The sequence below is a fragment of the Neolamprologus brichardi genome, chromosome 12 (genome assembly GCF_056152115.1).
Source record: "Neolamprologus brichardi isolate AB-2024 chromosome 12, ASM5615211v1, whole genome shotgun sequence".
NCBI lineage: Eukaryota > Metazoa > Chordata > Actinopteri > Cichliformes > Cichlidae > Neolamprologus > Neolamprologus brichardi.
Window position 1 is genome coordinate 31,021,490 of NC_142115.1, and position 63,169 is coordinate 31,084,658.

The 63,169-nt window shown below is 39.1% G+C and overlaps 2 protein-coding genes across 2 annotated transcripts; one reads left to right on the plus strand and one right to left on the minus strand.

The window, feature by feature from the left end:
- Window positions 1-26,986: 26,986 nt before the first annotated feature.
- On the minus strand, window positions 26,987-39,626 carry prodhb (proline dehydrogenase (oxidase) 1b). Its single transcript, XM_006803850.2, has 14 exons — window positions 39,088-39,626; window positions 38,078-38,286; window positions 35,088-35,122; window positions 34,843-34,992; window positions 34,631-34,695; window positions 34,435-34,551; window positions 34,190-34,263; window positions 33,585-33,666; window positions 32,681-32,773; window positions 32,103-32,249; window positions 30,618-30,793; window positions 29,831-29,929; window positions 29,643-29,731; window positions 26,987-28,627 (listed from the first exon to the last, which is right to left on the minus strand). Exons 1-14 carry the CDS (start codon window positions 39,430-39,432, stop codon window positions 28,437-28,439), a joined length of 1,872 nt encoding a protein of 623 aa, XP_006803913.2. The 5' UTR covers window positions 39,433-39,626; the 3' UTR covers window positions 26,987-28,436.
- Window positions 39,627-40,949: 1,323 nt separating this feature from the next.
- Window positions 40,950-59,052, plus strand: scarf2 (scavenger receptor class F, member 2). The gene is made up of 11 exons (XM_006803851.3): window positions 40,950-41,655; window positions 44,123-44,181; window positions 44,276-44,377; window positions 45,318-45,837; window positions 46,296-46,514; window positions 46,726-46,854; window positions 47,178-47,281; window positions 48,435-48,549; window positions 48,849-48,946; window positions 53,717-53,872; window positions 54,439-59,052. The coding sequence occupies exons 1-11, from the start codon at window positions 41,546-41,548 to the stop codon at window positions 55,599-55,601; spliced, it is 2,775 nt and encodes a 924-aa protein (XP_006803914.2). The 5' UTR covers window positions 40,950-41,545; the 3' UTR covers window positions 55,602-59,052.
- Window positions 59,053-63,169: the final 4,117 nt, after the last annotated feature.

Consider the following 63,169-nt stretch of genomic DNA (forward strand, 5'->3'; position numbering starts at 1 on the left):
GCAGAGTCTTGAGTAAAATTTGATCTGGTTCAACCCCACTCAAATCCCCCACACTTCAAAGCAATGAATTTGAGCAAAGTGTCAAGATTAAACTATTGCCACTCCAAGGTGAAGTGACTATCACAGTAGTGGACATGGCTCATTTTAAGGTTAAGTCTACATTTCTATTGTGCGGGGAAACTTTTACCTTCAAACTTTCCACAGTGATATTAGTTTTATTTTTTACCTCCAAGTATTTCAAGTTTGCCTTTTCCTCGAGGCAGCTATAAGAGAGACAATCCATACTGGGAAAGTGTGCATAAATCACGTGGATGTATGCCGCTGCTTGTGTTATGCTCAAGACCCAAGATTCATGAATGTTCATGAAATGTTCTATATTTGATCTTTAACCCATTAAATCCTTTATTAACCATTTTAATTCAAAGTACAGTGCCCCATGTGTGCACCAAACATTTCTATCACTTTGAGTTCATCTTTGTGTGCAAACACCATCAGTGTTGTTGGTGGCTTTTGTCAGCAAACATCATACTCCAAAAAGACTCCTGCCTGACTTCATCTGTTAAGTTGTCCATCACCACAAGAAGGGGCTCAAAGCTGATCCCTGATGTAACCTGATGTTTAATTCCACCCCACATTGAAACAACTCTAGTAATACACTTCACCATTGTCACAATGTGACCATGCATGTCCCAATTGCCATCTCTGCAATCTTTAACTATGGGTGTTCACACACTACAACTGTATTCATTTGAATTTATCCAGTTTAACTCAAATAAAATCTTCACCATAGTCTGCTTTTCTCTAAAGATTGTTTAGTTGTTTAGTTTAGCTTATGTTTAATTTCCACTGGAAGGATAGATTTTATTCTGCCATGCTACTCCATCACTATTTGCAATGATGACATCACATTTTTTGCAAGGGAATCCCTGTATTTCACACCTTTAAGCATGTTCAATTAACAATGGTGAAACATCTCCCACACTGCTGCAGCACTTTAACCCTTCATCTTCTTTCCACACTGCCAGCAGCATGACCTGCTACCACCACCTGAGTCACAGGTGGCCTTCTGACAATCTCAGTACAAGTCCCCACTTCTGGAGGGCTGGCTCTTTTTATTGCCTTGCCAAATTAAAGGCCTGGGAATTACTCTCGGCACAGAATAATGATGAGGCGGTCCCTATCAGAACAAGGAAGACTGTTTATAATGAGATCGTAAACATATGCTCGTGCCAGCACAGCAGCTACCCATCAGCTTAATTGGCTCAATGTGGAATCGCATTTCTTGTTGGTCCTCTCCAGAGGAGGAGTTGTATGTGTGGGAGGAGAGTACAGAGCTGTATGGTAACATTAGTTTGATGTTTAAAGTGATGTATTTGAGTTGGAAGACTGAAAAAACAGTTGGAATTGGAATTGTAATTGACTGATTCTGTATGATTCATTCACTAGGAATTGCAAACAGAGGTACATGTACATAGACACACACATTGCAATAACTAGACAAGCATTACGTTTCAAAAATTGCACCTACAAGGACAATATTGAGAGTAAAGAGACCCATTGTACATTGTGTTTGCCTTTGTGCATCAATATAGTGGCTCAGCCAAGTAGGGTTCAATACATAATAAACTGGCTTATGCATTTTTCTGACTATAATCACCCTCTCCAATGCTGTATGTGGTCCAAAGGATAAGAGAATGAGCAAAGGTTAAATTGCAATAACCTCTGTCTGCTTGGCTGGCTATGGGGAAGATTTGGCAGCCTGGAATACTATAAATGTCATTTAATCATCACTTAGCGTGTCACAACTGTTTAGAGACATGCTTGACATTTCCACATAGTCCTGAATACATCTCTCTACCTGTCCCAGTCCCTGACATGTATAAATATCCATAAATATGGACAATCTACATTTATGGATATAAGCATTACACTTCTTCTCCACTGACTGACTCAACTAAGCTTCTCAAATTGGGGATCAGTCATAGTAGCATTGGATACTAACATGTTTGGGATATGACTTGAATATTAATGTGAAAAATGTGATTCATACTATTTACACTTTAAGCTCCTGTCCGTGTAGTTGATGAGGATCATGGTGCCAAAACTGAGAAGATATAAATTCCAAAAATATAAATTCCAACATATGCTCTCAGCAGATGGAGCCTTTGCATCCTCTTTGTTCATCTCTCGCAAACTGTCCCTTTTCTTGCAACGCTTGGTACCCATACACTTCCTGTTCTGCTATTAGAATGTAAGATGATGTTCATTGTAAGTAGATTATAATTACCAAAGCCTACTATGATGGCACTATCTCGGCTGTACATGACCACCTATTCATATTGAAAGAAAACTGATTTCATGCTGAGAGCCCACCACCTGTTAGCAGGAACAGAAACAGGATGAGCTTATTTCAACATCCAGAATTTTACTTGCATACAAATGTGCAACGACACCAGATTCCCTATTTCCCTTTTTAATGATATCAATGATAGATCAGTTCAAAAAGCAGCCATTGGATGTGAATCTGCTCTCACTTATTTTTGCTGCTTTAATAACAGTTATGTTGTGTTATTTACTAAAGTTAGTATTTTTTAATAGATCCCCATTGATAACTGTAGGGACACCCAACCCCACACCTTGTGTCAGAGTGTTGTTGGTGGTTAATTGCTTTTTGTTACAATTAATACCCATTTGGGGCCACCACCTTAAGTGTTGATTGGAAAACTAAGAAGTGTGACAACCAACTCCAGTCTACCCTACCTGCTTAAATTGTGTTAGAGCTTTACCTGTGAATTTTGGCTGTGATTGTAAACCGTTTGTCATTTTCTTTTTTTCCCCCTTTCTTTTCTTTTCATTTTGTGAATTTATAAGCAATAAAGTGTTAAATTTAACTGTGTTACCTTCCCTTAGTGTTACCCACTAAGGAGCTAAGTGGAGCTTACATCAGATGAAGGCCTGAACTTTTGAAGAATGAATCTGCCTGAAGATCTGAGGTACATGAGATCTGTCGGAGTTTGGTAAGTCAGGGTGCAGTCTTTGCTCTGATCCCGTTTGCCTCCAGTGCTGACCTGCCTCTTTCTCTTCTGCTTGGCTCTATCTTTCCCTCCACTCTCTTGCTCTCTCTCTCTGTTGTATTGCCTCCCTAGAGATATGGTCTTACACTGGCTCCCTGGATGATACACCTGCTCACATTCAACTCATCACTTGCTGGATTTAAACAACAGCCCTTACAACCACTCGTTGCCATATTATTCTGCCAGCTTTGCGATAGTATCGCCTCTATTGTGCTTTGTTTCTAGTCAATCTAGAAATGCAGACTTTTTGAAGTGTGTCTTCCCACCAGTTTTACCTTACTTCTCCCCCATGATCCAAATCATCACTCTTGCATCAGCGACCTCTTTAAGTTTAGGTAACCTGCCTGTCTACTCTTCACTGTTCCTCACTCAGACTTACTCCACTTATGCGACTTGCCTTGAATCATAGTTGCACATTTTTGAGCCTATTAATAAACATAAAGAACTGCTTGTTGGTCTTGTGCTCCACATCTCATTGTGTGGCAAAATCCCATCCTTCAAGAACATGTACGTAAGCAGCAACTAGTTTCAGTGATTGGTGCAACCTTGCCAATAGGCAGATAGTTCATGGAGCACAGATATCAATCTCCCTTGTTCCAGAGGTAATGCAGATCTATTCCAAAGCATAGATAAAGCAATATAATGTACAAATCTGATAAAAACTTTTCTGTTAAAATGTTAGGCTTTAAACATTTAAGATATTTAGTAGGTAGCTAACAGAATTAGCCAAAACATAACAGTTAGCTTGTTTAGGAACCCCAGTTATGAGAATAGATTTGGACTTGGGGGACTCTGCAGGAGGTTGACACCCCTAGAGAGCCAGTGAAGAACTTAGAGGATGTTTTGTAGGATGCTTTAATTTGTGTTCCTGACTAGATCTCTTTTGGCCTTACAGAAGCAATCAGCCAAAGCCAACTTCAGCCAGGACAGCCAACTTTAACTTCACAGCAGCTTTGCAGGTAAAAAGATGAGTAGCCAACACAATGCAATGCTTAGGTTATACTGTATATAGCTGTAGTTTGGCATGTTTTTGATATAACATTGCATTACATTGAATGCTTTTGATACAGATGCTATGCATGCCTATTTTTATGGGCTTATGTTGTTCTGTATATTATAGAATTTAAAACTCCAGTATAATTAATTTAAACAGACAATGTATGACCTTGGTTACGAAAATTGCTTGCACTTTTATTCTTAAGTGTCACTTTGCTGTTGCTACCTCTGGATTTGAAAACAATTGTTGGCCCCCAATGACAAGGGATTTAAATGCATTGTTCAACTAATAAAGCTATCACATATTTTGCCCAGCTCTTTCCCCACAACCCTCCCTCCCATATAACCCATCCCTTTTAGTTCTGGCACTCGTTTACAGCTTGCTATAATCCCTATTTGCATGCATATTAAATCAAAAATAGCAAGAACGCTTGCAAAATGTCAATTTTAAAAGGTTGCCTGTAATGTTAAGCACATAAGAAGTAACAGCCACAAGCGTCACTCTCAATGAAGAGTTTACAACAGACAATAAAAAGGTGATTGAAGGGCAATAATGAAAAGGTAAATCAGAGGTTACCAAAGGGTGCATCTGATGAAGAAATTATTGCAGGAATATCACATGATGCTGAATCATCATGAGCAAATGTACCAATCTGACTTTCGCTTTTCACAGGGTACTTGTTAAATACACACACGCACACACAATTGCTTATTATTATAATGCATTAAATTTGCTGCTGTTGCCCAAGAGCTTTGGGCTAGCAATAATGACTGTCAAAAAGTGTCACATTACTTGATTGCTTATTCCTTATCTTTCTTGGTTGCCATAGCAGCTCAAAGCTGTCTCAGATGCTTTAAATGAACTGGATCAACCCTTTGCTTTGTGAAGAGAAGTGACTTTGAATTAAAAAGGTCTAAATTAAATGAAGATGTGTGTTGCCTGGGAAAAAAATATAAAGAAATGCATTGTCTTTCAAATGGCTAAGGCCCTTCATCTTGATCATACCCTCAAAGCCCCTTGCATGAAGAGGCACTCAAAATAATACTGCAGATGTTCTTTGCTGACAAGTGACATAGAAAGACAACCAGAAGATCACAAAGCAAAGGCACAGAAAAACAATGGAACTTTGGAGTAAAATGCATGTACTTTATCATAAAGCCAATCAAATAGTTAGATGGCATCATTATGTCAGAGGCTTTAAATCAGTTATATATATTTTTTTTTTTTCTTTATCGACGTGTCAATTTTTAACTTAAATATACTAGAGTAAAAAAAATAAACAGATCTTTTTATGAAGCCACTAGTTGCATGGACGTTACATTAACCAGCTTCAGTCTTTACTTTTATTTGTCCTTTATTTATTGTTGTGCAGCCCACGGAGAGCACAATTTGCACTACGTGGAAATCTGCACACGGTGTGTGCATGCTCAAAAACTGCTTGTCCAGTCTAGTGTGTGTGGCTATCTAGTGCAAGTTTAAATTAACTAATTTCTAAGGAAACCTCTAATGATTGTGATCATAATATTTCAGATTTCTACATGACTGTGACAGCATGCACTGTGCAAACTTTATGATAACATATGTGGCTGCTGGAAATATGTGGTGATAGTGGAGCAACAGGGTAAATTTGGTGGTAGCAAGAAGTGCTAAAATGATTTGTACAGCTGAAGGGACCTGTGATGTAATCATTCTTTCTGGGTTTGTTAAATCAACCATACTTTTAACAAGCAGGGTTTTTTTTTTCCTGTAGCTTAAATCTAAAAACACAGCTGAACACAATAGTTGCTTCAACTTTTACTTCATACCCCAAGCCATCCACCTTGACTTCATCCCAGTAACATCACTGCAGTATAGCAATGATACACTTCATGGACTAGTTTACATCTCAATGTATTTGACAAGGTAGTTAAGAAGTATGCAAGTGTAATATTAAGGGGGAAAAAACGAATAGCTGTAATGTATTGATCTAGATATTGGAAAATGGAAAATGTGAAAAGTCATATGTGGTAGACCAGTTTGAAATGTTGAACACATCCACAAAACATCTTTAGCTCTGTGGTACACAAGGGCAAGCAGTTATGTGGACATCCATTTAGTCCTCCTCTGTGTTCAGTTTCTTCTTCCACTGCCATTCATTTGTCAGATACTTCATTTGCCAGCCACTGGTGGTGCATGCGGAACTGTGGCAGTGTGTGTTAATCACTCTGAAATAAACAGGCCTCTACCACTGTCCCCTAGACCATAAGGGATACCCCTTGTGCTTGGTTTTACTGTTTCTCATTAGATGGAAAGAGGGAGAGAGAGAGAGAAAGAACAACAGAAACTGTGGGAGCTAGTATGAGAAAGAGAGGAGGAAGGGAAAGATGTGATTATACTGCATGCCGATGGTGTCATGGGTGGTGGAATATAAAGGAGAGCGAGCGAGAGAGAGATGAAAAATAAATAAAAAGACATGCAAGAAAGAGGATGGTACTTATAATGAGACCAAGATGATGAAATAGAGGAAACAGGCAATGACCACAGGGAGCAGTTTTGACAGAGCATGACATATTGCAACAGTGGCCACACATACAAGCGACGAATATCAGATGGTGGTATAATGCAATGTAGTGGGTTAATCACTTTGGTTATTATGTGGGTGTAATATAGATAGATTTGTTCACATTTTTTTGGGTCAATTAAGAGACATAATTTTCCCTGCCCTATCACAAAAAGAGGATTTTTTTTCTTCTAGAGGGGAGGTTTGATCCAATACAGAGACTCTTTGTTATGATATTTTCAGCTTTTAAAAAGTCACTTTTGCAGCCTAGTGTTGCTTAAACCCCCCCAAAAAACTCCACCTAGCAGCTGTGCAAGCTTTGTTCGCAAGCCAGAAAACACTAGAACTCTTTATGATATGTTTTTGTTGTATTTTTGTCCTAATTAGGCAGCAGACTGATCTCTAGGTAAAACATTCATTCAGAGGCATACCTTTGATGTTAAAACATGACTTTATTGTTCTGGCTTATTACATAATTTTGTAATTCCACTAATTTGTGCAGACAAGTACAAACTAGGGGACACAGTGTGACACACTGTTATTTATTGATCACAACAACAGCTACTAACTAAGAGATTAGATTCTCATGTACGTATTCCATCTGAAATTGTCTATTATTTTATTTTAGACATTTTGCATTGGTTAGTTTAACCGGTGATTCTAATGGTCTTGTAATGTGTCCAGGTTGTACCCTCCTTTTGCCCTATGGTGACTGGGAAGAAAGTCTTTAATGAGATTTGTTCTTCACTTATCAGTAGGAAGATCATTAAGAATCTAAGTAAATAACTAAATCAGTCTACAGTCTGGCATTATGCTGCTGGGGACCCTAGTAAGTGTTGAGTTTGAATTTATTTGGAAGAGCAGTGGTTAATTTTGGGTGTCTCATGTGTGCCTGCATAGATGGTGTTACACTCATAGTGATATCAGCAATTTAGACTGACACTAAGTTTACTTAGCAAACTCAGTGGTTTTGGTTTCAGCCTTTTGTGGGTATATATATATATATATATATATATATACTGTATCTTTTATAATTAGTTCCTGCTTCCAAATGTCTATAGTGAAAAAGCATGGAAATTACACCAAATGACATTAACATTAAGAAATGACAGACCTTTTAAATGTGTCCTTTTTTGCTTTAATTTATTAAGGTTAAATAGTGAAATGTTATTCTACTGGGCACACACTCCAAACTTCATTTAAAAAGTTCTACAGCTATTTCTGTTTTTCATTTTGGTCAATAAAGGTTAACTGTCACATACTTCTAAATGCCACCTCAAATAAGCTCATTATAAACCGTCAGCCTGTTGCTGTTTGATCTATGTTAGAGCCAGGTGAACCAGTACAGACTTTATGCCCCGACTTCTTGATGCTACAGTGCTTCTGACTGTTAAAGCTGATTACATGCAGATACCTGACATACTGAAAATACCACCAATGTGTCAAAAGCAAGCCACAGTAGAATACTTAAAGCACATGGAAGTAATGATGAAAACTGGCCCCAGGCTACCCTGTAGTCAGAAACATCAGATGCTGTAGCTACAGTATTTCTCCCATCACATTTATCTATTGAGATGGAAGGAGGGCAGAACAGTGTCAGGAGAAAGGAGCTTGATTATTGTTTTTGGATCAACAGTAATTGGCTGATTCTGTTAACTGATTGCTTGGATGGGTAATTAATGGGAAAATTGAATAACTGATTTGAAGAGTAATTGGTTTGTGCATTTATTAATGATGGTGGGGAGGGGGGGGGGGGGGTCTATTGCCCAGGAGTCACAAGCGTTATTGAAATGTTCACCCACAAAAGAATAACTTTCAGATAGCGCTACTGTACGTGCATTTGTAAGATAAAAACACAGTTTGTGTTCCTTCAAAAGCATCACACCTCTCGTCACACTCTTTTAGAAATAGCTACAATCAGGCAAACCTTTCATCATCCTACACCTAACCCCTCTCCTCCTCTGTGTGATGACCAATTCAAGATGATGATGATGATGCATTGCTTTGACATATCACAGACTTCAATGCCAGCGCTTTCACCAAGCTACAATATGTGGCCTGGCATCGTACCAGTTAGGCTGTATATATACACAAACGTTCACAGCTTAGCCTGAGGCTGGTAATGAGCTGGTAGGCTGTGGAGTCCTCAGTGGAGAGTGAGATGGGAATGAATCCCTGGGCTTCCACTGGGCTGCTGGATAAACCTGGCCTTGCTGAGACTGAGAACACCCACTCACATCTGCAGTATCTGCTTTGTGACTCAGTGGATATCCCTCCTATCACAAGCACGCACACACAAAAACACACCCTTTTTCTTCACCCACCCCACCCCCACCATAACATCTTCCCATCGCCCACGCTTATACACCCACGCACTCCCGACTCCCACTCACACACGCCTGTGATACTGTCAAACACTTAAATGCCAGACGACCTTCCACCTACCTAGTGCATCCCACATGCACAGACGAAGTGAGAGGAATACAGATATGCTATTCCTGAACACACACAGACATACACACCCACTTGTGGAAACAGACACGTACAATATCCTGCTGTCCTAGGGGACCGGGTTAATCCCTTTCTCGCTCACACTTTAGCTTCTACTTCACTTCATGAGGCAAAAGATGACCTTTTAATCCATAAAACTTTTTGTTGAGTTACTTCTACGTGCCACAGCTTAGTTATCCCTTTTCAACACATTGTTATGATCTTACTAATGTTAGACTTGCTTGGGGCATTTTTTTTTAATCCTTTAAAAAAAAAAAAAAAAACAACAACAACAAATAAAACGGTTTAAATTGTTGATCTATTTTATTTGGGTGAAGGTTTAAATTATTTTTAAAAGAATATGTGAGATTGTCTATAGTGGGAAATGCAAAAATGCAATTTATTGCAAAGAAGCAATCTTTTTTATTATTATTATTATCATCATCATTTTTTATACCAGATGTTCCTTGTCACGTTCTACCTTTCCAGAATCTGTTACTTACATTCCCAACAGTGGATACCAACCACTCAGGTAACGCCACTTGAGGCAATTAATCACACTTTGCACTGTTTTCACATAAGGTTTTTGATTATTTGAAATGAGTTAAAAAAAGAAGACAGAACAATATGGCGAAGAACAGGAGGATGCACTGGCGCTTAAGTGCAGGAGGCGAATAACAAATGACTGCAGGTGCAGGGCGCACAGGTAAGGATACATAGAGAGATGGTAAGGCAAGTAAGCACTTGAAGACCACAGGGCCTGTAATAAATTTAATATACATTTACCAACCACATTTTTAAGGACTACAAATAGACCACTTGTTGAAGTTCAAACTGAGCATCAGAATGGGGAAGAAAAGTGATTTAAGTGACTTTCAACATGGCATGGTTCTTGGTCCTGGTGGATCAGAAACTGACGATCTATTGAACACACAACATGTCAGCCCTTGAAACAGATGGGCTACGACAGCAGAAGATCACACGGGTGCCACTCCTGTCAGCAGAGAAAATGAAACTGAGTCACAGACATGAATCCATCTTGCCTTGTATCAACATTTTGGGCTATTGTGGGTGGTGTAATGCTGTGGGGGATATTTTCTTGGCACACTTTGGGCTCTTCAGTATAAACTCAGCATCATTTAAATGCAGCAGCCTACTGAGTATTATTGATGACCATGTCCATCCGTTTATGACTACAGCATAGCCATCTTTTTATGACTGTTTCAAACAGGACAACGTGCCATGTCACAGAGGTCTCGTTTCTTGACCGTGACAATAATAATAGTTTTCTGTCACCAGATCTCAGTCCAGTTGTGCTGCTTTGGAATGTGGTGGAATGAGAAATTCATACCATGGATGTGCAGCCAACAAATCTCCAGCATCTCAATATGGATTAAAATCTCTGGGGATCGTTTCCAACATTGATGTGATGATGCTATGCAAAAGTAGAATGCTGACTGGTTGAAAAGTTAGCATGAACAGGACAGGTGACAGTGGAGTTCGTTATAAAGAGGAGGAAGTGTTTAAAAAAGACATGTAAATCAAAGATCAACAGGCATGCATGCACAATACAACCACTGACTGCAGTGTACAGTTTTTTCTGTCATTTCCTTGACTATTATGACTTCTGTCACCTCTGTGGTTGAGGCTAACAAGTACCAACACCAGCCCAAGCATAAACAAGAGCAGCCCTTATTATCAGATGTTGTTTTGACACTGCGTCCTGGTGACAATAGGCTGCACAGTTACATGCTCTGGTACCTTCAGACAGGGACCTGCAGCAACAGCAGGGGCTGTACGCTGATCGCTGATTATTACAACTAGCAAGTGACATGAACATCACTGATCATCTTGGTACAATGTGTTTCTGGAAAACTCCAGAAACATACATGCTGCTATCTCAGCATGTACCAACAACGCTGTGCATGAAGTGGGTGTAGATCAAACACACCCCTTACAACAGGGGTGGGGAACTCCAAACCTCAAGGGCTGGTGTCCTGCAGGTTTTAGATATCACAGGGTCAGCACACCTGAATCAAATAATTAGTTGATTACCAAGCCTGGAGAACTTCAAGACATGTTGAGGAAGTAATTTAGCCATTTAAATCAGCTGTGTTGGATCGAAGACACATGGTCAAGAAACAAGACCCCTGCAGGATTTCGTCCCTAAATTCTACCATCTAGGAATGTACCTGAATAAGTCCAATTCATGGAGAGTTTACCCCACAAGACCCAGTGGATCTGGTACCGGATAGCCAAAGCTCTTAGATGTTTCACTTCCATTATTCGAAGGGTCAGAGATTCTTCAGTCACGTGGTGGAGCCACGTATGGTTTGAATGTTGTGGCTGATCGATGTATGAGCAATAGATTGTGGTAGAAGTGGCAGCTGGTAATGGCAGAGAGAGACTCATTTCCGCTACGTGTTACAAGTGATGAGATTAGTCTGCTGTGTGTACGAGTGTGTGTGACAGAAGGAGGGAGAGAGGGAGACAGTATAATTGGTGGATTAGAGAAAACACTGTATATTTTTACACGAGCTTGAGTTAAGGGAAGGAAATTGAAAAGCAAGTAGGTTACGCGATGAGTGCATACGTGTTTATTTGTGAAACAAGGAGGAAGGCCCCGTGTTGAGCCAGACAGGCAGACAGCTTTCCACATCTCCCTCTAACAACACCTCAAGGTCAGCTGAGGTTAGAACTGCTGAGGCTGGAATCTGAGTCGACTACTGCACAACCAATATCTGCTCAGCTTTGTTACTTTTTTTTTTTTTTCCTATCAGCACTGTATCCCACAATCCTCTGCAGTGATTAAACATCTGAAAGGGAGTGTGAATTGGGATGATGGGATAAAGAACGACACCGAGTATTTGAGTGCGCGTGTGGGTGAATATTTTGGGCCATGTGTGGAAAAAAGAAAGGAGGCAGCAGATCTGCAGACAGAGACAGATGTGACTCGACGGTTGTGAATGCCTCTGTTTACATTTAAAAATAGTCTTGTACACCTCAGCCACACCTCCTTGCTCCTTTCCACTGCAGCTATGTCAGTGTAAGGAGAAATTTTAAACCAAAGGTGACACAAAAAGTGAGAGAAGCAACCAGAAAAAATGCTTAAGCATATTGCAGAATGATTTTCTCTATATGTCACTGTCAAATGAACAGAGATAACCATCGATTCTGCCATCTCTCTGCCCTTTAGCTCCCTTTCTATTCTTATGTGCAACATCACACATCAAATCAGCTTTTAAAGCCTTAGATGGACTTTTTTTCTTTTATGTTTCTCTGCATTTAAAGAGAAGAGGATCAGCTCCAAGAACATACTCCCTGGAGTGTGTGCCTCTACGCTGATGTTATTGAATGAGTGATTGAAGTTCATCCATCAAAATCAGTACATTACAGCATAAGGAAGTCTAAAAGTTTCACTGGCTTTGGGCCAAGCTATAAAACCAGTATGTTTAACAGCTAAAGTTCTCACTAAACTATGTTGAAAGCAGATGAAAATCATTAGTAGTATTTCTGTTTGGTTATGGGGGTTGCTGAGTCTTATTATTCTCCAGGCATGCAGCAAGATAATCAGAACCTCTTGAGATGACATTATTATTCACAACCCACCACTTTTCTTCTGTCAACATTAAAATGTAGGTGAAATGTGATTTGATGTCACTCATGAATAATAATACAGCTGTACTTTTAAAGACTATATTTCAACTTGCAATAAGAACCGGATGACAGCTTTCAGGTTTTCAAGATTACTTTTTGACAAATAGTAAAAAAGGGAGGAAAACTTTCACTTTGGTGTGACAAAAGCCTTTCTTTGCTGCTCTGTGGCGTATATTTCAAGACTTCATTGTAGTTTCCCTCCTTTGTGGACGTAAACCATCTTACTTATTAAGTATCTTTCTTTGTTAGACAACACGAATCAAAATGAAAAGTAATAAAGGCAGTGGAATTAGAAATAAAGTATAAAATAAATGAAATTATTACTTCTCAACAGCACTTCTAAAATACTTGGGTCTTGAACTTAACCTCCTAAGACCCAAACTTTTCCACAGCATGCATTTTTAATTTCTCTTTGATATTTGGGCATATTGGGACCCGATGAATGTAAAAACAAAGAATTACCAGATTTATTTTTTTTTACCTGATTTTTGTTTATAAGAAAAATAAGCGCCACAGATGAGGATATTTGTTTAAAATTTTGATAGAACAGTAGCAGTATAATGTCCTCGTAAGTGGATATCAGGCCCTTGTAGAGCAAAATTGAGTATTTTGGTCTAAATAATCTAAAATGTGATGTGTACATATGTGGGTAACTGTTTTTTTAAGCTATTTACAGAGTCAACACATTTCAAGTCTAACCAGAGAAAGACACATGCTCTTTAATTTGATCCTTTAGCGAGCAGCAACCAGTAAGTATTATCTTACCATTTCGAAACCTACAAAAGGTTTTGAAAGGTCTACATGCCACAAAGGGTCGCAGTGATAATGAAAGAGTGTTGGCATAGTGTCATTTTCTGGTTAGCTTGGGCCTTTCTCTTTCCTGTATCTGTTAATCCTGTATAAATTTCCTACAGGTCCTCTTACAGTCCAGAGACACGTTTGATAAATTGGTGAGTGGCTTAAGGTGTGGCTGCAAGGTAGATAAATATTTAGTGCACATCAATATATATATGTGAATATATGGGGAAAAGCTATACCTAGCTTAAAGTGTAAAGCTCTCTGAGTGATCAGTGAGACTAGAAAAGCTTTATGAAGGCCATTTAAGCTAGATCTTTAATGGAGAAAGGTGTGTGATTCTATAAGGTAATCACAATAATGAGGCTCTGGTTCCTCACCTGCTTCTCTCACCTGTAATCCATTGACAGCAATCAGCGACTCTTAAGGCCAGTGCAATCCTGCACTCTTTGCTAGTTTGTCGACTGCCTCATGGTGGTAACTAGGCCTCCTTGTCTCCCACAGCTCATGGTTTTTGTTTTGTTTTGTTTTGTTTGGGGGGGTTCCCTTGTACTTATTCCCATCTCCTTGTGTCCCTAGATCTCTTGCCTCCGATTAACCTCACCTGCAGTGTAATGTCCTGGATGCTGGCCACACCTGGTAACACTCCAAACCTGCTCGAAGCCCCTTTCCTGGAAACAGCACTACTCACTGGACTCGCCTGCCATCACTCCTGGATTCCTGGAGTCACAAGGTTGGAACCTTACCTTTCACAGACCGCTTTATTCAGCCAGACGCTCACTCGGCTACCCTCCCGAAGCCGCTCCCCTCCCACCTGAGAGTAAGCCCGAACCGATTAAACTCATACTCACCTTCGGCCATCCGCACCACAGCTCTGGATCTAACCGCCCTCTCCTCTGTTTCAGTGCCTCTGTGTCAGAGACCCTTGCTACGTTCCTCTTGTCGCCTTTTGTACATGTTTCCTGTGCACAATAAAACCTTGTTAAATATCATCTTGTTTTCTCCATCGAGTCTGCTTTTGGGTTCCACTCCCACATACTAGCCTTCTGGCCTGTGACACAAAGAGAGACAGAAAAGGAAAATGATGGCTGAATCAGAGATGCTTGCTGTTAGTGGATCAGAATACTGCGATTCGCATATTTTTGAGGTTTGAAGACGACTTTGAGATAAGGGTTGTTTTTGAGACTGCAAAGGCTTTTTTCCCCCAGTAGTAACAGATGGGAGGCATATCTAAGATTGTTATTAATGTTATTTGTTAAATGAATGTCAAATGTCATATGGGGCAAACTAGGGTTTCATAGACTTGTTTATTCCATCTCACTCATGAATGTATTTTCTGGAGATTTGAAATACATAGTGTAGGAATTAAGTGGGATAATATTGGCTTGATTATTCATTATCTTATTTACAATGAAAGGAAAATATTACAATTTGCACATGAGAAAACAGCTGCAGCAGGTGATGCAGAAATAATAAAACTACTATTAGTATCAAAGGAAAATTTTTAGATTTCATCTATTATTGGAGATCGGAGAAGTGTCTAGCTCTGGCATCATTGGCCTATTGTTCAAAGCACCTTTTAAATGAAGAATGTGAACTCAGAGTTCAGTGAATTTCCACAAACTAACACAAACAAACCAACAAACAAATCTTTGTGAGAAAGAACAATTGAGTCAAACTGAAAAGCTACAGGAAAAAGTAACAGTGGAAAGGTGGTTCAGGATGTAAGAGCTAATTTCACACCAGCAAATCAAAGAAGCAAAATTAAAAGACAAATCAAATAAGACACATAACACATAGGAGAGGGGTTTAATAAGACAGAGTGGGTGAACAGAGGCAACAATCAGCCTGAAAGTTTGCTGGTAATGAGCTGAGCAGAGGAAAAAAAAACCTTCAGAGGTCTAAATAAAAACTGGAAAGATCTGTGAACTGTAGCCTCATGAATTCTAAATTATTCTTGGGATTTTATTTGTAACGCTTAAAGCTGGAGTTTGACACAATATTTCTGACCTTCTGCCTTCAAACGTTTCAGTTTGCAGTTTACTTATTATATGATCAATATCATGCACATGTAGTAACTTCAGCACATTAACAATTTGCATAACAAAGCAGTTAATCTGCTATGCAGCTGCTGTCACGGAAGAATGAATTTGATCCAGAAAGTGAGATCAAGGGGTGAGCTTGCTGTAATGCCCACTTGGGAAACAGAAGACTGAGAACAATGGGTGTGAGGGAGAGGGAGGTCTGTGAAAGTGAAATTGTTTTCCAGAGACAGATTTGTAAACCGCTGGAGCAGCTTGTAAGCAGCTTTCACTCAGATGAAACAATACCAACAGAGTTGTACATCTGCAGGCTTTCAACGCACGTGCTTTCAGAGGATGTTTGTGTTTCACTTATGGCTAACATTTGGTGTTTTTTCCTGATGGAAGCAAAGCATCAAACTTTCTCATTTTATGTACAGTATATGCCCTTTGCTGCTAGTCGCAGCCTACAGTGTGTCTCAGAGCAGTGTGGGTATTAGCAGTGAGCTACTGGAGGGATGTAGGGGAGCCATGCTAGGCCAGCGGGGCTGTAATGATGATCTTCACCATGAGTGATAATGAGTGCTAAGGTAATCCTCGCCTGGGACCACAAGCAAACACACAATAAACACACCATTCTCACACAGTCATGAACAAAATGTCACCAAGATACCGCACAAGCACTTATCTGGAAGCACCCCACACTTTGCCTGGACTTATCAGTCTGGGTACTGAGCATGCAGGGAAATCGGAGGCGCACAATCTTGCCCCTGAGGGAGGGAAACTTATGGCACCCCAAAGACTGTTATGGTGACACCCCCGTCTTGCTTCTTCTTCTCATCCTCTTTTAACAGCTTTATTCTTTTATCACACAGGCAATCAGATAGATAGTGGTGTCCTGAAACCCTTCGTACAGCTCAGTGATTGGGGACTGTAGACAGTGGACCTCCCTAATGCAACCCCTGAGCCCTGAGGTTTTTAGCCGGAGCCACCTCTGAAAGAAAAGAAGGGGAGAAGTATGGGAAGCAGGAAAGATGAGTGCTAGAGGTTTGTGAGTTTCTGTGTGCAGAGCAGAGAGTGTGGACGGCAGAGTTTCAGGTGTTGTTTTTTTACAAAAATGGATGTGTACATGAGTGGGTTGTGCACATAGAAGAGATGCTAGTAGCAGAGATAAAAGGAAAGAAAAGCGAATCTCTTTCCCATGTGTCATAAGTCCGTCTCTTCGAATGAGAGTTAAATCTATCAAGTCAAACTGGAAGAGCTCCGTCTCTCGCTCTCTCACCTCCCCAACGCAACGTCCTCCCTTCCCCTTTGCTCATTCTCTCTCTCTCTCTCTCTCTCTCTCTCTCTCTCTCTCTCTCTCTCTCTCTCTCTCTCTCTCTCTCTCTCTCTCTCTCTCTCTCTCTCACTTTAACTTCCTCTTTGATCTGATTGTTTCTCTCCCTCACTGGACCAAATCACTCTGCCACCCACACATCATGTCATCACGAAAAGAAGACAAGGACACGTGTGTTTGAGCCGGCCCGCATGACACTTAATGGCTGTTTGCGCATGTCCGTCTGTGAATGTGTGTAGCTTAAGTGTCCCTTCACAGGCACGACAGCAGTCTTCCCGCTAAGCTTGTGAATAAATATGATATTAATCCTTAAAATATGGAGGAGGGGATTACTTTGTTTACTACGTGCGTTTCTCCTGAAATGGAGTGCTACCACAGAGTCATGGTGGCATTTTTGCTTGTCCAAAAAGCTTTATGAAAAGGCATAAAAGAGTAAAAAAAAAAAAAAAATGAACGGAAGAGGAATTATGTGTAATATTTCTGTGGATGTTGGCTGTGTGTGGGTGCATAACTGCCATATGTTCTTTAGGCAATTCATGGAAAATAAGAGATACGTTGGGTATTACAGCTCTATTTTTAGCACAGGCAATCTCAAACCATGCTCTTCCTTCCGTTGCTTTTAAATCTGCTCCAGCAACTTGCCAATATTTCCTCTGTCCTCCCAAAATCCTCATCATGATAAGAGAGAATATGAGTGGGGAAAAAAAAGAGGAAAATTTCAGAGAAGCTAAGCAACCAATCTCCCAAAATAGGTCAGTTTGAAAGCACGATGAATTTTCATACAGCCTTTTAAAAGGCTTTTTAGGACTGAGGATTGTGGAGAAGATGCTGCTGAGGATCCCTTTCTCTCACACACGTGCACACAGCTGGGTCGAGGTTCACTGAGGGGGCTTGAAGACTACTACTGCCCCCTGGTGTTTGCCTCTATGGTAGTGTGTTTTTCTTGGGCGTACATCCAAAGGCTCACCCCTACTGAGCATTTGGAGAGGCAAAAACGTGTGGGTTCAGTCTCCTCATATAGAAATCATCTCACCGAGGCTTCAGTCAAGGTGTGGGTGTTAAACACTGAACGAGAACGGATGAGATGTCCATTTGTTCCCCTTCACACGCCTTCTTTATGTAGTGGAGCCTACATAAACACATGGGAGAAGAAGAAATCAATAAAGATGTGCCAGACTTACCCACAAAATTGGAGCTCTCATAAGCTGCCACCTCACGTTCCGCCTGTGGTTGCATAAGAATAGGGAGGGAATCTCTGACTCATCATCCCAAAATAAGCCAAACAATTATTCATATTTTAGGATCAAGTGAGTTAATACTGCTGACAAGGCTCTCAGCTCACCTCCAATCGCTCTTCTGTTCAACTCTGTTTAACGAATCTGCCGTATCTCTTAAAACAGCTTCTTCACAATGAAAGATTGGACTTGTGGTTTAAAATCTTCCGTAAAAACTTGTTTTATTCATCATAGAAACTAATTTATTTAACTCATATTCTGAGCCTTTTCTGTACAATAAAATTCTGTATTGCATTGTAAACCATAATTGTGTCCTTTAGCTTTCTGTTCAGATTTTATTTCCTGCTCCTTCTCACCCAAAAATAAACAATTAGATCTTGAACATTAGAGAGAAGGAGCATCTGCCAACCACCACAACAGGTCCTTGATATTTTAAGTACCACGTAATAATACTTGCTATCTTGCTAGCTATTTGCTTCGCTGGATTTTTGGTGCATAAGATTTTACAAGACTGTGTTTTATCTGTTTATTAAGAGCATGTTATTAAACCACGCAGGCCTTGGGGACTAACTATAGCTAGTTGGGATTTAAATATGAACATGTTGTGTGCATTTTAGATTATTATTATATGAAAAATGATGCAATGTTTATATGTTTAGAGACTTCTGAGTCCCACAGTGAGTGAAAACTGTATTTCCTGATTTTAGAATGGGTAATGACACGAAATATTTAGGGAAATAAATGATCTGTGATGTTTCAAGTAATGAGGATAGACAATGCTACACGTTATACACAGAATCAAATATTCTAGGTCTTAAATGTAGATATTATACAGCATCTTTGAAGGCATTTTTGTACCTACCCATATGCTGCCAATCTGGAGCATTGCTACAAAAAAAGGCAGGTTGCAGAGACTCACAGTAGATTATAATGACAGCATGAAGCTGTTGCTCAAAGCCGCAAGAAACTCCAGCACAAGCCAGATGTTTGCTAATGTCGGTATGCTCACCTGCTCTGCTGTGATAAGAAATCTTTCATTTAGATACATGCAAAGGTTATCGAAATCTGCAAACAATATTTTGCCTTAAGCAATCCTCGACTGTGCTGAAACCCCGCAGCGGCTTTCTGCCAATTCATACAGAATGAAGTATTTTACCAAACTTTTAAAATGATTCTTCCTTCATAATCCCCATTCCAGTCTCATGTTCTGAAAGATGTAAGATAAACGGATAAAAATCACTTATTACGCTCTCTGGCGAAACTGAAACTTTCATTATCAAAAGATTGATGTTATAGGTCACTTGTCCGACAGTAGCTTTGAAGTTTTTCTTTTTTTTTTTTCTTCAACGCAACAATATAGTGTCTAAAGGCAACTTGCAGTTCATTCTCAAAGTTTCTGAGTAGTTTTGTGAGTATTTCCCCAAAAGGCTGAAAAACAGAGAGAAATAATTTTAAGGAGACAGAGGTGGCAGGATTACTAAATAAACTGGAGCCGATCTGGCTCTGAGGGTAAAAGATTGGTTTCATCAATTAAATGTGGGCAATATGTCTTATTTCCCCTGGTATCTAGTCATGCTGACTGGGGCGGGGAGAAGAAATAGCCCCATTTTGGAAATGACTTGAACTCGTAAAGTTCAGTTTAACATGGTTATCTACTGCTCGCAAAAAGCAACTCGGTGTTATCACCACCGAATCCTAACACCAATCTGGTTGATCGCTGCTTGTCTGCTCACTGCAGAGCTGCAAGATAACCAGTCTATCCCCTGCACTCCTTCTGCTCTCAGCATCACTGGTCATGTAAAGGTTCCTCCTACTGTTTTGGCACTTTAATTTGATCTCCAAACCAAGAGCCACCATGCTGTGTTTGTTTGATAAGATGCTTCTTTCTCTAAAAAGATATAAACATGTAACATCAAATAACCTGCTTACAAGTATGTGGGGGATTTTATAGGGAATGAAAAATATCTCACTCACTGTACAAATTATAAAAAGATCTTGGACACAATTTTGTACACAGTGGGGGGAATAATTCCCTGCTGAATTTGTACATTTGCTCACTTGCAAAAAAATGAACAATCTCTGATCTTTTTTATGGTAATTTCATTTTAATAGAGAGAGAAACTATCAGCTAAAAATCCAGAAAAACTACATTAAAGTTAAATTAATTACTGGAATGAAACAAGTATTTGATCTCGTACAACCCGCAACAAATTTACACTGTGTGCTGGCTTTGTGCCCATGAGACAGATTACAATCAATCAGTTACAGAAACTTCTGATCTCACACCTGTCCACAGAATTGATTCCTTCCATTCCAACCTCTTCACCACCATAGGCAAGACCAAAGAGCTGTCGAAGGACAACAAAGACAAAGTTGTAGACCTGCACAAAGTTGGAATGGTCTGCAAGACCATCAGCGAGAAAGCGACAACTGTTGGTCCGATTATTCAGAAATGGAAGAAATAACCATTAGTGACACTTAGTCTGGAGCTTCAAGCAAGAGCTTGCCTCATGGGGTAAGAATGATCATGAGATAGGTGGCAGATCACCCCAAAACTACATGGGAGGAGCTTATTAATGATTGATACGCTGTCTCTCTCCATGAAAACTAAACTAACATAAAAATAGAAACTGTTCATGTCTTTGTAAGTGAGGAAATGTACAAATTCAGAAGGGGGTCAAATAATTTTTCAACCAATGTAACAAAATCAAGTTCAGCCACCTCTAGTGTCTCTGGCCTTAGCAGTTTAGGGAATCAATTAACATCACACTACATCTCCTTTTCTTTCTACAAGAGGTCAGAAATCACAAAAGAACAAGAGGCCAGAAAAGTAGAAACATAAATAATTTAAAGATTTGAAATAAAGCAAATGTAATTTTATGTATAATTTGTAATATCAGTGCTTCCTTTAGAATAACGTCATGGCAAAGCAAGAATATTAAACAATGTAACTATCAAAACTTTCCTTTCACAGAGAAAAACTGTAATTGTGTAAAAACTGAGTGAAGCGTAAGAAAGAAATGGAGTCTACCACATGACATATTCACATATGCAGTTTCTGCTGTATGATTTTTCTACTTTATGCAATACCCTTATCTCAGCTTTGTTGTAGATTTCACATAGATTGACAGAACAAAATTCTAATGCAAGCACACACACACAACACAGTATGCCCCCCCGACATCAGGTTCAATCCATCCTGTGATTGGGAATTGTTCTTTTTCTTATTAAAAGAACAGGTGGCCATGAGATGGCAGTCTCATTTTTCACTGCTGCTGCACTCCATGAGTCCAAACTAATGATCAAAACACTGAGCCGCTCCAAATCATCTCTCACCCCACACTGATAGATGTGGGAACTGATGGGAAGAAAAGTGTGGGTGCCTGCAAGCATTTGTGTGAACCCACAGCCGGTACACGATTGCGTGACTTTGTTTCCATATCTGCTTCCACACCTATATGTATATACACAATTGCATGTGCAGGTGTAGTAATACCAAGTGTGTTCATCTGTTTGCACGTGTGTGTGTTAGAGGCAATAGTGGGATATCTGTGCTTTCAGGGTAAGTACTGGAATGAGGCTGTGAAGCCAGTGGCTGTGACAGATCACTTGCTCTGCTCCTTTTCCACACTGTTGGTATTCTCTAAGCAGTTTCCTCTTCAACACACACAGAGAGCTTCCCATCTTCTCTCCAATTTTCCATTTTTTATGCAGTCGTCGCTCATTCGTGCTGCACCGTGCTTATCACTTACAAAGAGAAACCAGCATACATCTCAAAGGGAGAAGATGAAAGTGGTTTAATAATCTGTAATGTATGGGTGCCTTTCATTGGCACAGAACAAAAGGAGAAAGAGGAGATGGTAGCAACAGTAAACTCAAAGAAATCAAGTCACCCCCTTAACTGCTGACTTTACGGGAGAGAATTTGGAAGCTGCTGTCAGAGCCATTGTGTTTTTAATTCTTCCTGGGCAGCTTTACTCGCCTCCAAATGAGATTACTGAAAACACAAGCCAGTCAGTGATGACAGAGTGACTGAAAGAAAAAAAAAATCATTTCAGTGATGTGTGAGGCGTGTGATATGTTATCTGCATGAATTTTCATCCCCCCCTGTCATAAAAACTGCGATAAAGGCCGACGCTCTGCCACACAAATCCACTCAGGAGATGATTTTTTTTTTTTTTTTTTTGTGATTTCAATTTGATAGCGCAGCGATGACACCGATGGAAGCGGGAAGACGCGACGCTTTGGTGTGTGAAATAAAAGTGTTTTCCATGATCCAAGCTTGACAGCAGGCAAGACAGAAAAACACAAACTTTCCATTGCTCCCTTCTTTTCAGTGTTTCTGATCATGTGCCCCTTTCTGCCACTCTAGATGGGCCAGTGAAATTAGTCATCGAAGGTCCCATCTGTTGTGTTTACGACTCATTTGTTTACTCACTGGTTCACATCAGAGCTTACTGAGGCCAGGGGGGATTCCTTCAGTGTGGGACAAGGTCTGGGCTCTAGGGTCAACTGAGCTCAGTGATTCATCATATTTCTCACTAAGTAGCTGTGATGAACACAGATTCATTTCATTTCCAACTGTGATGAAAAGCAAAGTAGTGGAAAAATGTCACCAAAGAGCCAACGGAACAAAGACAGAACTAACCAACAGTTGGTTGGTCAGGTCAGCCAACGATTTCACTACTCGTAGATTTAGATAATTTTCAAGAAAAAACAAACAAGTGCTCATCGTCCGGACGCAGTTTGGTAAAAAATGGTTTGTTGGTGCTTGCTGCCCATAGGGAAATAGCTGTGAGCATGAACATGGGTTTATAGAACAGGTGGTGATGTTAGGTAAGACTGCAATAAATTCACATTATGCAGATGAGCAGTAAAGACAGCAGATGCAGCTGGAGACATTCACAATCAAAAAAAAAATTTGCTCAAACTCAGTGTTGTCCACCAACACTTTTAAATATATGCCAGACTGGGAATTAGCTCTTAGTCTAAGCTGATTTCCCCAGGCTTGCCTATCCATCCCTTCATTCATTTTTATACCCACTTATACTAATTCTGGATAACAGGAACCTCATGCTATCCATATATTTTGCTATGTAATTCAATCTTCATATATCAGTTCTTTGCTATCAGATTTTTTCAATTTCAGGCATAATAGCTAGCTTAAACTATTACATAGAAATAAATGCAAAAGTGTATTGTGTATTGTGTATAGTGTATCGGTACCAAATAATGATTTGTTTTTTGGTATCCCAATCAGTTAACCTCCCTCTATATGTAGCTCTAGTTTTCATGTGTCGTTTCCCAGCTTGTCTTGTTCTCACCAGAGTTTTTCAGCATTATTCTGTGTATCTTTTTTTATGGGTTGCAGATGAACAGTTCATTTTGCTTAGGAATGTAACGATATGGAAGTATTTGCATGACATTGAAAACAACAGCTGGTCAAATCTTCTACATTGTTAGGAAATACTCCCTTCAGTGCTTCCCTTGTTGCCTTCCTTATCACTCGACCATCTTTTATGGAAGGAAAAAAGATAATACTGTTCCACAATTCAAAGCACTTTTCATGAAAACTAAAATCAACTTCACCAGCAAGTCATACAAATCATGTCAATTTTGTTAATAGTGGGGTTTCCGTTTTATGCTATTAATAGCTGATATATTTTGAACCTTCAGTGGCAGGTTAACTATGAACATTAAGCTTTTATTATAAAATCTACAAATTACAAACATTAAGCTTCAACAATAAAATCTGCTCCGTATAAAGTTGTTGCCTCATGTGAAAAAATATTCTTAAAAACAGGCTCTGTATAAATATGACCTATATTAAAATGTATGAATATTCAAAGTGAATATAAGGTTTAACATAATTCAGTTCACTAGTTATGTCTGCAGCGTTGCTGTATTAGTATGCTAATAGTCTTTGGGATTATTATTAATTAGTTTTAGTCTAATTATTACTCCCTTCCCAAAGCTCATGACCATAACTGAGTTCAGGGGTGTAGATTGATTGATAAATTGACAGTTTTGCTTTCATGGTAATCTCTCTTTACCAAAATAGACCAGCTCCAGTGCACACCCTATAACTGGAACATACCCTCTGTTCCCACTTCTTAAACATGGGAAACACAATCCCATGGATGTTGCAAAACCATTCCAATCCAATTCCAAGACAACCCAACAAAATCCAGGGCTTTAAAGAACTAAGGATGAATTTTATCTTCCCCAGGGCCTATGGAGTTGTTTAACTATCTCAATGTCCTCACCTCTAGTGATGGGCGCATCATCCCCTTCAACCCTAGGCTCTGCTTCTTCTTGAATGTAAGGCGTGCCAGTGGGAGCTGTAGCTCAGGTGGTGGAGCAGATCACCTATTAATTATAAGGCTGGTGGTTCAATCCCAGTCTACATGCCAAATATCCTTGGGCAAGATACTAACCCTCCACAACCCAGTTGGGTCATTTGAGACAGCAACTTACCTCCCTAACTAACAAAAACTTAAGAAAACTGTAATTAAACAAAAAGGCAGTCCTACATGCTCCTGTGTAAAACAAACATCACTAGACGGGTAACAAAGTCTGCGGGTTGGGATGGGCCGAGGATGAATGGCTGGCCGTCCATGGCGGTGTCATCAAATACGTTGCCAGTCCGCAGGAACCGACATTAAGACAGTCGTAACAGGGCCTGTTTGACTATAGTCTTGATGTTTGTTTTTTTCATTATCCTTTTGCATAAAACATCTGACCTATTATTTATATATTTATTAGTATTATTATCATTACTATTGTTCTGTTAACATAATGAATATCTTTAAAAAAAAAAACAAACACTATCAGCAGCATTTGTTTGTTATGATGACTGACACCTGTGTGTGTGTGTGTGTATGTATCTCAGTAATAAAGTCTTTTTTTAACTGCACTGTGTGGTAGTTTGGTTTGTTTTTGTTTGTTTCACTAGGGGTTATGTACTGAACTATTTATTAAAGGTCGTCTACAGAGCAAATAAGCATACAATGTCAAAGTACATTTGTAAAATGGATGCAGACTATAGAGCATAGCCTATTAAGTATTTTTCAGGAACCATGTGTGAGGTATTCATTAATTAGGACTAAGCAGCAACGTTTCTGGTTTGTTGTGTTTCTGTAATTACTTAGGATTTTATGCATACCTTCTTGTTAAGCATTGCCAATTATTTTACCAGGAAATGTCAGAGTCTTGCAGAAAGTTAACAGCCCTTCCTCCTTGTTAGACATTTGAGCCAACTTTGTCTCAGATGTTGTTATAAAATATTGACAAGATGTCATGCAGCATTTTCACTGATGCTGAGTTATACTGTGCTTGTCATTCTGACTGGCCATGTAGAAATGATCTTGTGATTATGGTGCAATGTCAGGAAATAGAGTCTATTGTGTATTCTTGGAAGTCTTCTTTCTGCACTTTTCTCTATTTCCACTTTATTAAGTAATATTTGTATGGAAGAAGAAAACAATTTAAACACCTTAGCCAACTCATCGGCCTTCAAACTAATTAAGCCTATAAACAGCTAACTTAATTTTACTGTTTCCAGTTCGCCAACTTTTGGCTGAACCAGACAATTAAAATTGTGTAAATGTTAGGTGTCAGGTGTTACGACAAACTGCATGTAAGGATTTTACAAAGATAAAAAAAATTAAAAACTCTTCCTACTTTCTCATTCAGAATGACTTTTTTTTACTACTTATAATTTACAATATCGTTTTGCACACTTCCCCCCCAAAGTTTCCTCTTAATTTTAACATTATCTTAAAATTGAGGATATGATTAGAGATGTCGAAGTTAATGTGCATTGGCCTAGTTATCTATTTTGTGCACTGTGAGCCACTAATCTCTCAGTTTGCTGTCAAAAGATAAAAACAAACCAAAACATAATACTCTTGGATGGCTCAAAGCCACCATAATGTCACTTTATCTATTGGCATACAAATCCTGATTAGAGCTTAAGTGACGCCTAGAATGCGGCAACAATCCAATCTAGCCTTTGTTCTACGGAAAAACAAAACTTTTCAAAGTTACACCCCTGAAAATTGATTTTCTGTATGTATTTAAACAAAACCTGTCACAGTGCAAGTAGTCATTATTTGAAAAACCCTGGGCTGTTGTGTTCCAAGCCAAGGCCACAGCCAAGACACAAACTTAGGTCCAAAATGGTAGAAACAACAGCCCAAAGAAGCCAGTTATGTATGCCACACATCACATCTTGCATAATACAATGTCAACATTCATTATATAAAGTAAATTAGTCTATGCTGATGTTATTACATTCTTGTGTGCTTTTAATGTAGAGAAAACCGTTGCTGTGCTTAGAGCTTTGTTGACCTAGAACTTGGGTAGAATTTTTCACTTCTTAATGTGTCCTCTGAATCTACTCATGCCAACCAGAAAAACTCCACTACCCTATAAGAAGGGATTTATTGGCAAATACCCAACGGCACATCTTACATCAAAAGTAGACCTGATTCTTAATTAAACTGGTAGGACACAGCAACAGTGACACCTCTGTGGTGCTCTGCCTCAGTAAAACTGAACAGCCACTAAAGTTTCTTCTGAGTAATGATTAATGCATCCAATTTCTGTGATCTGTATTGAGCGTAGCATCATGGGTAATTAAATGATGGTCTACAGAGCACTGACTGCTCTCATAAAATGACAAGGCCATGATTATCATGAAGCTTGGTTACCCTCTGACTCAAATACTAATTGTGCATCAATAACCAAGCAGAATATGTCACCAAATTAAAACCTCAAACAACTCAAGCTGTACAAACAGTTCAAAGCTATAGCATTTCCATCAAGAAGATCAAAAATATGCATGACTTCACATACTTTATATTCACATATTTAGCAATTTCACAAGCATACTTGGTAAGATGCAAATTCAACAAATACAATCTGAGTTAAACATATTTACATGGTCAAAAATCAGAATTGCACAGAGTTGTCTAATGTAATAGATAGTGCTCCAACATGCTAGGAGGTATCTTTGTTGTAAGAGGTCCAGTCTGTCAGACAGACCAGAAAAACAGATATCAATGCCAGATTCAGGGGGCTTTCTGCCTCTTGAGACCAGATTTAGCTTGCTTTATAGACACCCCAAATGGATAAGTGCATGCTGTAGATCAGTCAAGATGGAGAAACAAGACAGAAAGTGCCCACATCAACAAGCCACAAGCAACGAGAAAGAGCCTCAACAATTCCACTATAACAGAGACCCAGATTTAAACGTTCACTTCTCCACCAGCATGGCATCAGTACTCAGCCTATTAATCCTAGGAACAGATCCACAATCACAGAGAGGGAAGAAAACTATTAATAGGTAGGAAACTATAACTGAGATACACTTCAGTGATAAAGCCAAGAAAATAGCTAATCAACCTTTTAAGACTAATAGGATGAAATTATTGTTGATATTATTGTATTTGCTTTACAGTTACAAAGCTCATGATCAAAAAGATTGATCAAGAATTAAAAACTATATGTTTAACAATTACTTATGAGACTGAGCAGACAGATGGTTAAGAGATCTGGGATTGATCTGAATTAAGTTAAGAGTTGGATTTAAAATTTGGACATGAATTGACCAAAATTGGGAAAACTTTCAGTCTGAGTGTAGAACACATACTGTGGGCAAAAATATAACTTCTCCTAGTGAATATAATAACAAAGATAAAGAAGAGAGATGTGCTTTGATGAGGCAGTTATACTTCTTCATGACACATAAACTTGTATTGTTTTAAAAATGTCAGTGCAACCTCAAAAACAAACGTACAGTACTGAGAAGCACATATACAGTAGATATACATATATAGTTTACTTTGCTAACATTTATATCAAGCATGTTATTCTTATGATTCCTGTTCTCCTTGAAAATAAATAGAGCAATAAAAAAGATGCCCAGCCCAGTCTTGTTGACATTTTAGGAAGTCCTTCTGGAGCAGTAAAGTTGCCCATATGATGGATATTAGAGCTCTACAGACAGTGGGAAAACAAAATGAGAAATGCCTATGGTGGAGAACAGAAGGAGTGAATGGAGTGAAGGTGGATAAAACCCTGCAAGAGCAGAATGCTGAAAAACACTAGTAGGAAAAAGAAAAACTAGTGACCTATGTAAACAGTCCATCAGTAAAAAAAACCCTTCAAAATATAGAGTAAAACAAGACGTGCTTAAAAAAGAGGCACAGGCAGCTATGATAATGGACACTACCCAAAGAACCAGATAAAGAAACCTTCAATAATCTTTACTAAATCTTTTGTTCTTTTCAGTACACTGGTTTGTAAAGAAGCTCTCCAGAGGCAAGTCTCCGTTTCAGCTCTTTCCAAAGCAGTTCCCTCTCCTTCTGGGCCCCCTTCATGAAGCCTCGGTTCTCCTGTGCTCTCCGAGACAGGTAGGGCATTACCTCATTCACTGGTCCATAGGGAACATACTTATAGACAGGGAAGCCTGCCTGGCCTGGAGTGAAACAAAAGAAAATGGGATTGATAAATGTAGACAAAAACTATTTCTCTCTGTATTTTTCAATATTATAAAATTCCTTTCCATAAAATATCATTTTGACTGACTAGTTTAAATGACAGGAGAGTATACTTTTTACAGATTATTTTGGACAAACTCTATAGAACCACAGCATGAGCATCATCTTGATTGGTTTCTCTCACTGAATGTTTGCTACGATCTGTGTAATCAGACAAGACTGCAGTATTTGCACTGACATCCTCAGTTTACAGCATTTCTATTTGAAGATTTCCTCTCGTCTGTCAGTTAGGCTCGCACACTGTGAAACTGCTTTGCCAGGGCTTAACTCTTTAGCTCTGTCGAAATAAATGTTGTTTTAACTAATCCATCCAAAACATTATAACATGATACAATAAACTCTGTCCTGACAAGCACATCCTGAGTAACAGCATATCTGAAAACGGAATTATAAAAACTAATTAAGGTACATTTGGTGCAATAAGTGATGGACAAATAATATGGGTCTCAGCTCCAGTCTGCTTTATTTTATGAAACAACTTCTTTATCGTTTCAGGATTCAAAAGCAGTGCTGGCTGCTCCATCCCTCAAGAAAGCAACAAAGAAACACATGCCTGTCTGTTTACATCAATACTGGTCAAGGCCATGTCAGCTCCAGCCTCACATTGACAGACAACTGCCTGCCGCCACTATGTCTAGCTTTGACTGACAAACAAAGCACTGAGATCCAGCAGAGGCACTTCGTTAAGAGGACTGTTCAATACTGAGGTGTCTCGGCTCATATGTCATGCAGACTGGCTTCTACATGTGCACTCCTTGGGGCCTGTGAGGTACGTGTGAGCAACTTAAAGGTCTTATGAAAGAGTTGAAAGCATCACAGGGTGTATGGCCTGTATGGCTGGCACTGTCAAAATTATTCTTACTATTTATGACAAGACAGATTGGTACCTAGACATTGCATGGTTGTGAATTTCTGCTTCTGTACTTTTCTTACCTAGTGGGAAGCTGATTTGATCACACATGCCGAGTAGCTGACCAAAGTATACCTTGTTTTCTGTGGGAATGAGACCCAGCTCATTCATTCTGATTGAGAGAGGATAAAAATATAAGCATGTTTATACAGATGCAATTTTGTATGAAAGAATAATAGTTTCAAGTTACTGGATACAGCATAATATTTGCCTTTTTAAGGTGTGTTTCACCGTGTCTTCATTGTGGGAAGCCACCATTACATTTGCTTTTCTGTTGAGTGCAATCTCATCCAACACGTAGTCCAAACACCTTGCACAAATACATGACACACAACAGGGACAATTTAGGTAGTCATAATAATGGGTTTGTTTGTCTTTCAAGTAGGAATTAGTAACTTCTTTTATATTGTTCACTATAAAATATGCATTTTTATTATATTGTGCTTACACTGTTTCATGGCACATTGAAATAAATCAATTTCATCAGCAGATCACATTTATTGTAAGGTGTGGGACTACTTTTACAAACCTATACTCCATAAAAAATCTCTATATACATCAAGTATTCACAGTATGTAAACAGAAATCTGGCCCTGTTCATTTGTTTCTCTGTTAGTAAGGCTATATTAATACACATATTCATAACCACCATCTGCATGTTCTGAATCCACCTCATGTTATACTGTATCCAATTAAGCATCCTGAGTTTTTTCTTCATTGATTACATTATTCCATTAAAATCTTCTCAAACTCTTGAGACGAAAGCTTGTTGCCATAAGAACAAGACTGCAGTAACTCCAAATAAAAGACTCTGTCCTCTGTGGTGTTAACCGGTGCCTAAAAGGCTGACCATTTAATTCTGTTATTTAAAAAAAAAAACTACAGTAAGCAGACTGTTCCTCTCTGAATATGAAAAATGAGAGCTTGGCAAACAGCAATCAAACTCTACATGTGTAGATTTATGCAGAACAAACAGACCGACAAGCCTTGGCTCTTACCTGTGGTACATCCTATTGGTTGACTCATAGTCAGGGTTAATAGGGTCTTCATATCCGATCTCTTTGGCCCTTTCTCGCTCCTGATACATGTAGGCCCCACGCACCAGCTTGGCAGCAAAGTGCCAACCCTCACGTCGAGACAATTCTACATCCATAGTTACATTGTCATAGGCCTCCTGCAGAACAAAAAGGAGGAGCACCGATTCATGAAAATCAAGTCCTCTAAGTTTACGTACCAGTTTTAAAACATGTTTTATATACAGAGCTGACTGCATTTCCATGTTTATTACAAGTAGAAATGTGCAATGATATACCTGCTTTATTTTTACAGAAGGATTAGTCGACTTAATCTGGGTTACCTGTCCTATCTACCTTTACATAATAAATAAAATGACATGTGTAAAAAAACAAAAAAAGAACTATGGAAGACAAACTCTGTAAAACAAAACAACTGTCCAATGTGTATAGCACCACAGCATATCAGCACAATGGCAGGGCCAAGGGTGATGATTTGGGCTTGGTTTGCAGCCACAGAACCTGGACACCTTGTATTCTACGTATGCCGAAGGATTTTAGATATGAGCTCATTAGTTAGCTTGGATCCAAAGGACAAAAGAAAATATTTTATAAGAATCAAGGTATTCACCTCTCAATCAACTCGAGACCTGTGCATAAACAAATGCCCACAAGTGAACCAAAGCAACAACCGCATAGTGAAATGTTTAAAAATTCCTCCAAATGATGTGAGAGACTGCAGAAGTCAAACAGAAAATAATGACTTCAAGTTTTTCCTGTAGGCGGTTCTATAAACTATTGAACTATGAGGAGTATTTGGTTTTTCACAGGATTGCACATAGCTCTGTGAAAATGTTCTTTTTCATGACTGTAAATGCCAGCAACATAAAAAATAAAACACTCACAATAAACCTTGTAGTTATGTTGTAACCAACAGATAATATTCTAAAAGTACAACTATTATGAACCTATGCACTTTTGATATCATAATGATAATAATAATGCTGAGAAAAACACAAAAAAAATAAATCACCATATTTCCACCACTATTGTTTTCTCGTCTTTGTCGCGTCACTCTTTCAGCCCAGCTTGGCTGACTAATAGAAATCTGTTTACATGCTGGCATTTGGACCTGTCACAGCATGTTTTCTTCGATAAAAATTACAACGGCTGTGTCACTGGATCTCATTAATAAAGAGAGGAATCTCCATCTGTTTTGGTTTTATTTGTTTGGGGCTTTTTAGCTATTTTCAACAACTGTTCATTGGATCTATTTCAAACACACTGAATATATTACTAACCTAAAGAAGCACATTGTCAAAACTTGGGGTTTCTTTGTGAGCTGAGAACATGGATTTAATCACTCAGTGACAATAACAATCCTCCCATTCACCACAGAAACATTTTGCATAAGCAAGGCACTAGTAGAAGTTTGCAGCTTTGAAGATCTGTTTTTGTGTAGGCCCCGACCTTTAGGTAGCATTGATAGGTGTTGAAAATGACAGGCTTTTCTCCGTTGTAGGTCCTCTGCATCTCCAGCGTTAGTCTGCTAATGGCTGGCTGGAAATAGGTTTGCTCTGCATCCACCATCAAACGAACACCACTCTCTAGGGCATGCTGAAACATGAAAGATCTCATTAATTTGGTGTAATATCATCTAATATCCTAGAGTTTCATTAAAATAGTTTTCAAGGTTGAATTAATGAACATTTTTTATTAAATAAATGAAACAAAAGAATCAGTGATTCTTAACACTGTGACATTAAAACACAGTAATAATAATAATCCCCGTAATTTTTTTAATTATTATTATAATTATAATTATACCAGTGCAGCTTTTATAGACTATAGTAGCTATATAGTTATGGAAATTATATTGTATTTACAAGATTTACAAATCTCATTTAACCAATACACATAAAAACATCTTACTAATCACATATAGTTGATCTATAGGTGTTTATTCATAGTAGTTTAACAGCAAATTGCCTCTAAGTGTGGGCATGTTCATGTATGATAATCAGTCCTTGTGGCTGGTATGTAATTACCTTCGCCAAGACATCTACACGCTGTAACATCCGCTTCATTTGTTGCTCCTCCTCTACAGTGAACTTCCCCAGCAGAGGCTCCAGCTTACCTAGCTATGAAAACAACCCAGGAGAGAATCCACTGTGAGATACTAATAAACCAAATATCACACAGCATGACACCTATTAGTCTTCCCACTTTATCCAACCATGAGCTGGCCTGATTTCAAAACCACAGATGTATGCAGTTTAACATGCCCAGATTCTTCACACACAATTGATCCAGGCTTCTTCTTAACCCAGGGTTAAGTAATTCACCCTAGAAATTCCAATGAATGATGCAGAAAATCTGCAGTTAAAGGTTGCAGACTTTTAAGTAAATAAAACTCCAAATGGCTGTTTACTATTTGTGTAATTGAGCTGATTGTGTTCAAGGTCTGGTTATAGTAAAATAACTTGAGATAAGAACATTTAAACTGCAAAAAGCCCTTCATTTTCACTATAGCAGCCAGAGAGCAAATGACCATTTAGTAATGAAATCCTTATTTTAAATGTCATCACAATTAATTACTAGTTTTGCTTCAGTTTTTCCAGTTGCTTCTGAAATGAACATATTACAACAGGGGACAAAAATAACTGGATCAATAACAACAACCTATGGCAGCTACAGTACATTTGAATGACGTGCTTAGAAGTCAGAATTAGCTCAGCAGGTGCAGCTGACACTTAAAACTCTCCTGCCTGCTACAACCTGAAAGCATGCCAAACTTGGAGCAGTATTATCTAAGTCAACTGTAGTCTCCAAGGAGTAATGGTAGAAATATATTTTAAAAGTGTTTTTTTAATTTTGAAAACTGTTTTCTTTAATCTATTGTATCCCAACAAAAAAAAATCTCGCTCTTTTTCAGGATTCTATGCTACTGACCTCTACATTTGGAACAACAAGCAGATCCGATATCTTTGTTCTGTCATCTATTAGGCTGTTCCAGTCAAGCATGTCAATGCATCTGTCAGGAAAAAGGATGGAAAGTATTACGGGAACAGGGTTTTGGTGAAACTATTACCAGTATCTTTTTTTTTTTACCAGAATCTTTTTTGTTTTGTTTTTTTGTTTTTTGTTTTTGTCATACTGGCCACTTTGTGGATAATTATGTTTTTAAAGATTACGTGAAATACATATTTATAGCTACCCCCTTTTTATTATTAATCATTACTTTTATTATTTGCCGAATTTTGTCAGGTTAGCAGAAAGGAAAGTGATGATTATTTCTTCCATTTCTAGAAGCAGTAACATATATTAAAGGGATCGTATTTTATAGTATTGAACATTGTATAAAATAAATTATCAAATGCATGAACTGAGAATATCCTCTTTAGTTTAATTTACTTTATGAAATTAATATTAGTTTAAAATTCCCATACCATTTTTTTTTCATGAATTACTTCTTCTGCAAAACTGCTTCACAACTAATGAAATATTTCTCTGTGTGCAACACGTCTTTTATAACTATTTGAGAAGTCCTCGCTTACCCTGTCGAGTCCTCTTTCCTTCCTGTAAACCAGCCATAGAAGTCACCATTTGCGCCCAGTTTGGTCATGAACTCCTATGAGAACACAGAGATTTAAAGTTCTGCACAACACACACTAACAACATGTCTTGCATTATCCCAGTTGTGCATTTATGGAAATGTAAAACCTGACATGTTTAGCACATATTACACAAGTATCACCATAACTCATCAATGCGAAAAACATGGAAAAAGAAAAATGATTACCTGCAGTTGTGTAAGCTCCAGCCTCTGCTCTAAGGCCTCCAAGCCATCTTTACCCTGCTGTGACGCTAGGAAGGTGAAAAACCGCCGCCATTTCACCAGCACCTCTGAGAACTGGAGCTTTTGTAGAGAAAAAAGTAGTGTCATTCAGCAAGACTAAAAGCTTACACTGACTTTTTCATCGCTCTTTAGTGCCTACCAGAAACTGAGGTCGTCCTAGTGCAGTCATTTTGATGGCAGAAAAACCATCCATTGAACTCCCACCTACAAGCGGCAAATAGCATTAAAATAAATGAAATGATAAAAAGCTAAAGATCACAGTGTGATGGTACGATAGAATGATGTCTGGTGTCATAGACTACAACTTCAATGCAAACACAGACAAGTGTGGCTTCTCCTGTGTTTGCCTACCAGACGCTTTGATGCATTTGATAAAGGTTTCCATATGTTGGTCGCATTTGGCCTCGTCAGCATAGAAATATGTGCGTGCTCCGGTCACTCCCCCACGGCGGTCGCCGAATTGTTTGTGCGCTTGATATTTTCTCTCTCTGTGGTCCTTGCCTGTGAGTGAAAAACACATTTGCATATCATTACTTTTGATTACATCTCACAGTACAGTTTGTCCACAAATGAGGGGAAAAAATAAGGCAGCTTACCTATGTTCTCTTTCTCTGCAGCAGACACGCATGAGCTAAAACAGAAGTTATATGAAAGGATAAAAGATCATGGTCATGAATTTAGGCAACTTCAAAAATGTGAAAACTTGCACTTTTTTCTGTGAACATTGTGGTCTTGTGGCAGTGGCATGCTCGAGGCTGCAATTGTGTTTACTTATGCTTTGCTGAATTGCTGCTGCTCACCCTCTGCAGAGGGGAGTTGCAGCATCACTCCACACTTGACCTATTCCCCCCTCATCATAAGGCACAGGGGAGCTCATGTAACCAAACAGATGACTAAACAGTAAGCATCCTGGACATCAGAGACATCAAGAGGCTTCAAAGCCAGGAAAACTAAAGGGAGCCATATTCTTTTAACTTTGCTAAAAAGAGTCCCTGTCAAAAGCAAGCAAAATCTACAATGGAGTCCATCTGACATGGTCTAAAAGTGTACTATTTTAAATGTTGTTTTTTTCTTTTGTCCATCCCTTGCTTGATAGTGTTTTATATACAATCTGCTTATGCTTAAAAATAAGAGAGACATTTACTATTTCCTAGACATTTTTTTGGTATCGTTTAGATACTATTGATTGATTTTCAGCCCTAAAAAATAAGACGCCAAATCTCAGAAAATTAAATTGAATTAAACAGCTTCAGTGGACAGTGTCGGTGTCAAATAACATTTGTGTTACGCTCTCTGTGTCACATTTGGGATATATTTTATCGCCAGCACAAAACACTGGCACCCAGCTGCTTTAAAAAGCATGCAAGCCTTCAAAAGCGTGCATTTGTCAAATCTAAAGTGTAAAACTGGGAATGTATTTTTAGTATAGATGGTCTACACATCTAAAGGCTGTCACTGTAAATATCATGCGTTCAACATCAAGCCAGGATTTGCTTCTGTTCCTTATACAGTATCTTCCTTCTTTTGGAAGAAACTGACTAATGTTGTTGCTATCTTGACATATGACTGGAGAGCTTGTCAAACCTGCTGTCTCAGATCAAGCTGGCTTAATGTGCCTTGTCCTACAGTCTCAATGTTTGAAGGTGTATGTTTGGCAAACAATATCTTTCTAGGCTCAGATTTGATACCTCGCTTGATGTTTCTAAGCAGGCATCCCCCAACACAAAGGATATCAAAGCTGTGCCGTGACATCTTGTTACTAGTGATGAGGTCTAAAAAATATATGCAGTTAAAATAAAAGGGAGTTTATAGCAAAGAGCTTACCTAGAAGTTTTATCACTTTACAGAATGTGATAGGATGACAAAAAATTATGTCTGGCTCAAGATGTTATCACTGTCAGCTGTCACTCTATGTCAACAGACTTAACCATAAGATACCTGACTAGAGGTAGCCCCATTTAGTCATCACATCTGAGCTTTATAAAACTAGAGATATTCTGAGAGTTAGAAAAGGTCAGTCTTTTTTCCTCAATATTAACTTTTTTGCTAAGTATATCTGACAAGTACATTTGTCATTTTTACTTGAAAGAAAAAGGAATCAAAATATTCCCTTTTCTCTACTGATTTGTCTCTGGAACATCTCCAAAGGGGACCAAAATGGCACTCATGAATTACTCATAATGCATGAATGCCCAAAGCTGAAACTAAAGTAAAAGTCCTGCTATTGCCCACAGAGATACTGCTTGCATAAGGTTTGCACTGTTGTCCAAGTTTACATCATCTCACACATCACTTAGGAATCCCGTCACATGGGCTGCGCGAGGCAATACCTAGCAAGTGAGAAATTCTCTTCAGCCAGCCAATTCCACACTAGAAAGCCACAAGTATGCCAACAATTCATGGTGTAATGAAGATCGACCGCCTGGCTGCAATGAAAACACATCTATATTTGGTATTAAACTACAAGAAAATGCAAAAAATGTGCTTTTGCTTTATGTTGTTTTGTTTTTTTAATCTGTAATATGTGTAATACAGACAAGCATAGCCTGAATTCAATGTGTCTTTGACAGTAATTGCATGCAATTTTGGGACTGAACCAACTGTGAAATTCGAGGTCAATACTGATATGTTAAAAAAAAAAAAACAGTATAGATGATTTTTTTTTGTATTCCCCATTTTGTGCAACAGGGGAAAAAGATCATTATCAAGAAATACATGTTTTGAGTTATTTGCTTCTTCACCACATTATAGCTGTTCTCACAAATGAATTCCAGGTTAAGTTAAGTCCGGGCACTGTCCACAATTGCCCTGCATCCTGTACAGCATAACAGGAGATAATACCAATCAGAAGTGTTCATAAAACTGAAATTACTCACTTTGGTTTAGGTGAGAGCTGCTGCATGGGTAAGCAATTATCTGTTCTATTCTCAGATGGGTGCATTAGACATTACACCGACATTTTACCAGGGCGCTGGCAGGGTAAAAACTGTTAAATGTGCAATTCAGCTGCGTCAACCACTTGTTTTCTCACATACAGCTCCACTGGGTCGTTTCGATAAACGTTCAGGGCTGCAGTACAGGTGTGAAAACAAACAAATTAGGGACAAGGGATCCAAGAAATCAAGACTAGAATATTATTAGGACACAGCAAATAGCCACTGCAATAGTTGAAGGTCATTTAAAATTAATAAGCTGATGGCAGTCGGCAAAGCAAATACTGCCTAATATATTGGTACATCACTGTGTAATACCTTTGACCTTATCCAACCAGATGTTGGGTGAGGTGTGGGGGGGCTGGAGCCTATTCCAGCTGACACTGCGCAGGAAGCAAAGAACAGTCTGGACAGGGCACCAGTCTATTACCCATGCTAACACATTCCAAACCTTCAACCAATTTAGAATTACACATTCATCTCTGGTGCATGTCCTTGGACAGTGGAAAAAAAAAACCTGAGCCCAAAGATGTGCCCGTTAGGCAACAAGCATGTCAAAACCCAAAACCTTCCTTCTGTGAGGGAACAATGGTTATCACTGTAACGGGATTGAGTCTATTGTATTATTAAGTAAAGCAATAGAATTTTCATACTCCATTTCTTTCTGCTCCGCTTCCTCCTGACTGATGTCTTCCTCAACACTATAGTCCAGGACAGAGCCAACGCCGAAGGAGTGGTTCTTCTGAATCAGTGGCTTGATGTCATTGTGGTCCTCACCAGCCACAAACTGACCATAAAATGTCATCTTCATGAACTGGTCAAAGGTTTTCTGGCCTAGAATCTTCTTAGCTAGATCCATTACCTGGGCAAAAAGGGAAGGACATTACATACATTACATTTCTGATTAGTAATTCTAATATGTTTTGGGCTTTCATCATGTCTTTTACATTGTCCCCATTGATTATGTAAATATGTCATAAGTGTGCCATGCTGGATGTGTTTTAATGCACTCTACTTCCATGTATATAACACATTTGCTTAAAAGTCTTAGATGAATGGAAAATGCCCTGATAGATTTATACAGCAGCCTGTATGCTAACAGTACACTACAATAACAGGACAGCTGAGGTTATGTAACATGGACTGGATAGTTGAAAAACAGGTTGTAACTTGAGAGGTGTGCATTGCATTTAAGGGTGGAGCGGAAACTGTTAGGCCTGTCTACATTACTTTACATACAGCCTATGGTTCAGATTTGATCAGCTAACAGAACTTTTGTTTACATTCAACGCTACTTATGGCTGACATAAATGGGAATATTCCCATATTGTTTGAAAGGAAATTGTCAACATCACTGTCAATGCTATATCTATTAGTAAAAAATAACATAGTAGCAATTATATATAATATTAATAATAAGTATATAATATTGTATTAAACTATACAATTTATCGTCCAGTGACTTGCTTACACCTGTTTTCTTTGATTGTGACATCTCATTTGCTTGTTATGCGAACGTTTCACATAGAATTCAGTATTTATGCTTAACTTTATTTTTTTAAAAAAACTGTAATCAGAAAGTGATCTGAACACCTAAAGGCACATTAACAAACATACTTCATGTTAAATTGCCGGGCTGTGCGGTGAGATAGCGCCTCATTACCTCTTTGTTCTTATCAACCAGGAAGTCATATGAACAAAGTTTGAAAACCACCAAACTTCTGAGCAGCTCTAATGAGTCTTTGCTCTTGTAAGCCTCCCGGGTCTGCTCAAAGTCTACGGAGATCTCATTAGCAGCAGCGGCGGCGGTGCCTTCTCTCCTTCTCCCTCCTCTCCCAGACAGTCCGGGACACTCTGACCCGCCGCGGCTTCTGACACCGTCATGCTCCGTCTGGGCTGTCGAACTGGAGGTCACGGTGCAACGTACTGCTCGGTTTAAGACTAACCGTTTAAAGTGGATGTCCGCCCTCGCCCGTTTGAGGGCTAGCACGGTTTTGACGTAAAACATCAGCGGATAGCTGGCCCAGGTATCAGCGCTGAGGTGAAGCTAGCACACCAATAGTGTTTGCTAGCTGCGCGTGCCCCACCGTAAACAAACTCGGGCCAAAACGGGCACATTTTTATCACTTGGTTGGTGGATTGAAACGGTGACGCACTCACGGCTTCCTTCCCGAAGTTTCCCGCATCTCTCCACCAGCGCGTTTTTTTTCTTTTTTTTGTGAGCACGTTGCGTCGTTGTGGGTATTTTTTAATTAGCAACGCTGTCAACTTCCGCAGAAAACACGAATTACCATGACGTGTAGAGGTACAAAAAAATGCTTGTTTTACATTCCACTTCACATTAGGCATTTTCCTAATAAATATCTTGTTCACTGTGTTAAACTCATGGATTAAATGGCAATTTCTTAGGATATAACTTAAAACATTAAAATGAGCTATATTGGTATTTCTTCAGCTTCTGTAGTTGAATTTGCCATCACTTTGGTATAGCTACATATATCGCTTCGGCCTCCTTCCTCTGCTTGTTCTCAACTACTACGGCGGTATCTGGAAGTCCTACAGGTCATTCTTATCCAACCTTGGGGGCGTATCCCATTTTGACCTCGGGACCTTCAAGGCCATACACTGCGCAGATGTACTATGCCAGCCACTTGGTTATGTAGTTGCATGTATGCACTGTCTGCTAGCATCGTGCAACAACACCGTCTGCATACATAGATAAATAGTACCCATATGTTATTATCCAAATTATATTATAAAATTATGCTTTATTATGAAATGGGCACATTGCATGATCATGATCATGTCAGACCTTTACTCAAGTTTTCTTGGATAAAACTTTGTTTTATCACCTGTAAATTAGTAACAATTTGGGCGTTTCCATCATTTCAGCAGTGGTTGTTTTCCATTTTTCGACGAAGCAATATGTTGTAAATGTGTAGGACACAACTTAGTCAAAATTATGTTCACAGAAGACACTGCTATATAGACAAGAATGTGAAATGCGTATAGTGCTGCAGTTTGTTAAAATGAATTTATGGATACAAAATCACTCATACAAAAGTGATATGTTCAACTTACGTGCGACGCACTTAGAGGATTTAATGCAGGGTACTGTCTATCAGCATCACTACGTTCATGTTGACAGATGGGGGAGCTATTGTCTCAGTTGTGGGTAATACACTGCTGCCCCCTGAAGCCGCCACACAAAGGCTCACACAATAATTAAAAAAATAAAATAAATAAAATAAACTACTTTAAAATACGGTTTGGTTAAAATGCGTAGTCTTCTATAAATTATATTTATAAATCTGATAAGTCAACGTCTAAGATGATCTATGTACATAACTTTTGTTAATAAATATAATATTTCCACTAAATGTCATCAATATAGGTAATTACCTCTACTGTTTGTTAAAATCTAAGAACGGAGCACAATATTTTTTTTCTTTATTTCTTTTTAACCCTTCTCCTTCAATCAGACCCTGTTGCGCACAGGCTTATGTAAATTTGGTGGCTCACGCATGGCGCACTGAGCCAAAGATAGAGTAACAAATCAGGAATTTCCCTTCTGCCACTCCTGAGAGCGCAAGAGAGGACCAAAGTTAAGGATTAAGCGCGTCTCCTTCGAGAGGAACAAAAGCGACATAGTGACACTCTGCTTTATTTTAATTTTAGTTTTTGTAAAGATTATCAACAGTCTACACATTCCCAGAAGCTCCGAGGACACATTTTGGCAAGAGAAAAAAATATTTGATTCATTTTGAGTCTGGAGGCATGTGGCTTATGACCTCTTTCAAGGAATAAGTAACACAACAGGAGAAAAGACGTTCACTAAGACTACTGCGATTGCAACTTTGGCTTTATGACTTTTTCTCCTTTGCGGTTGGAGCTGCCGTCGTTGGTCAGTTTTGGAAAGTTTCTCGATGGCGTAGGTGGTGGCGAGACTTTTTAAAACACCTTAAGGATTTATTAGCCTATTTAAAAGGGATGCGCTTTCGTTTTATGTGCATTAAAGAAACTGGAGTGTGCAAAGAACACTGAAACCCAGCCGTCGTAACTTTTGGATGAGGGTAATGCGGCGTAAATACGGCGTCTAGAAGGATGCTGCTGCTTGTACAATGGAAGTAAAGAACTCTTTTACTTTTCTTGCGTTGGTTTGTCTTTTCTTCTGCTCCGGTTTCAGCCAAGAACTCAACCCCAAAGGCAGGAATGTGTGCAAAGTACCCGGGTAAGCATGCAGGGGGAAAACTGGGAGCTATTCGATTTGTTGTTACTGCAAACCAGCTTGTACAATAAGATTTGCAATAAGATGACATTTTTTGCTTCTTATTCTCCATTTTCGGGGGGATGGGAACTTCTTTCAAAAAAGTTCCGCTAGAGTTGGGAAATAAGTAGTTATTCAAAGTATTTTTTATTTCTTGTTTTGTGGAAAAATGCGTAACTTTATACATTTGACGTTTCCATTGGTGGCCTTGTGCGTAAATAGTGGTCCTCCAAAGTCGCCGAATATTTTGTGAAGCCATCCGCCGTCTTTAGTATTTAAAAGATACGTATTTTAGGTCAGGAGATCTTAGAAACACTTTGTTTTTTATGCATTATGTCACGTCGACCCACTACCCCCTCTCCCTTACATATAACGCGCTCCCTGTTCAGTGTAGCCATAGCAAGATAGCAAGAGGAGGAGTCCACTGAAGAAAAGCATAGCTATACAGATGTGTGTGCTACATCTGGAACCGAAATGTTTTTGTTGCTCTGAAGAGGGCGCTCTCACAGACCCTTACAGCACTCGTGGCACTATTTAATAGTGTGGTTGATAATGCACTTTTAAGAACAAGATTTTGGAAGAGTTAATGAAACGCAAAACTGATAGGATTTAGGTTAAAATCCTGTCATAAAAGCAAAAGTAAGTGATCCTAAAGGCATTTTTTGGTGATCTCCTGAGCCTTTCAGTAACTTGTGTAAAAGAAAAACATCCAAGCCCATAATTGCTGACTGCAGTATCCAAGCTCGAACTGATGTTTTGAATTGTGTAAATTGTGGTAGGCCAGAAACAGCAAATGTAATCCAGGGATCATTTTCCAGTATGTTCTAAACAATGTGTGATAAGTAACCATGTACTTGTAGCTGATTACTTTAGGATGGATGAGCTTAAAAGTTATCACTTTTCTTATGTTGAAAATGTTATCGGACCAAAAATAGCTTATTTGAAAAAAGAGAGCGAGAGAGGGGGGAAAATAGCTTATCTGAAAAGCCACACACTGTATTTTCCTGTGCACTCAGAAAGAAAGTCATGAGCAGCTGCTCTTCAAAAGCTAAAGTTGTGCTGTCATCTTGCCTCACTGGGCAAAACGTTGTCATTTGCCAGAAAGGAAATTCTGGCCTAGAGTATTGTTATGCTCTATGAAGTTTTCAGCATGCTGTACATGACCTCTATTGCTCTACAAGGTTGATATTTTGCCCCTCTTTGCACTTTTCAACATTCATGACACTGAACTCACCATTAAATTGTCCCCCCCCCCCTCCCCACACACACTATTCATTTATTGTTCTACTTTTATAGCCCTGAATCATATGAATAGAGGGAAGTAGTTCATTATTTATCACAACTAGTCAGCATTTCCAATATGTCTCCTCATAGTGGAAAATCAACTGCTGAATCTGGCTTTAATGGCAATACATCCTAAAATCATTTGCCGGTGCCCTCAATAGTCATTTTTTTCTAGCTTCAAGTGTTCCTAACAGTGTTTTGAGAATGCAAAAGGTTGCTGGCTTTGTGGTGTTTTCAGCACTAATGCAGAAATCTTCTTTTCAAATCAGTGAAAAAGCAGCAATTGAGGTAGTCTGTGAAAGCAGTACATGCATTCTTTCTGTGGTAATGAAAGGCACACAGCATGTAAAGACCAAATTAATTCCATTAAACAGTGAAGGTAATTTCTCCTTCTGCATTCTGGCATGGATTGGATTAATGTTAATGGTTAACAAAGGGTCAATTATAAAGGGTTGATTACAGTTTGTCCAAATTTGGTGTGGCACACTTGAAAAAAACAAAACACAAAACAAACAAACAAAAAAAAATCTAAACAAAACTGTATGAAATAGGAAACAAAGAGATTCTTTGGAAAATTTCCTTTCATTCAAGTCAAGTAATTCAGAGGTTTGACCAATGATCTTGAACACGTGCCGGTTTTGGCAGGATAATAGGATTGTGCTACTCCCTTCCCATCAACTGAACACAAACTGCCATCTTCAAACAATTTAGGGCAAGCTGACGTGTTGCAGGGGCCCCACAGAGGTCACCGGCATGGGAGGAAGAGGACATGCAGCCGTTCTTTCCTGTTAGGCCCAATACTTGTCTGCAAAACTTTGCCTCTGAATATTCACACTGCATCACAGGCTGGGGGAGGCGGAAAAGCCTGTAGAGCTTCCAGAGCTAGTAGCTTTTGAGTGTATGTGTCTCGTAGAAATTGGAATGAAGCATATTGAGGTAATTATACAACAATGTGCTAAGCATATGTGTAATGCATGGTGCCATACTTGCATTTGCGGAATTTGGCAACAGCTGCATCAGTAAGAAGCACAAAGCCAAAGAAGCAGGAACTTTGTGTGAATGTTGTCACTTGATATATTTGTTTTACTTTATTTTAATCAAGTGTTTCATCTTCCCCCCCTTTCATTCTGAACCCCCCCCTCCCCAGATCATCAACACCAGTGTGCTGCAGTGGATGGGGGCAGCTAGGAACTGAATGTCTGACACGTATGTACCACACTTACAGCTAACATTTGGCAGTATGTCATATGGCTCATTGTGCACACCAACAGAATAATATGGCCTATACTTTTCACCTCAGCCCTCTGTGAAGGCAACTTCACCTGCAAGGACAATGAGGTGTGTGTCAGGCCAAATGAATGCCGCTGTCGTCATGGATACTTTGGAGCTAGCTGTAACACCAGTAAGAATTTTTTTTCTCACTTTATTTTTCATTTTGTGTCATTCCTGGTATTAAGCAAATACATTTTACATGTTAAATATAAATGTTCCAGTATAGTACCCTCGGCAGTCAGTTTTTCAACATATTGCTTATTGACACAACAAATATCTTAAAAAGTTGGCAAAGGCTAGTCCAAAAAAGCAGGTATTCAGAATTCATGTACTTTCAAGATTTTGGATGATGACCAAATACATGTATAATAAATGGCATTCTTTATGCATCAGCTAGTTCTTATATTTCTCTCAAATTAGTGTTACAAAAGAAAAGAGGTGCGGGAGGAGGACTGGGCGGTTAATCCAAATCAAAGAAATTAATAAAACAAAAAGAGGTCGATAGCTTCCAGGGCCTAACTAAAATGAAAAATGCAAAACAAAAGGCCTACCTAGCTACTCAACAAAAGGTCAGTGAAAACATACAAGAGTGGCATCAACCACATAACCTAGTGTGACTAACAGATTAAAACCTGCAACCAGTGTATAGGGTACCCCAGCTTACCTGTCCAGCCTCCCACCACACACAATACAAAGAAGCCTGTTCGCAAATGTTTGTCATAAAGCCGAAGCCAGCAGCCACCAGCTGGCCAGGGAGCTGCTCATTTGTAGTGATCCTCGGAGAGTGATTGGCCAACTGTGCCCAGACCAGCCAATAGACACATGCCAATCAACTTTGAACTGGCCAATAGGTGGAGGCTTGACACCTGAAAGATAAAAAGAACACCAAAAGCAAAGCCACATCTCCTGGCATGTAACATTAGTTATCATAACATGCTTTTACACAAAGTTCCAATGTCAGTGTTTGTAGCTCAAAGCACTACTGCGCCGAAGTACAACCTTCCAGTTTTACTAGTATTTGTAGTCTTAGACTCTGTAAGAACTTTTCTGATTACATTGTCTTTTAACAGAATGCCCTGCAGAGTACTGGGGACCAGACTGCAAGGGAGAATGTCACTGTTACCCCAATGGCCAGTGCAATGATTTGACCGGCGAGTGCACCTGCAACCACAATCGCTGGGGACCTAAATGCGAGAATGTTTGCCTTTGCCAGAAGGGCAAGTGTGACCAAGAAACAGGAAAATGCACATGCTATCCTGGCTTCTGGGGTCCTCAGTGCAACAACAACTGCTACTGCAGCATCAATTCAATCTGTGATGTGATGACAGGGCGATGCTTGTGCAACCCTGGCTGGACTGGGAGGAACTGTGCACTCCAGTGTAACTGTAACAATTCACCATGCGACCAGTTCTCGGGACGCTGCCAGTGCAGGGAGAGGCTTTGGGGTCCACGCTGTGAGCGAAACTGCCAGTGCCTCTATGGCAAGTGTAACCAGGCTGATGGTTCATGTACCTGTCTGCCTGGGTACCGTGGGAAGTTCTGCAGGGAGCCATGTCCTGCTGGATTTTATGGTCAAAACTGCAGGATCAGGTGGGATTATATTTTTTTTTTAAAAAGTAGGCAGAAAGCAGTGTACCATTATTTAAACAGGAAATTCTGAGCTTTTCAGATGCATAATGTTGAGTTTCCATGCCTGGTACATGTGATACTGCAGGTCTGTGGGTTTTAGAGGATTTAATATCTAAAATCTTAAATCTAAACATGTCTATCTAATTTAATGGAACAATGCCCAAGCGAGATTCAATGGAAATTGGTATTCAGGAGGTAATGGTATTCACATTGTCCCACAATCATTGTCACAACACAAGAAACGTGCAGTACAATTGCTTCAAGTACTGCTACGGTTCAGTGTTTATCGCCTTCAAATGATTAGAGCAGGAATCTAAAGCAAACTAATACAGCTGGTTTCATGAAGATTTTGATCACTGAGCTGTCTCATTACATAAGAGCAGACAAAAAAAACTCTGTGTTTCATTGGCTGCCACCAGGTGTGGGCACTGCAAAGGCCAGCAGCCCTGTAAAGTGACAGGAGGAAGCTGTATTACATGTGAGAGAGGATGGAATGGGACTCGGTGTGATCAGGTCTGCGCCAAGGGCTTTTTTGGTGAAAACTGCCAGGAAGTGTGTCCTACGTGTAAAGATGGTCACCACTGTGAGCCCATCTATGGCAAGTGTCCGCACTGTAACCCTGGCTGGATTGGGGACAGGTAAAAAATAAAACGCACACACACGCACGTGCGCACATGCAAATGTGTAAAGAAAAGAGCATGCTGTTTTGTTGTTTAGTATTCCTTTTAAATATTTAACTACTAGCTATTACGAGACTATTTCTGGCACTGTGGTAATGACCATGACTCATACTTCTAAGCTTTAAAATTACATTATGTGTAATCAAGACATTCTTTCTGTGTGTGATAGGTGTGAGGTGCGCTGCCCCAATGGCACATATGGCGAGAACTGTGAAAACAACTGCAGTCATTGTTTTAATGGCATCTGTCATGTTGTTACCGGAGAGTGCCTCTGTGACCCCGGGTTTTATGGCACATAGTAAGTTAAACGACACCTCAAAGATAAAAACAGCCTTGTTTATACCATTGACAGCTGTACATTATGCAGTGGCAAAGGGTTGAATGTGGTTATATAATGTTTGTAGCACATTTATATATCTGTGGACTTATCTGCATTTGTTTAAACTAATGAAATAAAAATTAGGAACAAAAAAAGCAAAATTCTCTCAAACACAGCAGAAACGATTGGGATATGGAGCTAATCCCAGTTATCCCTTTCTTTCTTCTTTTGTTCCATGTAACATACTGGTTACTCAGACTCAACATTAAGCAGATGTTTTCTGTCTCTTCTCTGTTGTCAAGCTGCAATATGACCTGTCCAACTGGCCAGTATGGAATCAACTGTAACCAGACATGCTCTTGCCATGACAAGAACTGTGATCCTGTGTCTGGTGCCTGCTATCTCCGTAAGAAAATCTTTATTTTTACTTTTAGTTTTTTAAGAGCTAACTGATGTGTTGCGGTTAGCGAGTATGTCAAAAACTAGTGGGGCTTTTTTATTCTCCAAACTTGAACAGATATTTCTTACTTTATACTGTACACACCAAAAGAATTCAAATGCTCTGAACTGTTTATCTGTAAATTACATGCCAGCAATACTGCCTGCATATTAAATTTCTAATAGTTGGCTGTATATGCTGAGTAGCAACAAATACATCTATTTAGGTCAGTGTGTGTAGTGGGACACCAAAGGGCCTTGATTGTGTTTCCAGACCTAGACCGGTGTCCTTTTTATGGTTGTGTTTGTTGGCTCTGTTCCTGTCCAGCCGCAGAAGAGAGAAAGGAAGGAAGAAAAAAGAAAGGGATAGAGGAAAGGAAAGAAAAATGAGAAACTGGAGTGGATACAGAGAATAGAGAAAAAATACTGTTTGGAAAGAGATTATTGGAGGCAGACGTGGAGAATATCACACACAAAGACTGCATGAATTTTGGCTAGTGAACGTGATGGGTGGTGGCAAGTTGGTCAGTGATAAACTAACCCTTTGCTACTTTTACCTCAACTCCATTCCAAATTGAGGGTCACAACATGTCAAGGACAGACCACCCAACAACCAGAGATGTATGTGACAGCGTAAAACTCGAGGCTCACTGCTTTTTTACTCCTATGTGTTACTTCTCTTCTGGTGCTTGTCTCTCTTTCCCAATACTAAATGTTGTCCATAACTGTATAATACACTACTGATTGTCTTTGGGGTGTATCAAACTTCAAATGGGAGGAATGCTAATAAATCTTTGAGTTATGATGAAGGGTCTATAACAAAGAGGGTGTGAGAGGAGGAAGCTAATTGCAGAAAATCAACAATAAAAGCCCAATTGGTCTTAAAGGGGGCAGCGCTATAATCTACAGTTATTGTCAAATCTGCCAGATTAATAAATACACGAGTTAAACGCTATATTATGGTATCTTCAATGCGATTTCATATTAATTCGTAATAATGTCCTACATGCCACGCTTTTTTTGTTTTAGCTATGACTGAGAGAGCTATTTGTTGAAACTGGCATTCAGATTTCACCAACACATTGTGGCACACCCACCATTCCCTGCATTTTGTCTTTCAGAGCCCAACCAGCGGATGGGTGTGATTGCAGCTGGGACCTTGGTCTCGTTTTTACTGATTGTCCTCCTCTCACTGCTGTGCTGCTGCTGCCTCTGTCGGCACAAAGACAACCACAAGTGAGTGACAGATAGGTGCCTTCACCTCAGCGGTCCACATTAGGGGCTTGGGTTTCTATTAGGAGGCCTGCCCTGGTTATAAAAACAGAGAAAAATATTTTCTTTGTACCTTTTCTCACAGGTTGTTAAATTAATAAATGCACATAAATTGTATTTCAAGAGCTTTTATATATTGACATTATATTGTGAATTGCAATATGAGCAGTCCCTGAGCCCTCAAAAGAGGCAGAGGGCCAGGTTTAAAATGCCTAGTTTGAATGATTCATTTGGATTTCCATGGCGTCATCCCTTTTCAACAGCAAAAAAGCCAAACGGATCTTGTGTGGACGATTCAGCAGAATCAGCACTAAACTTCCCCGTATTCCACTGAAGAGACAGAAACTGCCCAAAGTAGTCGGTGAGCCCGAAAACTATTTCTCATATACCACCACAGTGCTACCAGAAGCTTCTGTATTCTCTTAATCTTTGTCTTTGATTCTTGCACAGTCTGCTAAAATGTGTATTTTTATTAGATTCAGTAAAAGCCAGTGAATGTAATGATATTCTGTGTAAGCAGTATACGTAGATGGTATAAAAGCTGTGTTTTAGTGGCTATCAGTGCTTTCAAATGTTTTTAATTTTAACGTCATGTAGACAATGACGCTAATGTCTGTCAATCAGTGTAAGCATTTTCTTTCAGTGCTACCTTAGGCTGCTGCCTAGAAGATGAATAGGGTTGAAAAGTGTATGGTGGCTGCCAGGCGAGTATGAGGTTTCATTTGAAAAGAATGCACTGGTTTTAAAGCCCATTATTATTCTTGGCACTGCCAAATGCCATGTGTTCATATTATTACGACCCTAAACTTGGGCTTTTTTCTCCCTATTTTCTTTACTCTTTTCCATCATCTTCTTCACAAGAATATTTTTTCTTGTGCTGAGGAGGAGGCTGTGTTATTAAAAAGAAAGCCAGTGGTTGTTGGGGGCCCCACGTGGTGGTGAGTGACGAGCTATCAAAGGCTGCACTGTTTGGGTGGACGTTGTAGTTCTGCTGCTCCATGTGGAGGTCTCGTGGTGTGTGACAGATGTGTTTGTGACCCCAGTCTTTGGGGGTTTTTTTTCGTTTTTTGTTTTGCTTTTCTACAGACGTCAGACTAGTTGACGTATTATGGCTATTTTTGCTTCGGATTTAGAGTTGTTTAAATTTTAAAACACTAAGGTTTGTTATCAAATCATTTCCCATTACCTAAGCAATAAATACATTCATTTTTGCATCATATCAGACAGCAGAAGCAATGTTTGCTGCGCTGTTAAATGGAATTTCCAATATTTTCAAGACACTGACTTATCCTGACATTTTCTGATTCTGAAATGATTAGTTAATCTGTCAATCCAATCATCTCTCTGTATTTTGTCACATTTCGCAGACTAAAAGCATATATGGCTGGTCAGTGACACAGATGTTCCCAACCTTACTTTAATTTGTGTTTTCTGAAAAAGACAGATGCTTTAAAACGTGTTTTTGAAGTCAGTGTAGTGCATAAGGGGTTAAATCATAATGACCTGGTTTCTTTTCCAAGTCTGAGCAGCATGTGCTTTCTCATTTTTCCAACTGATTATTTAAACTATAATCTGTCCACATTATGCCTCATTTGAAAATACAACACATGGACTGTGTTGCCTGTGTCATCCTATGGGACATTAATGCTTATTTGTGAGTAAGTTCAAATCATGTAGGTAAAATGATTTCTTAAGAATGCAAGTAAAGAAAAATCTATTTTTAGGCCTTGAAAAACTAAAGTTTCAACAGTTTTAGACAGTAAATGTGAAAAATGTTGCAGTCAGACTTGAAGGCAGACCCTCATACCACCCTTCATCTTCTCCTTCGTTTGTCCTGCATAAATCTTTGCTACCCTGCTTGCATTTGTGCTACTCACAGAAGCATGGTTTGCCAACATTTAGAAACTCCAGCTCCGACTGAAGCCGCACAGTCCTGCACACAGAACACACAAACACACATTCCAGAGGGGGGCCATAGGGCTGGAAACAGGAAGTGGTCGAATTTACCCCAGCTAGTGTCAGAAGTGTGATTTATCCACATCAGGGTCAGTGGCAACAGATGTGGTAAGACCAAATGATAATAAAACAGGGGTAGGGGAGATGGGGGCTGGGGGGGTGTTGGCTCTCACCTAAAAATTAAGTTCCCATGAAACTAAATTCAATTTTCAGTTTGTTTGTAGTATTTAAAAATGTTTATAGTCAGCCTATATTTGCCATTTAAGTTCTTGCTGTCCTATCAGTCAAATGTGTCTGATAAAGCAGAACATGGTGGAGAAATATCTAATGTGGTCAATGTTTTGAAATGGTATGTTTATAAACAATAATAAACAATCAATGAAAATTAAGCTAAATAAACATCTGGAAACACATGGAAGTTGAACCACAGTACCCTAAATGAAAATCTTTTACATTATGCCTCCACATGCCTGCTTTTTTTAATATAAGACTTTTAAGACTGTCTTTATTTTCCTGAAATTGAAAAATGCAATATTTATCAGCATGGGACCTACATTTTAGAAGTCAGGGATGAATTAAAGGAGTTATTTAGTCCTAGAAAAGTTAGACTCAATAAAAAAAAAACTATATAAACACACTGTCACCTATTTCCCTCTTGGTGAAACTAATGCTGTTTGCTTGCATTTTAACATTCCTTTCTAAGCATATTTACTCCACACCCTGCACATTCGTGTATGTCTGGCATTCCTTGCCTCCTCTATATCCAAACGCTTCCTCATGGACGGATGCTAAGACCAGCTGCTTTTTTTCTTCTTTATTTATCCGGGCAGAGTTTGGCTGGTATTGCAAATGTGTTTGCTGCAATACTCACAGTGTAGTTGGGAGTTATCTAATCAAAAAGTCAGAATATTTTCTCAAAGTCACACTTTGGCTTTTACTAGAATGACCCAGTTATTTTTATACTCCTGTATATATTCATTCTTTTAAAACAGAAGTGTCCAAATGGCTGTAGGCTGTACGCTGGCTCTGTATATGAGAATTTACATGCAACATTGCAACATGGGTCCATGCTGTTTTAGGCTGAAGTATTTACTGTTATTACTGGTGAATCATATTATTATTCAGTGCACAGTTTTCTAGAGATGGACCAGGTGTTTGATCTATCAACTTTCTTGTTGTATCCTCTAGACTTCCACCACCCTACTGAGCAACTGTGGTGGTGGAGTTCTGTTGTGGAGATGGGTCAATAATACCCTGTTGTGTGTTGGCCTTCATGCACAGAGGGATCACAGTGGCGTCTAGTCAGCATAGCGATCTTCCTTACTAGACTCACAGTCTGGACCAAGCAATTTTTAAGGACAGCAGTTGTTCATCGTTGCATACATCACTTGCAAAATGCCCATGTGTTAGATCGCTGACTAACATGACTGAAATCTTTGCCATTCTACATTCCTTTGCCCTTCAGTCTGTGCCTGTCTGCCTGTTGCTACACTATGAGGACCCTGCACAAGTGGTGGAAAAGACATATACAATAGCTTTTTTTCCTGTATAATTCAAATATTTACTTAAGCATAAATAGTTTTCGATCTTACATTGAAGTTCCATTCTGGCTTCAGATTTATTTTTATAAATAAATTAATATAAAATATAGAGATAGCAAATTGTTATGGGGATATCTTAAAATGATAATGGAAATGTAAGTCCTCTGTGTTTAAAAGTACTATCTTGTGACCTCTTTATATATACAAGTAGTTGAGACAGACATGTTGCAACTGTTTTGACATTCACCCCTCAGTGCATAAAACAAGACAATAGAACCCCAAAATCAAATATTTTGTTCAGGGAGTTAGACTTCTTGTTTTGATGAAAGAAGGAAACCTTATAAGGAACCATTTTAGATCAATGTAAAAATAACCAAGTGAGTCATATATCTAAGGCAAAACCTTGAGGTTCAAAACAGATTGAAAGGGGCAACGTAAAATTAAATTAGAAACTAGAAATTCAGATAAAACCCAGCAAACTAAAGGGGAAAACATGACTCAATCATGTTGTTTTTGGAGAAAAAGTTCAAAGCACAAAAAGCTCAACAGAAAGTCACATGGTGTGAGCCGCCACATGGATTCACATGGGAGGCAAGAGAATAAACTTCAGACTGGTTTAGGGTGACAGGTAAACCAGACTTGTTTGCTATAATGGGAGAATATAAAAACAGCATCTAAGCAGATAATCTGCTGGATTTTCTTCTTTTGTGACATTTTAAAAGTGCATCCATATCAAACACTAATACAAATGCAGCAAGAATATAGAGAGATACATTTCTGCAAGTCAGGCTGCAAAAATCTAGCTGTAGATCTCTTAAACTAGCAAATCGTTTTAGGCCAGTCTTGGCCAGTGTCCTGGTAGTTAGGGGATTCCTTCCATAGATGGTTTATCTAAGGTCTAAACAAACGCATGGACCCATGTGTCATCAGGAATATAAACAGGAGCATCTGATGTGGCCGGTCATGCAAGTTAACACCCAGTACGGTTTAGTCCGGTTCACACCAGATGGGAAGATTAAGCCTAAGTACCCTTCAGAAAGCGCAGCTGTCCTGAGACTGAAGGGTTAGCAGAATGCTGTAGTGTCTGAGGACAGAAGAATGAGAGAGCGAAAGGGAGATTGTGAGAGGGAAACATGACTTGACCTACTTATTGTTAGGGAGAGGACTCAGTGGAAGATGACGATGAAGAACCCATTTGTGGTTCATTTTGCTGAACCCACAAAATACTAGAAAAGCCCAGCAGAGACAATAAGCAACCACATAACATTGCAACGTTTTATCTTACCATTCAGCTCTTTATTAGTATACTGTATATTATAAAGAGTGTTGTTTGTTGGTTAAGATTTTCCAAGCAAACTCTAAAGAAAATCTGAATGTCGTCAGCTGTGGGAATTCAGCTCCAGCTAATAAATTATGAATGGGTATGAAAATATCACCATTTGCTTTTAGAAACTCATAATGTCAGAGCCTTTGTTAGCTCACATGTAAAACCAATTTTTCTACAGAGTTAGTTAAACCAATGCTTTCTACAACTTTGATGTGAGACTGAGTAAGAGCAGACTGTTTGTCCTGTAACACAGTGAAAAAAACCTCTGACTGACCTTTTGACTTTTGCATTTGTTTTTTGTTCTCAGTAGCCCACCATGACCCAGAGAACACCTTCAACTGCAGCTTCATTGAGCCCCCCTCTGTGGCTGAACAGCACTCCCCCTCCTCCTGGTCATCCCAGGGGTCCTTCTCTTCTTTTGAGAGCGGAGATGAGGGGCCAGTTTACTGTGTTCCGCATGAAGGTGAGTAATCGTGTAAAAAAAACAACAAAAACAAACAGTTCAGCTATCTTGTATGGACACACATGCGAGATAATCATATTCCCCAATGTGACTATCCAGTGACTCACTCACTTCTCTAATAGCTACATAATAGTTGGCATTTATGCCATTTAAATTTAGATTCTTCTTTGAGAACAAGAAGAGCATAAACAGGAAATGGAATGGCCAAGTCAGCATATTGCACACATTCCAAACAGTGACTAAATCCTTAAAGTTTGGTGGAAAAGACCCATTCTGTCAGTTTCTAATCTTGAACTATGAAATTGCAAATGATGCTTTAGCCAATTTTAGTCTGTTTCTCTTCAATGTGGGTCTCTTTACAAAAATGGATTTTGAGTAAGATCATCAAGTTGCCGAGTTGACCCAGTTATTTTCAGTATAACTGAACAACAGCAAACATGCAGTAAGCGTAGTGATGATATCACATATCAGATCATATGTAATGCTGCAACAGCACGTATAATCAGGATTGAAATAAACAAACACCATTTTTGAGTAGCATCTCTTGATCTGCCAATGATCCACAGAATCCATGAATGACAAGCGGAGCCCCAGCCCTGCAGCAGAGAAGCCAGAATCTGTCCCTGATGAAGATGACGCTGGTGAATACACCTCCCTGAAAGACACGAGTGTAACCAAAACAGAAGGCAGTGAGCCACAGTATGCCTTGGTCGCTCGCCTCTCCAAGCAGTCGAAGGAGGATGAGAACAGTGGCAAGGATAGAGATGGCACTCCTATATTAGAGGCCAAGCGCAATGGGAAGCCACCGCCTTCACCTGGCAAGCCCAAACCACGGCCACCAGACCCATCCACTAAACCCAAGGTGTCGTGGATACACGGGAATACCACAGGGTCTCCCCAGCCTGAGCAGCAGGGGGGAATTAAGGCACTTGCAGTGTCAAAGGAGAAAAAGAGAAGTTCAAGTGATGGCTCATCTAAGAGTGAAGAGTGGCAAAGAATAAAGGAAAAGCATCATGACCGACAGAAGATACAGGAGGGGCAGGAGGCAGATGCCAGTGGCTCCCCTAAAAAACACAAACCTCTGCGAGGTAAAAAGTCTGGGGATGAGCACGGCAGTCCCAGTCACATGGAGCACATCAATGGTGTTGTTCAGAGTGCCCTCAAGAAGATAAGTAATTTTCACTGCTCCTCGCCTGAAAAGAAAAGTGTTGATAGTTCAAAGCAGACCCCTAAGGAGCCACCCAAGAGCCCAAAGGTCATCCATCCTCATATGAACTCAGAGGCTGCTACGCTGCTTGCCGCTCAGCTCAAGGAAAAAACCCAAAGCATCAACAGGAATGAGGGAACAGGGCTGACAAAGACCAATGGTCTCTCCACACCAAGGGCAAACCGGGAGAAGCCCACACCTCCACAGAAAGCCAAAAGAACCGGCTCCACTGGATTGAGCCAGATTGAGCAAGGCTCCACCAAACCCCAGCTGCCCACCTCAAGTAGCCTACAGAAAATGGTGGCACCTGTAAAAACCAACCTTGGGACCCCTGAAGCCAAGAGCCCGGAAAAGCAGGACTTGAACGGCTCCAGGACAGGGGACCCACTGGATCCTACACCAAAGAAGACTCCCATAAAAAAACCACCCAGGAAGAAAGGAAAGGAAGGTACTTTGGATACATCTGAAAGTAAAACACCACAGCAAAAGACAGCTATTATGCCACCACAGGTTGTGAAATAAGTGTTTTGAACTACAAATTGCACAAAGTTTATGATGGATTTGCAAAAGACTAAAATTTGTTGGAAGTTTAACCACAACATAGTTTTTCGGTCAAGGAATTGTAATTTTACTGTTTGAGTTTAGGGCGAATCCAGGACCAGTCAAGAATAAGAAGTGCTTTAAATCAAGAGGAACAGTTGAGTCATATTGGTAAGGTGTATTATAATAACCTATATACATCATTGTATTCATTTCAGGAGTCCTTTTTTTAAACAACTATATATCAACCTCACACCACAACCTGTGCCTAAACTGGACACAACTGTGAGAACAGTGGTGCAAAAGCATAATCCAAAGTTCATTCATTTCTTTTACTCTGCAGTATGTCCACCACTATACTTTGCTTATATGCTTAGACATCCATAAACATCCATAAGATTTTTTTTCTTTCAGTTCTACCACTGGCTTATATGGCAACCCTTACACTGTATCATAAAAAGTTTTGAAAAATTTAACTCGGTACAAAGGGGCAGAGAATTGTCCCCATTCAAAGTTTCATCTCAGTGAATAAACACTCTAGGACCACCAGCTGGTCAAACTGCAAGATTTAACCGTTAAAGTACATCCCCATTTTTTTCTCTTAAAAAGGTATAGTTGAAGTTCTTGGGATTGGGTTGTCTTCAGAGCATGGTGTCATCATTATCTGTCATGTGGTATTTTTTTTTTTTTTTTTTAAAGGCTTTAAAATTGACACTAAAAAACTTACTGAGTAGTAAATGAGTTATTACATGCATTTTTTTTAAATTTAAGGGCAATGAGTTTTCATTTGATTTATTAAAACCAAAAGAGTTCCATGGACTTGAGACCCCCTTTTGAAAAACTGCGCTTTATTAATATTTTTTTGTTTTTTCCTACCTTCACCAAGTGCGTAGAGATAACTATACACCAAAAGTCGTGAGGTTTTTTCAGTGCCTGTTTATTGCAGTCAATCAGAATCTTCAAACAGGAAGTGAAGTCATAACATAACCAAAAATAAGGCTTTACATCCTTTCAAGAACATGGCCACTGAACTTGGACACACCTATAGTGTGACACAAAACTTGGTGTTAGGATTTCAGGTTATCCAAAATTTAATTTGCATAATTTCATGACTGGAGTACCGAATTAGGCAAAAACACATTTTTCCTACGTGACCTTGCAGCCACAGACTTAGCGTGATTGGATTAAATTGATATAATTTTACTGTTTGTTGTTATTTTACTGTTTGACCGCCTCATATTTGCCTTCAGATATATTTACGAAATTGAATATGAATTGCTGTTGAGGTTAGATAACTAATTTTCCATCCAGGTGTCAGAAAAATAGCTATTCTATATATGCTCTCCACAGGTACTAAATGTACTAAAAATAATCAAAAACTGGTCCTCAGAGTATACCAAGCTACTTTTTTTTTTTTCTTCCCCAATTAGATGTACCAGCACACAGGAATACAGATCTGCACCTAAATTAGTTTAGGATATAATCCTCATCTCTTTTATGTATTTTAGATATGGGTCTATTTGATGTTGATTCTTAAAAGAAACACTTTAATTTATGCTGTATTTGCTGCAGAACAGCATCTCTAGCAAAAGAAAGTTCATCTTAAATTATAAAATTTTACTCTCCAAGCTTTTGACGATGTTATTCTTCACATCTAAATTTGAAATTTTGACACACAGGTACACGTGAAATACTACATTTAGAATCATCTAACGAAATTATCCGTACTTATGAGATAGATTTAATTCCGCTTTGAGCGTTATTACTGCTTCCTTTTCCATACAGAAATAAAGTATTTAGGGATTTTCAGCCTTTTGTTCTCCTTTGTTCAGCTATTTCATATACATGGCTTTTCCATACTTCTGCTTAACCCAAGCCAACATAATGTGCTCTTACTGTATGTTTTATTCAATCTGCTAAACCACTAAACCAAAAATGAAACCCCAAAGCGCACCTCATTTTATTTCATGCTTATTATTCACTTTGAATTCACTTTCTGTGTGATGGAGAATCATTTTTAGTTTTGTATGCTTTATTTTAAAAAAGCATACCATGATATGCTATCCTCCTATTAATCAGAAGTAAAATATAGTTTTGTTCAAATATTCACCATTAGTGGCATTCTTTACAGATCAGACTACAGAAGAAGTCTGCCATGTGTCTCTGTGTACTTTCAGTTTAGTCAAAAAGTGAGGTTGATATCGCGTCAAAGGTATTTTCATTTCAAATTACGTTGTGTTATGCCACCTGGGTACTTTCTGGAACTAAATCTTGACTAAGATCTTTTCTACCTTAAAGGATCAGATTATCTTAAGCTATCAGAACCATGCTAAAATAAAAAGGTGTAGACTGTAAGACTAGATGGTACTCGGGTCTTATAATTTGCCTCAACTGTGGATCGGTTTAAGTGAAAAAAGCTATTTTTGCCTAATGCTATTGCCAGTCTCTATTATAACTGCTGATCCTAAAATACATACACAAAAAATGGTATTGCAGTGAAATACTCAAACTGGAAAAATTAAATTTTTCTTCAAGATACACACGTGAAAATAACTGTCACAATTTGAGCTATAAATAATGGATAATGGATTAAAATAAGCAGAAAGTTATACCAACGTGCCATGGCGTGTTTCCGTCTGAAAAGTCCACATCGCACCCTCAGCTAATTTCGTGAACCAAATATTGCTGTTTTGTGTTTTTTATCAAGGTACAACATATTTCTCTGGTGATTTGTTTTTTCAACATTGTATACATTGTGTAAATTTTATTATCTTTGTAAGCTGTGCTTATATGACCTTTTCAGTGCCTATATGTTTTCCTTGACATCATTGAATTTACTTTTATGTTGCATTCTCTTTTTTTTGGTTTCTTTTGTTGCTTAGTTTGGGCTCTGAAGCAAACTTGGAGTATGAGTGCTTTCCTCCGGTCAAGTTTACATTGGCTTTGTAATTGTTCTCTGTTGATGTTATGTTTATGTGAAACTTAACTGCATGACGCAGAGTGTAATTATATGGCATTGATAGCTGCAGAAGAACCATATAACCTTTGTGTTCCTTCCATTTGTTATTATTGCCTGCAAAAAAACTAACTCATACAAAAAGGGTTGTACAGTCGTACTATAATACCACTCCTGAAGCAATTCCATATACTTTTGACCATAATGTTGTGTAATTAGGAAATGGCCATTTTTATCTGACTGGTCTGTGCTTTTTTTTTTGGCTTACAGAACATTTTTGTAGAAAAGGGCCTGAAAAGCTGCAGAAAACATTACTGACTGTAAGGTGTATTTTGTCTTTTGTGGTTCTTTCATAGCAGTTTTGATTTGTTTTTCATTTGTGTATGATTATTTGGTTGGTTTTTCCTCATTTACTTCTTTGGAATAAAAAAGCAATACATGTAGCTATAGAGAGCTTTAAAAACAGTCCTCATTGAATCAGTTTCCTGTGACAATCATTGTATACCGTTTTGCATCTCCTGACCTCCTATTGGCTTCTTTTTCTATTGCCTGATTTCAGTGTACAGTCCACTAGAAAAACAACAAGGTAAAGAAGTATACATTTTGTAATACATCATGTATTGTATTCTCCTTAACAGATCCACTTTTATTTTATCCATTCTTTTAAGTCTCAGCTGTTAGGCTACACAGTACTGCGGATGTTCTCACAGTCATTCGGTCATAGCGGCTCTTCAAAGACCCTGAGGGAACCAGGGGACTGTCAGTTTGGCTCCTTCAGGAAGGGGGGACAAGCGCTTCTTTCATGAAGGAAAAACAGTGGAAACTCTGTGTTAAGGAGTTAATCACGCGCTGCATATGTGTCGTCTTTTGGAAGGGAGAAAGGGGGATATAGCCAAAACTGGGCCACCAGGCAGTGAAGGAGGATGAATGGCTGTATATGAGAATGGATGGATAGGTCATGTGATGGGTAATTGGAACCAGAAGATGAAGTGGCTTTGTTTAGATTTCTGCTCTTTTGACATGATGTTCTACTTACAGCTGTGCATATGTGTTATGCATACAGAAGTTTTATGCTACATTTTCAGAGCTATAAAACATAAGCCTGGTTTCCAATACTTTTTTATGGAGATAGCAGTGTGATAAAGCCTTTTACTGACACTGACAGCAATAATGTTGATGTGACCTTTGCAGAGCACTCTAAAAAGATGTCTTTTGTAGAGCAGAGCAAACAATTTAATCATTGTGGTGATGTTTTCCTTATTTGTCATACAAGTGGCAAAGTGCCAGTTACGCCGCCACTTTGGACTTGAATGAATTGTAACAAATTATTGGAGTTAAATTCATGGTCCAAAGAGGATGAACCTTGATGATTCTGTTGCATCAGTATTTTCAGACATTATGCTACTTTAGTCACGATGAAGATTAAATACTTTTATTTTATTCTATTTGTATTACTTTATTTTTGTGCATTGAATGAAACCCAGTGACATTTGGTGTTGACATATATGGTGCATGCATGTGGAGTTTTAATAGCCATTTGGATCATTCATTTGGCAAAGCCATTCAAATTAAAAACAAAATTAATTCAGTACTTTAGTTTTTTGGTTCATAACCAAATATCCGCCTAATTAATGCTAATTAGCAGATGTTAGCCTGCTGATATTGGCATTAGGCTTAAAGAACCCCTGTGTAGAGCTTCACAGAGCTGCTGACCATACTGAAATGTACACTCTCACGATGAGCACCCCCCCCCCCCCCCCCCAAAAAAAAAAAAAAAAGTCATACCATCTTTCATGTGACAACAGCCTGAAGTCAGATTTACTGCTAGAATAGAGAGGAATGTTAACACAACTGCCTCCATCTGCCCATCCGCAACTCACAGATGGAAAAGATTCTCAGCTGAGGATACCAAAACATGTTCTCTGTCTTTTCATCCTTGACATGTTGTGGGAAAGTCACAGATTGGAAATGAGCATTGCATGTCACCACTGCACAGAATCTCAGGATCAACCGTGTTGATTAAGCACGTGTACAACTTTTGATGGATTTCTGTGCCTGCTGCTCGTGAATAGAACAGGTTTACAATTACAGAACTTGTCCTTTTTCATATGAACTTAAAGTAATTTTTTACTCATTTATTGACTTGGCATTAAAGGTTACGTGTAGCACTGCAACATAAATGCACAAAAAGGAGCTACTACACTGGATAATGCAAAGCTTGGTCAAAAAGTCAGGGGTAGGCGTGTGGGAAGGGGGTTCAGTGACATTTTGGCTGCCAGTCTAAACATAACTTGGAGCTGGGGCGCCCTCAATGTGCCATGTCTATAGAAACAGCGAGGCTTTAAAACTCTGGCCTATGAGTCAGCCAAAAGCCCTGGACTCAAAAAACCTATTCCAGTCCCTGTGTCTCTATGGCAACAGGAACAGATTGGAACCACATCTGGTAGCCATTTCAGTCCCTGCAAGGAAAGGAAGAAAGAAATTTATGAGTGAGGGGGAAAAAGACAAATATTTTCTGCAATGCAAAGCAGAAAGAAAGTGGAGTCAAGTTACACTTGAAAGTGGTTGAAGATTATTAATTCAAGCATGGTCTGAGTCACGAGCCGTTTTTCACTGTCCGCGTAAGTTCAGGACTGTGGATTAGGCTCAGTAAGAAGTATTCAGTGTAAAGAGACGTGTATCGCCTCCATGCAAAGGCATACACCAGAAACAATGGCAAGAAAAAGAATATTCTATGCAAATCTCTCTTTTGATTTTGAAAATCGGATATTGGAATGTTCACGGTGTGAACACGCTTCATGAACTTTGCACAAAATTATTCCTCATAAAACCTCGGTGTGATGTAAAGTTTGATTGAAGTTCAAATGAACAGTTGCTCTTTGTTCAAGTGTTCAAACAATGTCTGACATTACTGCGTCTGCTGTGGTACGATTTTTCTCAAATGCTGTCATTCCCCTGGCTGATCCATTGCATCAGACATGGCCAGAGGAGATTCAAAAATGGGCTTTTTCCCCCCGTCTCTTATCCCTGTCGACAGGCTGTCTGCGAGAAACACTGTCTAATTGCAGTCTTTCTTACACATTAAATGTTGTTTCTCAGCCCTGTGGAACTGCAGTAACTATGAAATGACATTTACTGGAAATGGAGCTGGTGCTTTTCTTGAGCCAAAACCACTGAAGACTGTGGTCAGCATGCAACCAGAAGTGGGGAGGCAGGGGGGGGGCACCAGCATCAAATGTGTTTATAGATTTCCAGTGACATCTACATACTCTGCGATTTAAGACTGTCATTATTATAGACCCAAAACTTCCACGCGTTGGCTCAGAGCTAAAATAGGCCGCTCTTAATGCACAAATTAAGAGCAACCGCACAACAAGCCGACCTCCCAAATAGATGCCTAGACAAGCTGGTAAAGTGATGAAACTAGGTCAAGAGGGTTGAAACTGGATGAGGCTCAGTTTGGGATACACTAACATATCAGTATTGTTCTTTAAGTCAGTGTGAAAACCCATTTGCTCTATCTGACACTTTCCACACTACTTTGAGCTCAGTGCATGCATCGTGACTGCAGCGGCAGAACTTCAGAAAGACGCACGGTTTTCCTCACGCACTATTCGTACTCATTTGCGAAAAAATCAACCAGTATAAATAGTGCAAAATATAATTGATCCATAGCCTCTCTCTCACTCTGTCCAGATGGAGATTTTTCTTACTCTTTTTTTCTCTTCTCTCACATGGAAGGGTGTGCAAACAGTTGTCTGGGACTTCAAATTGCCCTGAATTTTCCCCCTTTGTCAGCATGATTTAAAGGAACTAGCATATTAGGGGAAATGGTTTGGATGGCTAATAAAAAGCAGATCAGTCAGATTCTTTTTTTTTTTTTCATTTTGTTCTCTTTTTCTTTCTTCTTTTTCACAAGCTCTTCTTCTCTTGTATTTGTGCCAATAGCCTGTTTTCCTTCTCCTTCAATTACTCATTCCCCCTTCTCCCCTTCCCCCTGTCCCATCTATCCACTACCTGAGCAGTAAAGTGGGACTACAGACTTCATAATATGGTTTGGGGTTTCAGCTTTCACATAATTCCACAGACTGACCCAAAATTTTTTGGGTTTTTTTTCCCCTCACTGCTTACTCAGTTCATCATAGAGCCGCAAAAAATAAAGAGATACTGGGATGGAAAATTAGCACAAGACCCATTGTGTCCGCCCAAACCCAAGGAAAATAAACAGATGGTTTATGTTTTTGTGCAGTGAACCCCAGCTGTCCCGACAATCAGTCCTGTCTGTGACCAACAAACTGTACAGCTTTGTTGTTTGGGATGCTTTCTCTCCATTTTTAAGTAAATGCAGTCACAGGAACAGGCCTGTACCCTGCAGAAACATTTTCCCATTTTACAACCCCCATCAGATTTGTTTTATGACATCTTTGTTTGTGTGAGTCAGAGGCCAAGTCACTGATACTGGCACCACTCTTATCCAGTTGGATAAACACACTTTAGCAACAACCTAAAAAAAAAAAGAAAGAAATGTTCACCTAAATGGATGTCAGGATCTATTTACTTTATGTGGCTGCAGTTAGCTGGCATGTGAAAGGAA

Bases quoted from the DNA above. Each gene is read 5' to 3' on its own strand.
- prodhb (XM_006803850.2), bottom strand. From the start codon at position 39,432: ATGTTTTACGTCAAAACCGTGCTAGCCCTCAAACGGGCGAGGGCGGAC. The intron at 34,993-35,087 runs GTAAGCTGCCTT...TTTCACTCACAG, and splicing joins TGCAGAGAAAGAGAACATAG to GCAAGGACCACAGAGAGAGA. The intron at 34,552-34,630 runs GTAGGCACTAAA...TCTCTACAAAAG, and splicing joins TAGGACGACCTCAGTTTCTG to CTCCAGTTCTCAGAGGTGCT.
- scarf2 (XM_006803851.3), top strand. From the start codon at position 41,546: ATGGAAGTAAAGAACTCTTTTACTTTTCTTGCGTTGGTTTGTCTTTTC. The intron at 41,656-44,122 runs GTAAGCATGCAG...CCCCCTCCCCAG, and splicing joins AATGTGTGCAAAGTACCCGG to ATCATCAACACCAGTGTGCT. The intron at 44,182-44,275 runs GTATGTACCACA...TTTTCACCTCAG, and splicing joins AGGAACTGAATGTCTGACAC to CCCTCTGTGAAGGCAACTTC.